This window comes from Phocoena phocoena, chromosome 19 (genome assembly GCF_963924675.1).
Source record: "Phocoena phocoena chromosome 19, mPhoPho1.1, whole genome shotgun sequence".
Lineage (NCBI taxonomy): Eukaryota > Metazoa > Chordata > Mammalia > Artiodactyla > Phocoenidae > Phocoena > Phocoena phocoena.
This window is the reverse complement of record NC_089237.1, coordinates 59799796-59870299: the sequence shown is the minus strand read 5'-3', so window position 1 is coordinate 59870299 and position 70504 is coordinate 59799796. Positions and strand designations below refer to the sequence as shown.

The 70504-nt window shown below is 56.9% G+C and overlaps 1 protein-coding gene across 2 annotated transcripts; it reads right to left on the bottom strand.

Annotated features, from left to right (window-relative positions):
• Nucleotides 1-27823: 27823 nt before the first annotated feature.
• On the bottom strand, nucleotides 27824-62181 carry KCNJ12 (potassium inwardly rectifying channel subfamily J member 12). Of its 2 annotated transcripts, XM_065896661.1 has the most exons (3): nucleotides 62112-62181; nucleotides 36606-36727; nucleotides 27824-29598 (listed from the first exon to the last, which is right to left on the bottom strand). In XM_065896661.1, the coding sequence occupies exon 3, from the start codon at nucleotides 29534-29536 to the stop codon at nucleotides 28253-28255; it is 1284 nt and encodes a 427-aa protein (XP_065752733.1). In that variant the 5' UTR covers nucleotides 29537-29598; nucleotides 36606-36727; nucleotides 62112-62181; the 3' UTR covers nucleotides 27824-28252. The 2 variants fall into 2 exon arrangements, with proteins under 2 accessions (XP_065752733.1, XP_065752734.1); XM_065896662.1 differs by lacking the exons at nucleotides 36606-36727; nucleotides 62112-62181 and adding an exon at nucleotides 31352-31494 and having other exon boundaries at nucleotides 28253-29598.
• Nucleotides 62182-70504: the final 8323 nt, after the last annotated feature.

Below are 70504 nucleotides of genomic sequence, written 5' to 3'. Positions count from 1 at the left end.
TTCTTGATAGGACCAGGAACCTCAGAATATTTTATAGAAGAGATAATGATGACAGAAGAGAGGAATTCACCCAAATCTATAGCTACTGCATATGAGATCTGGTGGTAAGTTCTTGGCATGTCTTCCTAACCTCAAGAGGCTTTTAAGACTACAACCTGAGATTCCTTAAGAAAAATTCAACCAAAACGTACTAAAATGTTCATGTGGTCAATGATCATTCTTGCTGAACATGTGTGAATAATCAGGCCAAATCTAATTAGAACAGATGAATTTTGTAAAAAAGGATAACCTTACTTTGTTAAGGTTTGATCACAAGTAGGGTGACTATATGGAGAGATGTTATGTTTCAGCAGAAAACCACAGCCAGTCCTATTGGGTTATCAGATTCCAGCCCAGTTAATTTTCTGAGAAGGTATTTATCTACCTGTAAATTTGTCTTGATCCTGCCATTTCTCATATTTAGTTGGCCCTTAACAAATTCTCACCTCTTGTAGCAGCCTTCACTATCTGGCTACGTCTCTCCAAAGTAATGTTCCGAATTTTATCCCACCCTCCAGAATTCACATCATGAAGAACCAAAACGGGACTACCCAGATCCTCACTGTGACTCTAAGTTGTCTGTAGCTGATCTTCCCCCCAGTACCTAATGAAGCCGTGTGAGCTGATGCAGGACACAAAGAAACTTCAGAAGATGGCATGCAAATAACCTTGGTGCCTGGAGCTGCTGCTGTGTAGGCTCCTGTGTGGTTCACCTAATTTCTGCACCTTTTAGTCTCTGCTCCAGGAAATACCATGACTGTGGACAATCTTATCAAAATCCCTCTGATGTCTACGCCACCACCTGGAACATTCAGTAAATCCATCCAAGAAATCCATCAGACTGGCACTGATGTTGGTACTCCACCATCTAAAGATATTCTGTGCCAAATGTCTAGAAATTTTCTTGATTAGCTGCACTCTGGACTAAGAAATTGTCATTTCAGTCTGCCTCAACCATTAATCTTTTTTTTAACATCTTTATTGGAGTATAATTGCTTTACGATGGTGTGTTAGTTTCTGCTTTATAACAAAGTGAATCAGTTATACATATACATATGTTCCCACATCTCTTCCCTCCTGCGTCTCCCTCCCTCCCACCTTCCCTATCCCACCCCTCTAGGTGGTCACAAAGCACCCAGCTGATCTCCCTGTGCTATGCAGCTGCTTCCCACTAGCTATCAATTTTACGTTTGGTAGTGTATATATGTCCATGCCACTCTCTCACTTTGTCCCAGCTTACCCTTCCCCCTCCCCATATCCTCAAGTCCATTCTCTAGTAGGTCTGTGTCTTTATTCCCGTCTTGCCCCTAAGTTCTTCATGACCTTTTTTTGCCCTTAGATTCCATATATATGTGTTAGCATACGGTATTTGTTTTTCTCTTTCTGACTTACTTCACTCTGTATGACAGACTCTAGGTCCATCCACCTCACTACAAATAACTCAGTTTCGTTTCTTTTTATGGCTGAGTAGTATTCCATTGTATACATGTGCCACATCTTCTTTATCCATTCATCTGTTGAGGGACACTTAGGTTGCTTCCATGTCCTGGCTATTGTAAACAGAGCTGCAATGAACACTTTGGTACATTACTCTTTTTTTTTTTTTTTTTTTTTTTGCAGCACACGGGCCTCTCACTGTTGTGGCGCACAGGCTCCGGACGCACAGGCTCAGCAGCCGTGGCTCACAGGCCCAGCCGCTCCGCAGCATGTGGGATCTTCCAGGACCGGGGCACGAACCTGTGTCCCCTGCATCGGCAGGCGGACTCTCAACCACTGTGCCACCAGGGAAGCCCCTGAGGGTTGTCTTTTGGTGTTGTTTAGGGTTTCCTTTGCTGTGCAAAAGCTTTTAATGGTGAAAAACTGAAACCATTTCCACTAAGATCAGGAACAAGACAAGGTTGCCCACTCTCACCACTATTATTCAACATAGTTTTGGAAGTTTTCGCCACAGCAATCAGAGAGGAAAAAGAAATAAAAGGAATCCAAACTGGAAAAGAAGAAGTAAAGCTGTCACTGTTTGCAGATGACATGATACTATACATAGAGAATCCTAAAGATGCTACCAGAAAATTACTAGAGCTAATCAATGAATTTGGTAAAGTAGCAGGATACAAAATTAATGCACAGAAATCTTTGGCATTCCTATACACTAATGACGAAAAATCTGAAAGTGAAATTAAGAAAACACTCCCATTTACCATTGCAACAAGAAGAATAAAATATCTAGGAATGAACCTACCTAAGGAGACAAAAGACCTGTATGCAGAAAATTATAAGACACTGATGAAAGAAATTAAAGATGATACAAATAGATGGAGAGATATACCATGTTCTTGGATTGGAAGAATCAACGTTGTGAAAATGAATCTACTACCCAAAGCAATCTACAGATTCAATGCAATCCCTATCAAACTACCACTGGCATTTTTCACAGAACTAGAACAAGAAACTTTCACAATCTGTATGGAAACACAAAAGACCCCGAATAGCCAAAGCAATCTTGAGAACGAAAAACGGAGCTGGAGTAATCAGGCTCCCTGACTTCAGACTATACTACAAAGCTACGGTAATCAAGACAGTATGGTACTGGCACAAAAACAGAAATATAGATCAATGGAACAGGATAGAAAGCCCAGAGATAAACCCACACACATATGGTCGCCTTATCTTTGATAACAGAGGCAAGAATATACAGTGGAGAAAAGACAGCCTCTTCAATAAGTGGTGCTGGGAAAACTGGACAGGTACATGTAAAAGAATGAAATTAGAACACTCCCTAACACCACACATGAAAATAAACTCAAAATGGATTAAAGACCTAAATGTAAGGCCAGACACTATCAAACTCTTAGAGGAGAACATAGGCAGAACCCTCTATGACATAAATCACAGCAAGATCCTTTTTGACCCACCTCCTAGAGAAATGGAAATAAAAACAAAGCTCAACCATTAATCTTTGCTTTTATTTTACTCTCTTGATAATCCCCCTTATTGCAGGCTTAAAGGCTCACACCACCATACAAACAATATCCTCTACTATAAGCTCTCAACACACAGTACAGGAGGCCCTTAACAATCAAAAACCCACTGAACAAGAAATGGACATCTATTGTACAGAGGAAAGAAGAATGCCTCTTCTTACCTTGAGCCAGAAAGGGGGATTGACAAAGACTCCCTCCTTGATCAAACTTTAGTGACGCTCCTCTGAACTCCCTTCTTGAGGACACCTCAACCTTGGCCTGCCTTTAGTAAGACTCCTGCTAAGTCAATTTACTGAGAATTTCTCCACCCTTGATATCTGATCAAATTCCTGATCTTCCACCTATGAGATATAAGACCTTGACTGCATTTGGCAAGAACCTCTTAAGCCAGTTTAAGAAGATCCTCTGACCTTTGTTACCTCCTATAAGTGAGTTTACATCTGATCGCTCTGCCAGTTGGTATAAATCCCCACTTGTCCCTGTTGTATTTGGGGTTTAGTCCAGTCTTCCTCGTGTTGCAGTAGTATTGAATAAAGTCTCACTTGCTATTTTTATAAGTTTTATAATTTGTTGTTCATTAACCCAAGTTCTTTGCTTTCAAATTACACTGGTGGGGCAGGCATAGGATAGAGTTTCCCATTCCCCAAGCAAAAAAGGAAAATGATGTAAACAAGGTGTCAAGCAAGTCAGAAAGAAACAGAGCAAATTCTATTGGATTTTAAGATAAGAAAAAAAAATGTATTGACTCTATCAAGGAGGAAGACATTTTCCTCTACGTTTCTAGGTCCTTCTGGCTGGTCTAAAAATTAAATTGACATGAAACAGATTAAAAGGAAAAATTCCAATAAACACTCAATAATATGTATACATGGGAGAGACCCAGGAAACCTGAGTAACTCACCTTAAATAAGGTCATCTTAAGGTAAAGACTAAAGAGCAGGTTGGGGTTAGTGGTTTGGGACTTCAAAGGGGAAGAAGGCAATTCACATGAAAATGGAAAAGTAGATGTTTGATAAATAAATGTTTGCTGGGCCAGTGGAGACAATGGGACACAGAGTGGACTCTGATCTCTAGGCCCTGCTGAGTCTCCTGGCCCCCACACCACCACACCTAGCCCATGTTTTTTGCACATATTTCTGCTGACAGCTCTATTTTGGTAACAGGTCCTCTATAGGTTGCTAAGGGGGAGGTCAAAATTTCTTCCTGACTCTTCTGTTCTTAAAAAGAATAACCTTAATTTAATCCTCAAGACAATGAGACACACTGGGGTGGCAAATTTTGCTCCCTTTCATCTGCATGCTCTGTCCTCTGGGCCCACCTGTCTGTGACCCTGGCACCTCAGCCTGTGCCCTCTGAACACTGGGTGGCAGTAGCAACCAAGCGAGCCACTCCGTCTGTCCCTGTCCTCAACTCAGTCTTTCTCTACTTCATCCCATTTGGTTATTTCAGTCCAGAGGAACATTGTGTCTGCTACTGTCAGACTCTCAAAACCCTTCTTGGCCTTCTGTGTAATTCATGAGATTCAGGTCATCAGACAAGAGGATCCTCCACAGGCCTTTCCTGTATGACCACATAGCTATTCCTGGTTCTGCTGAGATGGCTGACTGTATGAATCACATGCACCAACCCTTTAGCAAAAGCTTTTCCAGGCACACCCTTGGCTCTATTTCAAAAGTAGGTTATCTGGGCTTCCCTGGTGGCACAGTGGTTGAGAATCTGCCTGCCAATGCAGGGGACATAGGTTCAAGCCCTGGTCTGGGAAGATCCCATATGCCGCAGAGCGGCTAGGCCTGTGAGCCACAGCTACTGAGCCTGCGTGTCTGGAGCCTGTGCTCCGTAACAAGAGAGGCTGCGACAGTAAGAGGCCTGTGCACCGCGATGAAGAGTCGCCCCCACTTGCCGCAACTAGAGAAAGCCCTCACACAGAAATGAAGACCCAACACAGCCAAAAATAATAAATAAATTAATTAATTTAAAAAAAAAAAAAAAAAAAAAAGTAGGTTATCTGGATAGACTGAGATGTTTCCAAAACTTCAGGATTTCTTTCTGCTTTTCTTAATAATTGTCTCTTCAGTTTACTTTCTCTTCTCATAACTGCAAGCATCAAGAAGAAATCAGGCCATACTTTCTTCAATAGTTTGCTTAGAAATCTCTTCAGCTAAACATCCAGAATCATCACACTCAAGTTCTAATTTGTACACGCAACCTAACACTATTCAGAAAAGTTTTCTGCCACTTTATTACAAGATTCACCTTTCCACATGTTTTCAATGGCATGTTCTCCATTGCCATCTGAGATATCACCAACATTCATGTGTTTATGCTTATATATGTACTTCTAAGAATACAGAAGCTTTCTCTCAGCTTTCCTCTTTCATTTCTGATCCCTCACCATAACCTCCATCAATGTACATTTTCTACCAACAGGTCTTCCAATCTATCTGAGCTTTTCCTATTAAGCACACCAACACCAGCCTCTTTTCATTACCCAAATCTAAAAATCTTTATTATTTTCTAGGGCTGCCATATGAAATACCACACACTGAGCAGCTGTACGCGATAGAAATTCATTATCTCACAGATCTGGAGGCTTGAAGGAAATGTGATGTGTCGGCCAAGTCGATTTGACATGTTGGCCAAGTCAAACATAATTGTCCCTCACAGCCCTGTCTGTCAAGCCTCTCTCTGTGGCTTGACAATGACCAGATGCAATCCAGAAAGTGAAAAGACAGCCCACATAATGGAAGAAAATATTTCCACATTATATATCTGACGAGACTTTCTTTATCCAGTGTATATCAAGAACTTTCATAACTCATCAACAAAAACAAACAACCCAATTTTAAATATGAACAGAGGACTTAAATGGACCCTTGTTTGCACAAGACATGAAAATGGTCAACAAGCAGATGACAAGACAGGAGGGAAATGCAAATTAAAACCACATGCAATAACTCCTTCACACACTCTAAAATGGTCATCATCAAGAGAATTAAAAATAACAAATGTTGGCAACAATGCAGAGAAACTGGAACCTTTAAACATGACTTGTGGAAATGGAAAAGGGTGCAACCTATGTTTGCAATATGAATGTACAATTACCATATGGTTCAACACCTCCACTCCTAGATAGAGACCCCAAAGAACTGAAAACAGGTGTACATATATATTGATAGCCGCACAAGAGCCAAAAGGAAGAAACAATGCAAACGTCCATCAGTGGGTAAATGGATAAACATAATGGGGTTGGTCCATAAACCGCCATGTTATTCTGGCATGAAAGGAATAAAGTGAAATGGTGCAGCCCCTGTGGAAGACAGGATGGCAGCTCCTCAGAAAGGTAAACACAGAATTAACACATGATCCATCAATTCCACATCAGGGTATATACCCAAAAGACTAAAAGCAGGGACTGGAAGAGATAAGGGTACACCCATACTCACAGCAGCATTAATCACAATAGCAAAAGGTGGAAGCGATCCAAGTGTCCATTGATGGACGAGTGAATAAACTAAATGTGGTATACACACAGAAGAATGTCATTCGGCCTTAAAAATTAAGGAACTTATGACACGTGCTACAACATATATGAGGCTTGAAGTCATTAAGATAAGTGAAATAGGGCTTCCCTGGTGGCGCAGTGGTTGAGAGTCCGCCTGCCGATGCAGGGGACACGGGTTCGTGCCCCGGTCCGGGAGGATCCCACATGCCGGGAAGCGGCTGGGCCCGTGAGCCATGGCCGCTGAGCCTGCGCGTCCGGAGCCTGTGCTCCGCAACGGGAGAGGCCACAACAGTGAGAGGCCCGCGTACAGCAAAAAAAAAAAAAAAAAAAAAGATAAGTGAAATAACTCCGTCACAAAAGGACAAAAATGATATGATTCCACTTATATGAGGTACCCAGAAAAGTCAAATTCAGAGAGAGAAAGTAGAATGTGGTTCCCCTCAGGGGCTGAGGGGAATTCGTGTTTAACGGCTACAGAGTTTCACCGGTGAAAACTGAAAAGATCTGAATGTGGATGGTGAGGATGTTTGTACAACAATGTGAGTGTGGTTAATGCCATAGAATGGTGTACTTAAAATAGTTTCAATGGTAAAGGATCGATACATTTAATCACGCACACACAAAATAAATGAAGTACTGATACCTGTGACAATACAGAAAAGCCACCCAGATCATACTCGTCTTGTGTGCTTTAAATCCATCAGGGTTGTGAAGATGAGGGAAAGTATCAGTAATTGTTCCAGAAAAAGAAACCTGGATCAGAATGGGAAAAGACATTCCCCTAGAGCTGGAGCAGCTGGTGAAAGCTGAAGTGGGCCTGTGGATTGGACTGTAACGTGGAAACCATCATAATTTCCTCATTTGGAGGTTACGTGGTGGTTCCCTGGAAGGGGGGCCCCGTTTTGGGTAAAATGCACTGGAGTATTTTGTGTTCAGTGGCTAAAGCAGCAAAGCAAGGAAGTCTGGGTAATCTGAGTGTGCAGACACACAGTACCTTGTTCTGCTATTACAAGTTTCTGTAGGTTTGGAGTTACTGCAAAGTCAATAACTTTCCAAAACACCATGTCAAGACCACACCAGAAAGGCAGAGAAAATATTACACTTCCTTATGGAGGCCAAGCCTTAACCCAGATCCACAAAGTCAAGAACCTAACTGCCCTTATAGGAGTCCACATGGAATTGACAGGCACTGCGGGAAGATTCTAGTAGGAGACACTGTGTCTTTGGTGTTGTGGATGACCTAAATATGACAGAAACAGTGGGATTTTCGAGTTCCAGTTTTCTACATTGCTCTACCAAAAAACTATTAGAAATAATAAATGAACTCAGTGAAGTTACAAAATCAATACACAGAAAATCAACTGCATTTCTAAACACTAATCACGAACCATCAGAAAGAGGGAAAAAACGAAAGCTATTTACAATTCCATCAAAAAGCACAAAATACCTAGAATAAATTTAACGAAGGACATGAAAGACCCGCACACTGAAAACTTGAAGAAACTGAAGACACAGTCAATGGAAAGATACCCCGTGCTCATGGAACGCAAGAATTCATCGTGTTAAAACGTCCATTCTTCCCAAAGCAATGTACACAGTGAGCGTAACTCCTGCCGAAATTCCAGTGGTAGTTTTCACAGAAACGGAGCAAATCCTCCTAACATCTGGGTGGCGCCGCAAAGGACCCCGAAGCGACCCTGAGCAAGGAGAACGGGCTGGCGGCATCTCCCTCCCTGACTCCACACTCCGCGGAGAAGCTACAGTCCCCAAACAGTGCGGAACTGGCACAAAGCCAGGCGCACGGTCCCGAGGGACGGGACGCAGAGCCCAGAACCCACCCCGCACGCGTGGGGCCGTTCATTTATGACAAAGGGGCCAAGGACACACCGAGGGGAAGGGCAGGCCCCGCAATAAATGGTGCTGGGAAAACTGGACACCCCATCCACATGCTGGCTACACAGCACGCCGAAGTGACTAAAAACCCAGCTTCGCACACCAAGCCCTTCCTGGGTCGCATGAACACGCACCCCCGTCGGCCGTCAGTCGCCCACAGGAAGCTTCTCCCCACTTCTTCTCACCTTTTCCTCCCGGCGTCGCCTGGGTCCTCAGGAAACCCAGCTTCCGTCAGCGTGGACACAGGCCTGCGTCGTCCTGAAACCGAAACCCCAGCGAGTCCTAAGGGGACTGAATTGCTGTCAGCAGAGACGCTGAGCCGGGCGTCCCAGCCGAAGCCTCGGCGGTGCCTGAGGAGACACAACAACTCTCAGCTGCAGGCAGGGAGGGGGAACACGCATGCGCCCTGGGTCGGAGAGGCCATCTCAGCGCCACCGTGTGGTCAGTGCAGGAACTGCAGGCCGCGCGTCCCTCACAGTTCACAGGACACAGCGCTCCCTGCAGGCAGAACTGCGGAACCCATCCAACTTTGGGCGTTCACTGACACGGAGACCGTGTCCCATAACTTCTCCAAAAATCGTTAAGGAACCGTTAACTGGAAACCGTATGACATGAAATGGAGGTAGACACGAACTTTACAACTTACGCCAACTCATTCAAAATTATTCTTAGACACATTTAAAAGGCACAACTTCAAAATTATAGAAGAAAACATAGGAGAAAATCTACATGAACTTGTGTTTGGTTAGGTAGATCGTGAGCTTTGAGTTTTAACACACAACACGAAAAGGAAATCCACGAAAAAAGAGCAAGTAATAGCATGGATTTTATAAACTTAAAGATTTCTACTCTGTGAAAGACCTTACTCAGAAAATCAAAAGATAAGCCAGAAGCTGGGAGAAAAATATTTGAAAACACACATCTAATAAAGGATTTGTCTCAAATATACAAAGACCTCTAACACAAACAACCCCACTAAAAACAGGTAAAGATATGAACAGACGCCTGGACAAAGAAGATATACAGACAGTATTAAAAAATACTCAGTATCATACACCATTAGGGAATTACGAATTAATACAAAACCTAGATATAACCGTACATCTATTAGAACTGCTGAACCCCAAGAAAATGACAATGCCATTTACTGCAAGGTGAGGAACAACAGGAACTCTCCCTGCTTACCGGTGGAATGCACGTTCAGCTAATTTGTAAGACAGTTTGGCAGGTTTTTCCCTCCTCTTTGCCTTGTAGCTGGTCTTTCCTTTCTCAGACATGACTTGGAGTCTTGGAAAGAAATGCTGATTCTGTGAGGTTGGCTTTTTCAAGTGGTTTCCTTCCCTCTGGTCCTGAAGCAGAAGGTTGGGGCCAAAGATGACTTGATGTTGCCAGGGATGGGCCAGAGTGGGGAGAAGTCGGACCTGGGACAGTTTGCTGCCGTCCACCTCCCAGGCTTAATACCCCCTCACTCACCTAGAACTGGAATTCCTAGTCATCCGTTTATGACAGGAGGAGGTGGGGTAGCGGGAGGCCAAGGGGGTCATTTCAGCACCACGGATGTCTCCTTGTGTCAGAGCCACACACCCAGGTAGCTCTGCTCTGCGGGCTGGATCCCCTTAGAAATTACATCTGGGCTCAGAGATTGTTAGTTCTCCATTCCAGCTTCCATGCCAGCGACCCATCTGGTTGTGCTCAGGCCGTGTATGTGCCATGGACGGAGGACAGCCCTAGGAGTTGATCGCCGCCCGGCAGCAGCAGCAGCAGGAAGTGTGACTCGAGCCATGGAGGGGAGTTTATAGGAGGTTCTCAGCTACAAGCCAAGTCACCGGGCTGTGAGTTGCTGCTCCATAAGTCGTGGCTTTATTTTCTGGAAAACTTACTTGTGGGGGCAGCCTTCTCTGTCAACTCAGATTTTCAAAAATATCTACTTTGATTTGCTGCCAACTACTGTAATATGATAGAACCCAATTTGATCTTATTAACGTTGATGAGGTTGCATTAGCTAACGTCAGGCCCATTTCCAAAGTGCACACAGGTTGCCGAGGAGGGGACCCCGTGAAAGCGCTGCACTGGGGGCCTCATCTCTCTTGCAGCCCCCGGAGGCCTGGAGGCCTGGGGTGCAGTTTGCAGAGACAACTGATACTCTTGTCCCTCGGACAGTGACAAGGGCACCAGCTGAGTCACGGCTGCCAGGTACCTGGCACAGGGCCTGGGAAATCCCTTGCCCACCGGGGGCCATGGCACGCACGTCTGCAAGATCAGGGCACAGCTCACTGAACAATAGTGCAAGGACGGCTCTTGGACCCAAGGAAGCAGCCCTGACACCACCTGCCCTGTGTGCTGGGCTTTTTGATTTCTCAGATCCCCTGCTCAGTCTCCCGGTCTCTTCCTCTGGTCACCGCTGCCAGCATGCCTCTCCTACAACAGCAAATGCCTCCTGCCTTCCACCCTCTGTGCTCCAGCCGTGCTGCAGCTGAACTTTTTATAACAGAGCACAGAGAACAAGTGCCTTGCGAGCACACCGTGAGCGAAGCGGTGGCCTTACTGTGACCGTCGAGATGTGGTGTGGCTCCTTAGGGCTTCCTGGATGTCTGGGTCAGCTGCACATGGGTGTCACCTGGTCACGTGCACGTACCCGAGTGCCTGCTGTTCCTTGCCCTTGTTTGTCTCATTAGACAAAACGTCTGATCTCAGGGACGCTGCACACCTGTACGCCAAGTGACCGTCTCCTGAGGTCCACAACCGTGAGGGACAGATGCCACTGGGGCCTTGTGTCTGAGTCAGAGAGGGAGCCCAGGGCTTCCCCGGTGGCGCAGTGGTTGAGAGTCCGCCTGCCGATACAGGGGACACGGGTTCGTGCCCCGGTCCGGGAAGATTCCACATGCCGCGGAGCGGCTGGGCCCGTGAGCCATGACCGCTGAGCCTGCGCGTCCGGAGCCTGTGCTCCGCAACGGGAGAGGCCACAGCAGTGAGAGGCCCGCGTACCGCAAAAAAAAAAAAAAAGAGAGAGGAGGGCAGGGCATCCCGCCTCCCTGCCTGGACTGGGCGTGTGCTCTTCTACAAGAAGATTGTATTTGGAAAAGATAAGCAAAATCAGGTGAAGCAACTGGATACCTATTGAGATGATATCTTCATCCCGAATACTACTCGAATGTATTTTTTAGAAGGTTAATGTTATTTATTATAGCTTTAAAAATGGAATATCCAGCAGCATGGCACTAATAAAGGAACGCTCTGGAACCTTTGCACACCAAGAGAAGATGCTCACGTAACGGTGCTACTGAGATGAGAAGAACACAAAGACTGTAGAATAGATGTGAACAGGTGCCTGGTTCTGCACGTGCAAGACAAGTTACGTGACAATTGTGGACCAAGCCTGGGGAAAGGCCAGGGGTTCTGATGTCAGGCAACAGTGACCTAAGGTAGGGGCCAGGTTTCCATGAGGAACGCCCATCTGCCCCCAAACCTAGATGTGCTTCCTGAAAGCAGTGAACACAGGAAGGTAGTGTAGGAGATGAAAGAACTCATTCATGGGCTCAACAGCCCCAAGACCACTTGGCCTTTGTCCTCCAGCCGCAGATCTAAGCATCTATTAAACAGGAGCTAACCAGGGCCACAGACAAACACAGAAGCTGCCACACAGTAGGTGCTCAATAAAGAACCGTTGAATTAATGGAGCTGCTCCTAAGTGGGGTCCGAGTAAGGGATCTGACACATCTCACCGCTCTTTTTTTTTTTTTTGCAGTACGCGGGCCTCTCACTGTTGCGGCCTCTCCCGTTGCAGAACACAAGCTCCGGATGCGCAGGCTCAGCGGCCATGGCTCACGGGCCCAGCCGCTCCGCGGCATGTGGGATCTTCCCGGACCGGGGCACGAACCCGTGTCCCTGCATCGTCAGGCGGACTCTCAACCACTGTGCCACCAGGGAAGACCTTACTGCTCTTTACTGACTGAAAATGTCAGCCCGCTAACGGGGTCTAGGTAAATTAATTATAGAATTTAACACATTTATTTTAAAAGGCATTGCAAAGTGCCTTGATAAAGAACATATAACACCTGTCACGTTCATTATCCTAAAGATCGACTTACGTGCATTGTAGCCACTTAATAAAAAGCTAGCATTTACAAGATGTCAATTATTAGCAGGTGACAGCCGGAAGCAATGTTCTACGCATGCGTATCTACTCACGTGCTAGAGCATGGATACAACCATCTCCCTGGATGCAGCAAAAGACACAACATGAGTTGTCAACTTATTTCTAGAAGTTCACGATCACACGGTGGGGGCACGGAAAGAAGAGGAAAAAACTTTCAGCTATGGTCCTTTATTCTTAGAGACCTCAGTCCCCCAGCCACAAGGGACATGCTTCGTTGAAATAATGGCTAACGTAGGTAAAAATGAAAGAGGAACTTTGACTTACCCAGGAAAGTCCAAATCAGATGTTTTCCAGTCTGAAAGCATGTGAAGCAGGTGTTTTCAGGGTAGGTGTGCATCTGGGACCAGGGTGGGTGTCCACCAGCACGGAGGAGACAGGCCCAGGGCAGGGGGGACATGAGGCTGCTCTCCCAGTGGCCTGCGAAGGACGCCAGTGCCCCCAAGACTTCACTGAGACCCCAGCCACCCGCATGGAGTAAAGCCCTCAAGGCACACTCTTCAGATGTGGCCCTCAAGACAGCACCAGGCCGTGTCTGCACCCTCCAGGGTCCTTCGAGGAACAGCAGCTGAAGGCGGTGGTGATGCCTCCCTGCCCCTCCCCACACGGGTCCTGCATCTCATCCCCACAGCCTTTGCTTCTCTCTGCAGAACAAGCTCCCTCTGGCCCACAGGCCTCTTCCAAGGCAGCGATGCTGGGAAGTCTGGTGCTCAGACCCAGAAGGAACCAGCAGGGAGGTTCTGTGGAGGCATCACTGATGATCTCCCCAGATTGAAAACGCTCACTTGGGAGAATAGGGAACTCCTGTGCGCTGCTGGTGGAAGTGTAAATTGGTGAAGCCACTGTGGAAAACAGTAGGAAGGTACCTTAAAAAATTAGAAACAGACCTACCATATGACCCAGCAATCCCACTTCCGGGTATATATCCAAAGGAAATGAAATCAGTATCTCAAAGAGATATCTGTGCCCCACGTTCACGGCCGCGTTACTCGCAAAAGCCAAGATATGGAAACAACCCGTGTCCGTCGATGGATGAGTGGATAAAGAAAATGTGAGACATGTATATATACATATATATATAAATATAATGAAATAGCTGTCCAGGAGGAAGATTTTCCTTTACGCTTCTAGATCCTTCTGGTTGGTATAAGAATTAAATTGACATGAGGCCGATTAACAAGAGAAAATCAAACGAAGTTTAATAACATGTATATAGGGGAGAGACCCAGGGAAACTGAGTAACTCGCCAATGGCCAAACCTTCACCTTAAATACCGTCTTCAGCTAAAGACCATAGAGGATGTCGGGTAGGGATTTGGGGCTTCAAAAGGAATGCAGACAGTTCACCTGGTGACAGAAAAGCAGATGTTTGGTAAATCACCGTTTCCTGGGCCCTGCTGAGACAGTGGGACGCAGACTGGACTCTGGTCTCCAGGCTCTGCTGTGCTTCCCCACCACACATAACCCACGTTCTTTGCAGATTTCTCTGGTGACAGCTCTGTTCCAGGAACAGACCCTTTATCTAAATTCTACAGGCAGCTAAGAGGGAGGTAAAAAAAAAAAAAAAAAACACTTCCTGAGTCTTCTGTTTCTTAAAATAATCAGCCTAAATGAATCCTCATGCCAGAGAGATACATTTTGGGATGACAGACATTGCTCCCCTATGCAGTCAAGGACTCAGGCCCACTGGCTGGCACTGCTCTTCACAGATGTACATTTCTAGCCCCAGCACTTCCATTCCCAGGTCCCTTTATCTGAAGCCTTGGACAGGGGTCTTCTCCAGGCGCCTCTATGAGGCCTCCTTCGGGGAGGAGGGGAAACCTTGAAGGCACTTTCCCCACTCTGACTTGGCACCCAGAACGTTTCCACTCCAAGCCCACCCCCTCACACCCACCCTCATCCTTGGGTCCTTAGAACCGACAGAGCCTTTTGCTGGGCCTCCCCCTGCAGTAAGACGACCCCTACGAGGCTCTGCTCTGCATAGCCCTCAACAGGCGCACCGTTTCCTGGGGGAAAATGGAACAGCTGTAGATGCTTGCATCGTTCATCACAGTAAGTGATTAAAGCTTTAGCGCTTCCATTTGTGGCTTGTGGCTTTAATTGCTTATACCTAACAGCTCAGCTCCCTCTCAGCTGAGCTCCTGGCGCTCCAGACTTGCCCTTGTGCCTGTAGCCAGAGACAGCAGTCAGTTTGCAAGGGCTCGTGTGATTAGATGAGGCCCACCAGGGTCTTATCCCTCCAAAGGTCATTGATTAGGAACTTGAGTTACATCCGCAAAATCCCTTTGCTCTGTGAAATGACATAATCATAGGAGCAGCAGCAGGGGCGGCCACCCTGGGAGGCGAAATTCTCCGTGTCGCCAGCTGTCCACGGACGCCGCTGTGCATTGCCTGCTGGGCCTTCAGCAGGCTCCTTATATCCTGTGTCCCAGCCCTCAGACTACCCGGGGACATACTTGCTCACGGCATGATCAGGGTGACCAGAACAACCAAGTAAAGATTTTGAGCAGAGTTGAATTTATGGGCTTGGCCAGCGGCCGTGCTGCAGGGGCCACACAGCTGGGTGGTCCCCTGGCCCAGCAGCATCCCCCCGGTCCCCTACAAACATCAGATGACCTAGGGCACCCCTCGTCTACTGAACTGGGTGGTTAGTGCCTGGAACTCTCAGCAGGACAAGATAATGTGTGGGCCATCATTTTATACAATCATACCAGATGCTTCTCTGTACAGATCAACACTTTCATACCCTATCTGTCCTGTTCGGTCTGTACAGATTCACCTCATGTTGTACATCGGAGGTGCCAGTTTGACAACTGTCCCGTTACGATGATTTACATCCAAACCACGTGTAGGTGATCATGCCAGTAAGAGTCTTCCTACTCAGGTGAGTGTCTTTCTCTAGAGGCAGGGGTGGCATGAAGGAAAATTTACTGGTCAAATCCATACACATTGTAATATGACCATGTACCGCCGAATGGCTCCTCAAAAACTAGCACTCATACGTACTCAAAATAGTGTAGAAGTATATATATTTACCCATGGTTTGACCACCCCTAGATGTTGCTGATCTTCTCAGTTGTTACCCGTCAGACAGGTAACAAGAACTGCAAGTAGCTTCCGTTTACATTTTCCAGGTTAGTAATGGTTTCTTCATTGTCCAGTGCACGTAGGGAGCTGGAGAAGCTCGCAGGGGGGACCCGAGACAAGAAACACCCCACTCGGGGAGCTGGCGCCACCCGCGAGGTCGCAGGAACAAAGGACAGGGCTGGGGCTCCAGAGCCCACGCCCTTGGGGAAGGGCCGTCACCTGGCTGCGCTGAGACCTCTGTGGCTGGGCAGGCAGAGGGCTACTCAGAGCCGGGAGGCAGACCTTGGAGAAGGTCCTGCCCAGGGGAAAGGTGGGATTACAGAGGTTCTCGAAGAAAACACAGAGTGCGTCTTCTTTCTGTTACAGCATCTGTGAATTTGGTGTCAGAAAAGCATTCTCAAATGGGACCCAAAGAATGCAATAACCATAAAGTAAAAGATTGCTAAATTGGACTTTGTTAAGATTAAGAACTTTAGGTAAAAACCATAGACACAAACGGGAACGATGTATTTGCAATGCATTTATCCCATAGAGGATTCATACCCAGGACGTCTAAAGAACTGCTACAAATCAATTTTCTTTTTAAAGAGAGACCAATTAAAAATAATCAAAAGTTTGAACAAGCCCTTCAGAAAAGATGATATCCAAATGGCTAAGACGCCTCGGACAGCCAATTCTACAGCATTACTGTTCAGGAAATTCAAATGAATATGTCATATACAGCACACACATCAGAATGACTAAAATTAAACAGACTAAATAAAATATTTTAAAACTGGCAAGATAAGCATTGCTGATGGGAGTGTAAATTAGTACAACAACTTTGGAAAACTGCTTGGCAGTATCTATACAGCTGAGCATACATACATACCCCCTCTGACACAGCCTAACAGAGATTATGGCTTATGTCCACAAAAAGACGTTCAAGTACGCAAAAGCTAGAAAAATTAGACAATTAAAAATTTTACGCCAGTAATCGAACAGATACATATATTTTGATATATTCAAACAATAGTGCATAGCAATGATGAAATGAATGATTGCTGCATGAAATAATACGGATGAGTTTCACAGACATAACCTTGAGTGGAAAAGCTAGATATAAAAAAGTACCTGGGGGGCTTCCCTGGTGGCGCAGTGGTTGAGAGTCCGCCTGCCGATGCAGGGGACGCGGGTTCGTGCCCCGGTCCGGGAAGATCCCACATGCCGCGGAGCGGCTGGGCCCGTGAGCCATGGCCGCTGAGCCTGCACGTCCGGAGCCTGTGCTCCGTAATGGGAGAGGCCACAATAGTGAGAGGCCCGCATACCGCAAAAAAAAAAAAAAAAAAAAAAAAAGTGCCTAATGTGTGTTTGCATTGCTTGGAGGTCCAGAAACTGGCAAAGCCCAGTAGAGAATACAAGTGTGTCTGGCTTTGGGACAGGGTGAGGTTCATTAAGACGGCACAGAGGGCCTTCCTTTACCTGAAGCACCGTATGGTCTGCTCGGTGTTCTAGCCTGAGTCCTCCTGTTTGTTTCTTAACTCTTCACATTCATCAGTATTCCAGCAGACTTTATTGACTCTAAGCTAATTTTAATGGGAATACTTCTGTTTCGTAATTTCCGTGTTCAAAGAGAAACATGCTTGATCTTATTCATATAAGATCAGCCTATCCCTACTTATTCCAAAGTCGTAAAAACTTAAGGATGCATTTATAATTGCAAATTACATTAGAGATGACGGGGGGGGGGGGTGGGGGGGCGGTGGAGGTGTGAGGGGTCACCTGTAAATACTGATGAGTACATGTCTAATTGTTGCCAGCAATTGGATGAAGAGACCACATTGCTGGGGGTCGTCGATTGTAACGAGCTCAGATACACTTTGATTCCTTATCTTCCAAAAGTCGTTCTTTCTGAACAGCCAACTTATTTCTGTGAATGCAGAAATTAGTAAGTGATGCAATATAAAAGAAAAAGAATAAGCTTAAAGTTGGCAATCTCAGTAGGATTTTCACTCTGGGTTGTTATTTATTCTATCCAATATAACCCCATTGGACCATCCATTAAGTTAATACTGAGTGGATATTCGTTGATTTTCCACCCTGCTTTGAAGAACAGCTGTGTCCTCTGATATCTCATTGCTAAGAAAGAGCACAAACTGAGTGCTATAAATACTGACGACTCGGCACGTTCATTAAGGGTGGACGGGTGTGCGCAGGTCCTGGAGTTAATTAACCAAATGCTCAAGAAGCAAAGACACAAGAAAACCTTGAGTTTACTGTCCACAGGCCAAGCAGCACCATCTAGTGACTAATGATTTCCTGCCCTCTGCTGGTTCCAGTAGATATATTCCAAGAAAAAGGCTGCAGGGTAGAATTTTTCTGGATGTTTCCTCTTAAACACACAACAAGCACAAATAAAAATATGACAATCCTTGACGTATATCCTTAGTCAAATATTCAAAGAGCAGAAAGCGTTCTGATCCCACACGAGATGTCAGATCTACATCGTTTTGCCCTTCACATCATTCGAAGTCATCAAAACGTTTCACCCAGAATCCAAGGCTCCCAGTCAACAGTGAGCTCATAACGGCGCCGCCTCTTGTGGGCGTGGCTTTCTCGGGCCCCGTGCCCCACACAGCGCCTCGTCCCCAGAGGCCCCAGTAGAGGAACTCTATTCAAAGGCAGAAAAAAAAAAAGAGAAAAAAATGCCGTCCGCCCCTCCGTTCCGCTGGCTGTGCGTCTCTCTCTGTATCTACGTCTGTGTGTGTATGACTCTATGTACAGATGTGTGTGTACATGTCTACCTGTCCTGCCTGTCTTTCTCTATGTGCTGTCCATCTGTCTTTCTGTCTGTCTTTTTGTTAATATATCTGTTTATGTGTCCGTCCTTCTGATTCTATCTCTTTGTCCATCTATCAGGCTGTATGTTTTTTGTTCTGTCACTATATCTATCTGTCTCTGTGTCTGCTTTTTCTGTCTGTCTATCTATCTATATACATATATATCTATCTTTTTTCCGCACTGAGTTGTCCCGTGTGTGTGTGCGATGCATATATTGATAAAAACCTGCTCTTTGCTGGGCAGGACACATGGACCCAAAACCTCTCCTTGTCGGGCCGTCCCTCCAGATCCAGGTGCTGCCTGTTCTCTGAGCCCAAATCCACCAGGTTCTACCCCCAGCACTCAGTTACTGGCCCACCTGCTCCACAGGCAACCCTAGCCTGACTTCTATCCCCACAGACTCATGTCTATCCTAGAACTCGAACAAGTCTCCATTTGTGACTGTGAGGCCCCTTCACGTTGGTGCATGCATCAGGGGCTGCTCCTTTGCACTACTGTGTAACACGACGTACACTGTTGTGTGTGTTTAGTGCGTGTACGTGTTTGTGTACATTTTAGGTGTGTGTGCATGTGTACGTGTGGGTCTGTATGGGGTTATGTGTGCGCGTTGGAATGAGGCCGCACCACCCTTTCAAACACTTTCCAGCTAGCCAGTAGGATCACAAAAAAACAGCATCGGTGTCTGCAGTAGCAGCTCCCATCTGGGCCCCGGGCATCCCAAACCACACTTTTCACACATGCTGTGGATCCCTCCCCACGGAGCCCGCAGGCAGCAAGGAGAGGCAAGAGGCCGCAGCGGTTGCCATTGCTGTGCACAGCTGAGTAGGTGGTGAGTGGCACCCTGGGGTTGTACAGTGCACAACCTCGGGCCCTGCCCTGGCCCAGGGCTGCGGTCTCCAAGCTCCAGCTCACTTTCTGCACTGGGCCTCACTAGGGAATAAGGACAGTCCCAGGCCTCAGCACTGAAGGAGCATGGATCCAGGAAGGGGAAGGAAGAGCCCTTCAGCATGCGAGCCTGACTCAGGGCCTCAGAAAGCATCATTCCTCATGTGTCAGAAACTGAGCTTTCAAGGAGGGTCTGGGGCTGGCAGGTCGCTCAGAGAGGATGGTGCCAGGATCCAGGCAACTCGTGTGCTCCTTTTGGCCCAGCCAAGCTCTCCGCCTGCTGGAGGAGCCTTCGTGCAGTACCCCAGTGGACCCATCAGGGTCAGGGAGCCCAGGTCACCCAGAACCAAAACCCAGGGGACTCTAAAAGTTTTGTGCAGGTAGAGAAGGGTGAGGGGGCCCAGGGGACCAGAGAGGAGATAACTGCAATCATCCAAGTCAGTGATAACAGTGGCCTGGACTGGGTGGTGGCAGCGGGATGGAGAAACGTATTGGGGCTGAAAACAAATTTTAAAAATTTAAAAGGTCAGGGTATTGCACTAGAGTGGGAGGTGAGGGAGAGAAAGGGTGCATCAGAAACGAGGTGCAGAGATCTGGCTTGAGCACTGAGAGGCCGGCCCACTCCTTCTTTTCCTTGAACCTCAGTTTCCTCATCTGCAAAGCACTGTTGAGATTCTAAGTTCTAACCATCCTTGTCCGCCACTCATCACTGAGTTCTCCCACGTGTATGTGTTGTGGATGTGTTGATAAACTCCTGCTTGTTCTTCCCTTGTTCATCTGTCTTTTGTCAGTCCACTTTGCAGGGTACCAGCTGAAGGACCCAGGAGGATAGAGGGGAAAACAATCTTTTTCCTCTCCTCCATCAGAGAGGGGCTACCTCAGCTCGATACCTCTGTAGGGAACACCGGCCACCTAAACTCACCACCCGGAATGGGTTATAACCGTGTGAGGGAGCCAGGGCAGGGAATCAACACACAAACCTCCGGGGCTCCATCCCCCAGGCAGAATTAACAGCAGTTCTCAAGGTGAGGGAACTTGTTAGAAATGCACATCTGGGGACTGCCACCGGCCAGAGTTTAAAGAAGCCCTCGGGGAGGTTCTGGTGTAGCCCACAGCCTGTTTCTGTATGGCCCTTTAGCTAAGAATGGTTTTTGCATTTTTTTAATGATTGTGGGGTGGGGGCAGAGTCAAAGGAAGAGTCATAGTTTGCGCCATGTGAAAAATATATGAAATTCGGATGTCATCGTCCATAAATGAGGTTTTATTTGAACACAGTAACTAATAACTAACGGGTTTGCTTTCATGCCACCACAGAGCCACGCCGCTTCCAGAGACCTCACGGCCACAAAGCCTATGGTATTTATTCTCGGGCCTCTGCCGGCAAAGTTCCCCTGTCCTGCCTGACAGCAGCAAGGCTGTCTCCAAACCACTGGGCCTGCAGGGCCTGAACCCGGGCCCGCACGCCCACTGGGGCTCAGGGGAAAACCCGGGGGCATGTGTACCGGGACGAGAAACATGCCCGTCTCCGTGCTGCTCACCTCAAATGGAAATTAGCCATCCTCTTCGTTTATGGATGGAGGCGATTCTGCTGCCTGCAGAAGGAGGCGGGGCGGGGGGGGGGGCGTTCTTCGTCAGTGACTTTCTGGGACCCCCGACAGTGAGGCTGTGCTCACCACCAGGAAGCTGGCATCAGCGGTTAGTGAGGAAATGTGGTTATTAATATCCCACAAATTTTTTCGTTTGTCTTTTGGTAACTGCTTTGCACGAGGATGGGTTTCCTCTGCAACCATAGGTATTTCATTTTGTGCATTTCAAAATGTTATTCTGAGAAGAAGACCACAGCATAGGAAAATTTAAAAGTCTGCAGGCAGTGGCTCCCCGGCACCTCACAGCCTGGGCTGACACGGACGAGGCCTCCTGCACCCTCCCACCCCGGCCAGCCCTGCGGCAAGGCCCCAGGCCCCTCGCAGGACAGGCCAAGAACAGCTACTGACATCTTACCTCCCGCACTTCTTTCACATCTTGCGGGAGTAGCCAAAGCTGAGTCCCTATAGGGTGCCGGGCACCGGTGTTCTGGGTGCTGGGGCTCCGTCGCGAACAAGATGGAACCGAAGTTCCCGCTCCGGAGAGGCTGACTCTGCAGGAGGAAGAGGGCGATGCAGCAAGGCTGCCAGGGAGGCCTGAGGGAAGCTGAGTGCTGGGGAAGGAGGCCGGGCCCTGCATGGGGTCCACGGGCCCTGGGTGGTCTTCCCTGCCCCAGCCAAGCTGCTCCTTTTGCTTCTCCCTGTGCTCTCCTACCCCAGGGCCTTTGCTGGTGCCGGTCTCTCTCTCTCTCTCTCTCTCTGGGAAGCTCCTCGCCACATACCTGGCAAACCTCTACCCACCCTTCAGATCTCAGAGGAAATGTCACTTCCTTGGAGGACCCCCCGCCTTGGTCCCTGCCACAAGGCCTCCCCTTGCCTTACCCATGGCACCCTCTCGTGTCCCTCACTCAGGGACCGCGCTGCATCGCTACTGCTGCAGCAGGCGTGGCTTGTGCACCACCTGGACCCCTTTATCGGGATGAGCCCGGCGCCCAGGTGCTGTGTCATTTGCTAATGGCTCTCAGCTGCCCCTCCCTGGAGAACCATTCTGGCCCGAAATGGCTGAGAGGCTGGACCTCCCCGCTCGGCAGGGTGGCAGTAGTCACAGGCTGGCTGCTGAGGGTACAAAAGCCCAGCCCCCGCCAGCAGGTGGGACAGCTCACATTCCCGAGCCCAGGGTCAGGCCAGCTGGCCGTCGGCTGGACCCACCTCGGCCCTTCAGCTCCTCCCCTGCTTCTGCTGCTTCCCTGCCCCCAACCCCCCAGTGAACCAGGTGCACACGAATCCCTGTTGCAGGCTCTACTTCTGGGGACTCACACTGTTGAACGCCTGTCCCCTGAGCCCCTAGACTGACGTCAGGGGCTGGTCCTGTCCTGCCTCCTCCCAGAGGACCAATGCCTGCCTGGCACACAGTGGCAATTCGTAGACACTTGTTGAAGGAATGGGTGGAGCTCCCATTTCTCACGTAGGGAAACTGAGGCCCAGAGCTGGCCGGTCATAAGCATTTAGGAGACAGAAGGCCTTCGAGACCCCAGTCCAGGCTTGGGTAAGGATGGCCCGCTTCTGTGCTGTCTCGGCAGCACTGAGAGGGAAGAAAGTAGGGCCCGGAGCCCTCGGTGGGCTCAAATCCCCTGTAGCACCAAGCTCTCCACCCTTCCTGCCCCAGGCCGGGCTGCTCTCTCCTCAGCGTGGTTGGTGGCCCGGCTCTGGCCCAGCTGGGTCAGTGGGAAGGTGAAAGGGGGGCTGCAGGTTGGTGAGGCCTGAAGACACTTCTCTGGGTGGTGAAGCCCACAGGGCCTGCCCTCCATCCACCCACCATCCGTCAGATGAATACACAGGGAGCACAGCCTAGCCCTGCTCTTGGCACTGGGCACCCAGGAGTGGACGAGAGACACGGCCATCCCTGCCCTTGGGGAGCCTCAGCAAGGGGGCCGGGAAGGGTGGGAGGCAGGTCTGGGGGAAGAGGGATCCAGGCAGAGGGACCAGCCCTTGCAAAGGTCCTGGGGTAGGGGCAAAAACGTGCTCTCAAGGAGCTAGAGCGAGGCAGGGTGACTGGAGCAGAGGAGGGGCCAGGATGGACAGGATTCCAGGGCTGGAGAAACAGCGGGGACTTTAGTTCCTGGGTTCAAGGAAGACATGGGGGGTTTCAGGCAGCGGGGTTAAAAGGCCTGATTCTGGTTTTGAGACCCCTCTGGTCCTGGGTGGAGGGTGGGCCGTGGGGGGATGGGGGTGCCCTTTGAGGCCCCACCGCTCTGACCTTGGCCCCTTGACACTGAAGAGAAGCCCACTTCCGACTTCCTCCCAAGTCACAGGAGGTGGACCCAGGGAGGATAAACCGGGGCAGACCCTCTGGCCGGGCTATCCCTGTGGCCCGGGAGGGCAGAGGCATCTGGGTCAAAGGAGCGGACGCGAAGTCCGCAGCGGCGGCTGGGGGCTTGAGGCCTAGCTCTGACCCAGCTCAGATAACTGCCCTCCCATTGCCCTTGGGCAAGTCCCTCGCTGACCCTGAACTGACTTCCTCGGGCCCTGGTCCTGACTCCCCGCCCACCCCATGTACCGGTTTTCATGCGGATTCTCTCATCCTCAGGGAGGCAGGAAAGTGCAGAGGGAGCCAGTGGTGACGGCCACGCACACAGGGGACCTGGCTGCGTCGCCCCTACCCGAAGACCTGTGTCCACACAGGAGGGCATGGGTCCAAAGCACTCGCTGCACAAAGGACTTCTCTCCTCCATTCTTTTCAACAAGTCCGCAGGCTGGCCGTTGTTGGGAACACGCTTTTCCACCGATGGAGAGACTGGGGCCGGGGCCGGGGCGGGGAGTGGGGCGGGGAGCCACTTCTCAAGATCACTGAGCAAGTGCGCGGCCTGGCGTCTGACCCGGAGTCCCAGCCAGGACGGGCCCCAAGGGACTCCTGAGCTCCCGCCGGGGCCAGGTCTTCCTGCCCAGAGGCCCGACCTGTCAGTGCTGTGGAAATAGCTCTCCGGGAAGCGGGGAGGCCACAACTGGCTTAGACTCCGGTATTGGGGTCGCGGGGGAAGCTTCAGGGCCAGGCAGGGAAAGCCCCGCCCACATAAGGCCGGCAATCTCCAGGCCCGACTCACGGGACATCCGCCCAGAAGTCTTCGCAAACACCCCTGCTCCTCCCGTCACCCGGCTTCTTATTCCTGTGGTCTGGGATGTCACCTGGACCCCAACGGCGTGAGGGCCCCGGTCCTTCACTGACACAGAGGAGGTCTCCACTCAGGGAACGTTTGGGCAAAGGGAAGGACTCTCTCCCTGGGGGCTACTTCCAGAAGCCACCGAAGCCCTCGGGGCGCTGACGTTCTCCCTTGCCCGGAACGGGCTGTGCACATGCACGCTGCTCTCCCGGACGGCGGCACCTGCCTGCCCTCCGGCGCCATCGCCCCGGCACCCGCACGCCACCCGGCTTCCTGTCCCTGTCCGCCGGGGAGAAGCAGGGCTGCCTCGAGCTGGGGGCCCAGACCGCGCCTGCCCTGCCCTCATCAAACCCTTGCAGAAGAAAGGAAAGGGGAGGCACGGGCCCGGGGAGGGCAAGGCAGGGGCGCAAGTCCAGGCAAGGCGGGCGGTCTGGCACACCCGGGCCGTGTGGAGAGGACGGTGGTGGCGGAGGGCGGGAGGGTGAGGGCGTGTGCGATGGCCTGAAAAGCACGCGGGGGTCCTCGAGGGGGCCGGTTCTGTCCTCTCTGCCTTCCCCCGCCGTGCCGGGCGGGGCCTTTCAAACACACGTCTGCACGCAGTGGCACTCCGAGAGATCAAAATGGTTTAATGCGGTCTAGTCTTGTGGCCTACGTCTTTAGATACTGCTGTGTATTGAAAATAACATGAAAATTCTCCAGTTTCACCATTTAAAATAGATTTGACATTGATTTGACCTGTGCAGGGGCCTCCTTCCCACCAGGCCCCCTGCCCCCACCGGGACCCTAGGGCGGCAGGGAGTGGGTGGCACAGCACCCGCAGGTACGGGGCGGGGGGGTGGGGTGGGGGGCAGGGGGCGCCGCGCTCTGAGACACTCGCCCATCTGGACACACAGCCTCCGGGACCCGGGCGGGTCCGCGAACGCACGCACGCCACCCCCGGCAGGCAGGCAGCAGCCCTGCTGACGGAGCCCGGCACACACACGCACGTGCGTTCGTGGACAAGTGCACACAGGCCTCCTACGTGCAACTGCGTGCAAACGCTCGCCTTTGGAGGCCATGTCCTCACATACACGTGTACCTTGTGCCCAGGTACACAGAAGCGTCATCCTGCCACACGTGCTCCACGCCTGCCCACGTGGACAGAATCGGGGCAGAGGGCTGGTGGGACCACGGCCGGTGTCCGTCCTGAGTACTCTGTGCCCAGCCCCACAGCCTGGTAAACATAACCAACGCCTGCGCATACAACGAGCACACAAACAGACCTATGGGTAGACATACACATAACTGCGTGAGCCTGTGTGCATTTATACACACGTATACATGATGTACAGACACAATCAGCCCAGGTTCACACGTGTACGGAGATCGTCGTGGGCGCACATCTGCACAGCACTCCCACGTACACTCGTGCACTTACAGGAAAAGCCACAATTGGACACGTTTCACTGGCACACGGATGAGATGATTCCACCCAGGAATTCACGCCTCGGTGCTCACACACGTATGTTATCCCCAGGCCCCTCCCCACGTAGGCAGCTCAGTGTCTCAGGGCAGAGGGCGCCTCAGCCAGCTCCAGCCTCTGCACCACTGGGTCCAGGCTGTCGAGAAACCTCCTGCAAATACCACTGCCGGGACTGGGTGGCAGAGCACCAGTAGGTAAGGGGGGGGCGGGGGGGGGCCAGAAGCAGGTTTGTACACCCACCCACTCAGCACACAGGCCACACGTAACATACAACACACGGCACACCGCACACTCGCTGGGTTCACATGTTCCACGCCCCACACACAGGCACACGCGCCCCCGGGGCCACGTGATCCTGCCTCTGCACACACGGCTCCTCCCATCCGCCCTCCCGCTTCAAGGGCACTAAGGAGGGAGGCTATTTTGGTCTTTAGCACAAGCGATAAATAAATAAATAAATAAATAAACACACACAGAGGAGGCAAAAAGAGGGCGGCGGGGTTTGGAAACGCAGCATGTGCCTTTGGTGAGAGATGAAAGGCAGCTCGGGAAGGCCCTCCTGCAGGGTCTGCGGCCTGAGCCGTCCGGCGTGGGCCTGGGCGGGGGACAGGCCTGAGAGGAAGCGCCCCCGGCCACCCGAGACAGCTAGGGCCTTGGGGGACCCAGGGCCCCGGGGCTCTGCCCTGGTGGGGTGAGTGGAGGGCTGGCCCAACGGGACCATGTGCCAGCCCCGAGCGACCAGGGCCACCTGCCACCCCCCTGGCAACCAGAGAGACTCCACATCACCGCCCAGGACTAACGCTGAGGCAGCAGGGGCTCAGGCCAGGAAGGAGCAGAGGCCTGTCCAGCGGATCCTGAGAGGAACGAGGCCTCTACCTGCCTCGGGCTGACCCTTCTGACTCCTCCTGACCGGAAGTTAGGGTGGCGTCTGAGGTCAGGGCAGGTCTTTCTGGGTGGGAATACACAGCCGGTGCCCGGACCCTGCACGGCCCCTGACTTTAGGGGCAGGCCTCCCGCTGTTGCAGGGGGTGGAGGAGGGGAGAGGCAGAAGCCCCCACTGCAGCCCCTGGCCTCTCCTTTGCCCCTCGCCCATCTGCACTCGGCCTCTGTCTCCTAACGTGGGCCGGAGCCCTGGCGTCTCCTGGTGGTGAGCTGTCCCGCGGCAGCCTGGACAGGCAGGCTGGGGCTCTCTAATGACCGACCGGCTTGGTCATTTGTGAGGAAAACACTCTCAGCAGCCCTGGGAAGGGCCCAGGCGCCGCCCTGACAGCTGTTCCCTTCGCCAGGAACGAGCCTGCGTTGGGCAGCTCTTGGGCTGGCGGAGGCAAGAGCCAGTGACAAATCAGGGGGCCCGAGCCGCCACCTGACCGAGGTGCCCAGACGTGTGTGCTTACCGGCCCACGGCTCTCCTAGGACGTTCCTGTGCGTTCGGCACCAGGGCACAGCCCGGCTGAGCCCCACCCAGGCTCACCTCTGCTGCCCACCTTGGGGGGATGGGGTGCCGGCCCGGCCTGGCCTCCACAGACAGAGGGCCATGGTGGAGTCGGGGGCAGCAGGGAGGATGGGTGAGTCCCATAAAAACAGTGACAACTGGAGCCAGACCCCCCCCCCCAGGGTCTCTAAGGCACGACTCATGCTGGGGCCCCGTGGGGACTGGGCTGAAACACTTCCTTGGAGTCGGGGAAGCTGGCCCCCCTTCCCATGGAGCCATCCACCCCTACGTTCCCCAGCTGCCCCTCTCTGGGGAAGGGGATGGAGGCCACAGGGCAGAAAAGGAGGGAGAATCCGGCAGGCTGGGGTCGTGGGGGGGGGGGGGGGCTGGGGGGAGGGGGGGAGCAGACCTTCCACCTCAGGCAGGTCCCACCCCGGCCCTGAGATGCACCTCAAAGGAGGTACAGAGTCAAACTTAAAAAGCTCAGACTGGATCCTTCCCGGCCCTGACTCCCACCCCCGTGACACTGAAAAGCTCTTGCTATGATCATTAACGAGGTCTTGGTTTTGCCATCCCAAAGGAAATCCAGTTCACCCTGTGCGCGTAAAGCACAGCGGGGTGGGGAGGTGGGGTTGACCTCCATGCCTGCCCTCAGGCCGTGGCGTCGGGCACGTGCCCGGCCTTCATGGAAGAGAGGCCAGCCCAGCCTCGGGGACCTTCTGGAAACCCCCCCCCCCCAGCTACTTGCATCCTGGCAGACTAATGGAATTCTAATTGTCCTTTCCCACCCCCCCTCAAATTATAAAACTTTTTTTCAATCACATGTTAATTTTTTTTTTGTAAACAGTCTTAAACTAAGGTCGAGAAAGCCCAAACCCGGTGTTTCTCCCCAAGTTAAAAACCAGCGAGGTGCACTGCAGCCCGCCGGCCTTCGCCCACAGAGGCCGGGCAGCTGGTGAGCCGTTTCTGGACAGGCTGTGGCTCCCCCCTGAGGCAGAAGCCCCCAGCTCCTGGGGCCCGGCACCCCCCTACCGGGAGGCCACCTCCCCGCCCCCAGGCCTGCTCTGGCCTCAGAGGCCACTCAGGCCACCCACTCTCCCACCAACATTCCCAGGCCGCTGTGAAGAAACGTAAAACATCTAAAACGCTACTGAGTCTGCAACCAGGGCCCAAGCCCATTCCGCTCTGGCCCGGGGCCCTCGCGGGACTCGGGGCCTTTCCCCGGCGGGGCGGATGCTGCACCTTGGCCGCTGGCGGCTCAGATCTCGGACTCCCGTCTGTAGGGCCGCTGATCGAGGGCGGTGCCGGCCTGGGGTCTGTCAAAGTCGCGCCTGGCCTGGGGGCCGTGGCCGTCCTGCTCTCTGTCTGCCTCGTCCTCGTCGTCGCGGCTCAGGAAGGCCAGCTCGTTCTCGTAGCAGAAGGAGTTGGCGCTGGGCAGCAGGAACTTGTTCTCCACCAGGTCCTTGGCGCTGCAGCGGGGCGTGGACGGCACCTCGTACGTCTTGTGGAAGTGCGAGTAGTCGATCTTGTACTGGTTCTTCTCCTCGAAGAGGACAGGCTCGAAGCGGTGGCCCCACAGGATCTCGTTGGCCAGGTAGGAGCTGCGGGCCTGTGTGGTCATGGCCGTAGCCTCCACCATGCCCTCCAGGATGACCACGATCTCAAAGTCGTCCGTCTCCAGGTCCTGCCGGCTGATGCCAAACAGCGGGCTGGCCTCATCGATCTCGTGCAGGATGGTGATGGGCGACACCAGGAAGATGCGGTCCAGGCCCTTGTCGAAGCCAACGTCGATGTCGATCTGGTCCAGCGGGATGTACTCGCCCTCCTCCGTGACCCGGGGCTTGATGAGCTGGGCCCGCACGTGGGCCTCCACGATGTGGCTCTTGCGAAGGTTGCCCACGCGCCACATGAGGCACAGCTTGCCGTCGCGCAGCGCCACCACCGCGTTGTGGCTGAACAGCAGCGTCTGCGCGCGCTTCTTGGGCCGCGCCATCTTGGCCATGATGGCGCCGATCATGAAGGAGTCGATGATGCAGCCCACAATGGACTGCGCCACCACCATGAACACGGCCACCGGGCACTCCTCGGTCACGCAGCGCAGCCCGTAGCCAATGGTGGTCTGCGTCTCAATGGAGAAGAGGAAGGCCGCCATGAAGCCGTGCACCTGCAGCACGCAGGGCGTGCGGCCGCGGCCCTCGGCCGGCTCCAGGTCCCCGTGGGCCACGGCGATGACCCAGAAGATGACGCCGAACAGCAGCCAGGAGGCGAGGAAGGCCAGCGAGAAGATGAGCAGCATGTAGCGCCAGCGGATGTCCACGCAGGTGGTGAACATGTCGGCCAGGTAGCGCTGCGACTTCTCGTCCATGTTGGCGAACTCGATGTTGCACTGGCCGTTCTTCTTGACGAAGCGGTTCCGGCACCTGCGCCGAGTGTGCACCTTGCCGTTGCCGAAGCCATTGGCGCCCGACATGGTGACCAGGTGCAGCCCGTCCTCCTCGGACGACACGATGCTGTAGGGGTTGGCACGGCCAGATGCGGTCATCCCGGGGGCGGGGGCGGTGGGACCCCAGCTTGCCCCCGGGCCGGCTCCAGGCGGGGCAGCTCCTGCAACAGAGGGGACAGCAGGCTGGCAGTGAGGCCAGCAGAGCGGCCACCCGACCTGCGCCTCCGCCCCGACCCGGCCTCACCCCAGCCAGCTCCTCGGCCACCTCCCCTCTCCCGGCTGCTCCAGACGGGAAGCCTGGCTTCTTCCTCAGTTTCCCTTTCCCCCACCAAGGGCTCTGCCTGCAAAGATATTCAGGGTCCGGCCCCTCCTCCCACCTCCCGGCCTGAGTCCCTGGCATCACCTGCCGAGAGCAGCATGACGGCCACCTCGCCAGCCTCCCCACTCCCACGCCGGTGCCAGTGCCCACGGGAGCTGCCAGGAGTCAGTGCACCCTCTGCTGGGACCCCTCAGACCTCACCTCCAGTCTCGCCCTTGCTCGCCCCCAGGCCCACCCGAACACCCTCCTCCCAGGCCCTGGCTTCTAGGCCACAAGAGTGTCTCGGGGCCCCCCTGCACCTGGGCAAACTGTGCACCCCACCCAGGACCCCACGGTAATCTCACTGCACCGGCCTCTGACCTCGTAACGGTAGTAATAACGACAGCAATGGCTCGCAGGGGCTGCACCCACCGTCCCACCACGAGACCGCGAGTCCCTGAGCGCGGGGGGTTTGCTGTTTGCTCACTGCTGTCTCACCCCCAGGGCCTAGACCTGGGCATGACAGACGCCTCCAGCCTGGCCCCACCCGTCCTCCTGAGGCTCACGCTCTCCCCGCAGGCGCCCACTCTCGCTGCCCATATGCTGTGCTCGTGGCCACCCCATCACCAGGGGGCTCGCTGACCCCGGACCTCAGCCCGGGGGCCTCCGCCACCCCGCCTTCCTCAGCGCTGAACAAGAGCAGGTGGGGAGCCTCAGCCCCCTCGGCAGAGCACCGGGCCGGCACACGTCCTCACACACGGGGCACACTCCACGGCACCGCTCCCCGTTCTCACGGCTGGGGGCAGGCACCCCAGCCCCAGACGCGCAGGCCGGAGGCCACCCCTCCCCCGGTGCCCCGCCGGCTCTGGGCTGGCCCGTCAGTGCCAGGCTGAGGCATCCGCAGACCGGAGACCCCGACACTACTGGGCCCCGCAGGCACTGAGGCCGTCCGGCCATCCGCGTCGGGTGCCCCGCGGGAATGGCGTGGCAGGGCGCTGAAGAGGTGGGCCTGCGCCCCCTACGGATGGACCCCACGCCCCCCGACCCCCCCCGGTCGCCCGACGAGGTCAGAGCTAGCTGAGCCTCGGGGTGCTCACGTGTGATGAGACACTGAGGCCCCAGAGAAGGTCCAGGGCGGCCAGGCCAGGAGAGAGGAGGCGGCAGCACTGCGATCCAGCCCTGGTCTGTGGGACGGGGTGACCTCTGACCTCTGTTCCAAACCCACACGGCCAGCCAGGCTGCAGACCCCTCCCAGGGCCTGCCCAGTCGCTGGAGCCACTGGATCCCCAGGTCTGGCAGGCGCGGGGCGCTCCCCGCTGCCCGGACCAGCTCATCCATCCACAGGGACAGCAGGCCAGACCTGTCAGCAAACGCTCATGTGTCACCCGCTCGGAAGCCCAAGGAGGTAGCTACCGTGGCTACTTCTACGCTCTGGATGGCGGCTCAGAGAGGTCAAGGGACTTCCTCAAAGCCACACAACCACTAGGCAGGAGAGCTGGGCGCAGAACCACTTCTGTCTGACACAAGGCCTCCCACCGTGGGGACCCCAGGCTCTGCGGCGGCCTCTGCTCAGGCTGCCATCCTTCCCCCATGGCTGCTCCAGCTGACAGCCTCACCCCGGGTCTGAGGAGCTGAGGCCTCAGGCCATAGTGGTGGACACGGCTCCCGCCTGGTCCAGGAGCCGGTGGCGGTGGGAACCCCATGGACTGTGCCAGGAAGACAGCTCAGCCCTAGACTCCTGGGCCTTCCAGGGGGAGGTGGCCAGGCCTGGGGCACGCCGATGCCAGCGGCAGGCCGCCGGATCACCAGGGGCAGGTCTGCGTGGCCAGGAGGCCGTGAGGGACGTCCAGCGGGTCACGGCTGCTCTGAGCAGCTCGAGGCCTGCGAGGGACAGAATCGCAAGACTCGAAGGCCAGAGGAGCCCAGCCTGGCACACTGCTCCCAGCAGCTGGGCAGCCTCCCGCCTGGCCAGCTCGCAGTGACCACTGGCATCTCTGCCTGGGCTGGGCGCCTGGGCCGCACCCAGACTGTGCTACACAGTCCTGGGAACCCCTCTTCTACTGGTCTTCCTCCTAAAGCCACAGCGAAAATCAACAGGTCACATTCGCAGCCACTCCCCCACTTCTCAGAGCTGGAAACTGGTACTCGGAGCAAAGTCACCTGTGCAAAGTCCCCCGAAGCCAAGGAGCAGAGACACAGCGGGCGGCTCTGTGTGCACGCGTGTGTGCATACGTATGCGTGCATGAGATGCCAAGGGTGGGGGGAGTACCTCGCGGGCGCTTGGTGAACACGCCACCACAGAGAAAGCCCGAGAAGAGGATCCACAGTAGCAACCCCGGCACCACAAACTTGCCAAACGTCCAGCGACCCTCTGCACACCCAAGGCCAGAAGGTTACAGGGCTCTGTGGTCTTTAAGGACTCGGTTTAAGAAATGTGGGGGACTTCCCTGGTGGCGCAGTGGTTAGGGCTCTGCGCTTCCACTGCAGGGGGCCCGGGTGGGATCCCTGGTCGGGGAACTAAGATCCCGCAAGCCGTGTAGCATGACCAAAAAAAAAAAGAAAGAAAGAAAGAAATGAGGGACAAGATTCTCAACCAGCCATGTGCGGCCCTGTGTGGCTCCTGTTTAACGGGTGCACACAGATCAGACAGAAAGGAAATTAGATTTGCTTTGCTGGAAGAGGCTTTAGCAAGCAAGGAGTCCGGCTCCCCATCTTATAGATGAGAAAACGGAGGCTGAGACTTGTCCCAGGTCACAAAACACCTGTGGACCAGGATGAGATAGATGGTAAAGACAATAATTAAGACTACGTTGGTAGGACGCCCAGGTTGGCCAGTGGGGGTCCCAGGCGTCGCTGGGAGGGAAAGGGGAGAGAGGCACTAGGGTCCCCTACCTGAGCCAGCCTAGGCGACTTCAGCACTGGAGACTGGGAGCGAGGCAGGCCCAGCAGGCTGGACCCAGAGACCCCGAGGGGAGGGGGAGCTGTCCCGAGCCCGGCGTCCCTGCCCCGCCGACCACAGCGCTTGTGCACACAGCCTCCTGGCACTCGGCAGGCTTGGCGCACCAGCAGGGCCTGGGCTAGGAGCTTTTAGGGAGGCAGCTGACACGTGACCCGAGGGCCAAGAGTCATCGCGAAGTGCCCCCGGATGGAGCGGGACACCCCATGCCAGGTCCCCCGAGGCTCTGGGCCTCAGGTTTCAGCAACGTCCGGAGGAGACCAGGCCAAGGCCAAGAAAGCGCGGACTAGTCGGATCAATGGAGGGGGCACCGAGGAGAAGCTCAGTGACCCCCTCCCTCGGGAGGCCTCCCAGGCGGCAGGACCCCTTCACAGGGATGAGTGGAGTAATCAAGTGCTTACCACCTGCCAGGCGCTAAGAGCTCCAGTAGCTCACGTGATCGCTTATATGACTTCCTGGATGAGGAAACTGAAGCTCAGAAAGCCTGAGTCACTTACCCAGGGTCACACAGCCTTTCAGGAGTGAGATCCTGGTCTGGCGGGGTAGGAGAGAACTCAACCCCCCCATTCCCCTAGGCCAGACTGTGGACATGACACTGTGTTCCAAGCCTCGGTCCTCAGGGTCCCTGCAATGCCCCATGGTGATAAGACACAAATAACCCCAATCTGAGCCCGTGAAAGCAGAGGTAAGACCCTCACCAGCACTCCTGATCTGTGGCCATTCAGGCCCTGCTTGGAACATCCAGGGACAGGGCACTCACTGCCTCATGGTCAAGTCCTTCTAAGTCCACGGTCTCTCCTTAAAGATCACTTGCTTCAGGGAATGCCAGCGTGCAGCCACGTACACCTCCCCCCAGCCCGTGCCCGAGGCAGATATACCAACCCGTCACAGAGCGTTTCCGCACTGCACCCTGTGGTGGCCGCAGCATCCTTATCCAGTTACTACCCATCAGACTCAGCCCAAGCGCCTGCAAAAGCCAATCGTTCATCTCAGGCGGGAAGACGGAGGCTCCAAGAAGGGCGCCCTTGCTCAGCCACGCAGGAAGTGAGAGGCGTGGGCCAGGCCTGGAGGGTTCACTGCAGTGAGACGGGGCAGCTCGGGGGCGGCAGGCTCCAAGGACCGGGGCCAGAGGGGGGGCGGGGGGCACGCCTGGCGGGGAAGGCAGAACAGGCTGGCGCCTCAGGGTCCAGTGAAGAGGTTGAGGCTGGCTGAGGAGAGCCAAGAGCTGGCCTGGACAGGAGGTGGCGGGTTAGGGGGCTGACACTTCTGTTCTCACGTTCTGGGGAGACACGGCCATCTCCTGTGCCCGCCCACCTTTCCCAGGCACATTCCCTCCCCTCCCCAAAACATTCAGCCGGCCTCGGTCACCCATGGCCTGCAAACGTTTGGGGTCAACACCGTGCAGGCCTCCTGGGCCAGGCCCCTGTGAGGCCGGAGGAGAGACGCGTCGCCTTGTGCTGGGCATGGGAATGGCCGGTGCTTGGCTGTCCCCGGGCCCTCACCACTTCAAGGCCCACCTGCCCAGCTTCCAACCACCAACACCAGTCTTTCCACCCGAAAGACCAACACCAGTCTTTCCACTCTGCCCGTGCACCGGCATGCCAGGGAGTTAATGCCCCAGGAGCAGCTGCCTACCACGACGGGCATACTCGGGGCACCTGCTCTACTAGGCCTCCCAAGGCCCCTCAGCTCCTGGGCCCCCCTCACAAGCCACGTGGCCAACATGCTCCCCCGCTCCTCCAAAGCTTCCTCCCCTCTTCCCTCCACTCGTCCCCCCTGTGGGGTCACTGGGCAGTCCAACCACTCCCCCAGTTAGCCCAGCCACAAGCCTGGCCTCCTCCCTCTCCTTTAGCCCCCAGATCCACTCCCTTCCCAGGTCCTGTGTATTTCAGCTCCTGAATGACGGAAGCTGTCCGCCCACTCCTTGCCCACAGACACCTCCTGTCCAGGCCGTTCCTATCTACACAGCGACAGGCTCCGGAGGGTTTTCCTGTGGCGAGCCTTGCCCGCTGTGGTCCAACCCCCCAACCACAGCCAATGGGAATGGTCCAACCCCCCAATCACAGCCAATGGGAATGGTCCAACCCCCCAATCGCAGCCAACGGGAATGGTCCAACCCCCCAATCACAGCCAATGGGAATGGTCCAACCCCCCAATCACAGCCAACGGGAATGGTCCAACCCCCCAATCACAGCCAATGGGAATGGTCCAACCCCCCAATCACAGCCAACGGGAATGGTCCAACCCCCCAATCACAGCCAATGGGAATGGTCCAACCCCCCAACCACAGCCAATGGGAATGCTGGAAATCCCCCTATCGGTCGGGAATCAGCAGAAGCCCACCGCTTCCACGAAGCCCTTCTACGTTCTCTAGCCCTGGGCTTCTCCTGTTAGGACCAGAAGCTACTTTCCACCTTGTGTGAGAGTTGGCCTTGCCTGGGCCCCATCTCGGGCCAACCTCAGAGGTCCAGAGAGGCTGGTGCAGGCCTGGCACAGCGGGGGCACCCAGGAAATGCTCAGTGTTCAGACAAAGACGAGGGAATGAGCTGCTGAACAGAAGGGTAGATGAGGAGACAGTTACACGTAAGGTGGGGGGTCAAGCGTGTGGATGGATGAACAGGGCTGACGGACGGGGATGGGTGGATGCGGGTGACCAGAGGCATGGTTCGTTTAGGTGCCTGAAAACTGCTTAGATGAGTTGGGCGAATGGATGAATAGATGGATGGACAAGTGGATGGATGGATGGGTGGATGGATGGACGGACGGACGGGTGAGTGAATGGACGGATGTGTGGATGGATGGATGGGTGGGTGGGTGGATGGACGGACGGACGGACGGACGGACGGGTGAGTGAATGGACGGAGGAGTGGATGGATGGATGGATGGGTGGGTGGATGGACGGATGGACGGACGGACGGACGGGTGAGTGAATGGATGGATGAGTGGATGGAAGGATGGATGGATGGATGGGTGGATGGATGGATGGACGGACGGACGGACGGGTGAGTGAATGGACGGAGGAGTGGATGGATGGATGGATGGGTGGGTGGATGGACGGACGGACGGACAGACGGACGGGTGAGTGAATGGACGGAGGAGTGGATGGATGGATGGATGGGTGGGTGGATGGACGGATGGACGGACGGACGGACGGGTGAGTGAATGGATGGATGAGTGGATGGAAGGATGGATGGATGGATGGGTGGATGGATGGATGGACGGACGGGTTAGTGAATGGATGGATGAGTGGATGGAAGGATGGATGGATGGATGGGTGGATGGATGGATGGACGGACGGGTTAGTGAATGGACGGATGAGTGGATGGATGGATGGATTGAGTGGACGGATGGATGGGTGGGTGGGTGGGTGGATGGATGGACGGAGAGACGGACGGGTGAGTGAATGGATGGATGAGTGTATGGAAGGATGGATGGATGGATGGGTGGATGGATGGACGGACGGACGGGTGAGTGAATGGACGGATGAGTGGATGGATGGATGGGTGGGTGGGTGGGTGGATGGATGGATGGATGGATGGGTGGGTGGGTGGGTGGGTGGATGGATGGACGGACGGACGGACGGGTGAGTGAATGGATGGACTAGTGGATGGATGGATGGATGGATGGATAGATTGGGTGGGTGGATGGACACATGAATAGATGGATGGGTAGGTGGGTGGCTGCATGGCTGGGGGGATGAATGCATGGAAAGATGGCTGGCTGGGTTGGGTGCGTGGGTGGACAGTTAGATGGATGGGGGATGTGTGGAACTAATGGATGGAAAATGGGTGAATGAGAGGTCGAACAGGCGGGAGGATGGGTGCGCGGGTAGATGGACAGAGATGAGTGGGCGGGTGGAGGCACAGATGGGCGTGACTGCGTGGACAGGTGCATATCCGTGACCTTAATCTTACCTCTGGAATCCTATCTTCTAAGTAACGGTGCTCACCAGGCAAGCGACTGTCTTCAAGGCTGCACTAGCAGAGGCTGCCATTTCCCAGGCGCCAGCTGGAGAGGACTCAGCGGCTGGAAGACCCTGAAGTTAACAGAGCACAGTTACCACTCTCCTTGGGGGAGCTCAGCAGTCATAAACCTCCACACAAACCCCCATTTCTGCTTGCTTTGTCCCCCGGACCCTCCCAGGACCCCAGGGGAGGCAGAGGGGGCCTCCGGCCCATCCCAATGCCCCAAAGCTTCACAGCCCGTGAGCCTGTCCATAACAACCCTTCAGAACCAGAGAAGGGCAGAACAAGGGGGGCCCCCAGAGAAAATGACCACTGGTAGCTACTGAGTGCCCACTGCATGCCAGACACTTGGTAGTTGCTTCACGGACACCAACTCAGGTAAGCCTCATGACAGCCCCAAGAAGTTGGACCCACTGCTGTCCCCGTTCCAGAGATGTGGGCACTGTGGGAACTCTCCTCAGGCCACAGAGGACCTCGGGGCACAGCCTGTGCGCCTGGCCACCTGCAGAGCCTTCCCCACGCCCCCCACGGGCCCCGCTGTGGGCGGACGGCCTCCGCCTTCCACGGCAGTGTGCTGTGAGGTCAGGGCAGAGAGCAGCGGGAAGGGGCTCGGGAGCCTCGGAGGTGAGCCAGCCCGAGATGCCCCGTCACCTCTGCCCTCCCGGCCACGGCGTCCATGCAGGTCACCCTCTTGCAGCCGACGCCGGCGGGAGTCCACAGTGGCACTGGATTTTCCAGCTGGGATTAAGGGAACTGCTGTTGAGTCGGCCCACATCACAAGCCTCCTGGGGCAGCGCCAGCAGTGGGTTTAGAAGCACACGGACCTGGGTTCCAGTCACAGCTCCGCCCCTCAGGAGCTGTGTGACCTTGGGTGCGTCACTTCCCGGCTCAGGGCTTCTGCTCGCTCTGGTAGCAGTGGCCTGGCTGGTCCCTCTTCACTCCAGGCTCCCACCGCAAGACGCCCAGTCCTCAGGCCCTGCTTCCCCACCCTCACTGCTCCTAGAGCAGCAGCCAGCGGCCCTGCCGTTGGCCGCTCTCAGCCGTTTCCTTCTAAAGCCAATGGAGGCTCCATCCCAGACCCCATCGCGCAGCTGGACTCCCCACGGCGAGGACCCGTTCCCGGGTCACTGACCTTGTCCTTGCCCTGGAGTGGACACGCACTGTGCCCGGCCCTGTGTGCTGGGCTCTCGGCTTCAGTCATTCCAACCTGCGCAGCCCACCCTGAGGGACAGACGGGGAAACTAAGGCTGAGGGAGGTGAGGTCACTCGTGCCGGGTCTCCGAGAGCAGAGGAGGTGTCACAGGGCCGTGGGGAGGGAAGGGGGCGGTAAGCAGGGGAGCACCTGCCCTCCCCGCTTCCCGTGGTCACTCAGCCCGCCTGCCCCAAGCCCTCTCGGCCTCTGACTCCCTGCTTCCTGGAAGGGGCTTTCTCCTAGGAGGGAAGCAAAACCAGCTCCATTCTACACAGCAGGAAATGGAGGCTCAGGTCAGAGAAGGGCCTTGCCCAAGGTCACAAAGCCACGGAGTGAGTGGCAGCTTGGAGACAAGAGCCCAGGATCTGACACCCCGTCCAGCGCTCCCCCTGCCCCTGCAGCGGCCATGGCCCACGAGACGTGACCCCCAACCCTCTGAAGTTCACCAAACACTTTCCTGGGTGGCGGTCACAGTCCTGGACGGGGGGGGGGGGGGGGGTCCGGAGCAGGGGCAACGTCTGCAGGTGACAGGGGTGACTGGACGTGACAGTGAGACTGTCCCTCAGCCTCCCAGCAAGGGCCGTCCTGTCAGCCAGGGGCGAGGCACTTCCCTTTCCTGCCCGGCCTCCCCAAGGATGTGCCTGTGAAATTCAACCTGGGGGGAGGTGTGCACTGAGCACGGGCCTGGCACCACGTGGCTCGGTCACCACCATCACAGCCTCCCCCGGAGCGGCGGGGCCCAGGGTCCAGTGAGCTCCCAGCCCTGCATTCGAGGCCTGATCGCTCCCCAGCTCCCAGTGGGAACTTCCCTGGGTCTCAGGCTTCACATCTGCAAAATGGGTAGATCCCACCTGCCTGGGGAGGCTGTGAAGAAGGTAGACCGAGGCCCTGCCGCAGCGTCCGGTGTGCGGCAGACACGCGGTAAGCACCGGTCCTCCCAGCGTTGTCTGAGGGGTCTTCCTGCTCTGACAACCATTGGGGTGCCCGACACGATGGGAAGCTGGGGCACCCCGGACCCTCCCGTGCGGCCTGGTGTGACGCTCTCAGGACGCACCCAACAGGCGACAAAGCAAGAGAGCCTGAGCTCTGCGGGCGCAGGGGCCTGGCTGCCCCGCTCCTCTGTGCCAGGGGCGTCATCGCTGGCAGGGGCGCCCAGTAAACGCTGGCCACAGCAACCACAGTGACCACGGCCCCTCAGATTCCATGGCCCGGAGACAGGCTGCACGCACCGACACAAGGGTAGGCTGCGCCAAGCGGCCGGGAGGGACAGGTGTCCACTCTCCGAGCCCCGAGGTGAAGCCAGGGCAGGAAGTTCTGGCCCCCACGGCGGATGACAGGTCACGCCAGGCACCAGGGAATGTTTCCGAGGGTATTTTTATCTTGAGAACATCCTTCCCTGGGGGGTAGGGGCAGGAGAGAGACAGGGTGTCCTTGGCCCCAGGCCCTTGGAAGCAGCAGAGGACATAGACCCCTGGTGCCCTCTGCCAGAGTGGCCATTACATCACTGCCCCATCCCTGGGCTTCCTTGGGTCCCAGGAGCAAGTGGGACCTGGAGGGTCTTGGGGTTTTCTTGGGGCTCCCAGCTCTGCTCAAACTCACTCTGTGACCTAGGGTAGGCCCCTGTCCCTCTCTGGGCCTCCCTCTGGCAGGCAAACTTTCCTGAGGGCACCAGGGACTTGGCGATAGACCAGGAGTGCCCGCCTGCCAGGGGCGTCCCCACCGGGCAGGAAGACAGCGAGTTAAGCAGGACATACAACGGGCAGGATCGGGGCCGCGGTCAGAGCCCTCGGAGCCCAGGGGAGGTGTCTGACCCAGTCGCGGGCAGGGCCTCCCTGGAGAGAGCCCGGCTGAGACCGACCACAGCACGGCGCAGGGCACTCAGGGTCGCCCAGGTCAGGGTGCACATCGGCTCTGCTCTTCACACACTGGGCCTCGGGCAAGTCCCGCCCACCTCGGAGCCTCCCTGTTCCTATCTGCAAACGAGGGGGCTGGCCCTTCCAGTCCCAACATTCAGGATCCTAAGGATTTGGGGCTGAGGCGGGTATAGAGAGACAGGCAGGGGCACCCCTTGTCACCCGAATAACAGTGAGGGCGGAGGTGTGCTGAGTGCCTGTGTGTACAGGCATTGCACTGATGCCTGCAGAAACGGAGGCTCGGAGAGGCCCTGTGAGTCATTTTAATGAGCTCGGACTCGACCCCAAGGGCACTGGGGTGCCAGAGAAAATATAAATTCTGAGGCAATACGGCTTGCGTTCACATCTTGTCTCTGTCCCTTCCTGGGTGACCCTGGGCAAGTCATATAACCTCTCTGAGCCCAGTTTCCTCACCTGTGAGATGGGATTAATAATGTTATCTGTCGATGGGTTCACGATGGGGTTTCATCAAGTTAGTACAAGGAGCTGGAAATTTCCTGGTCCCCCACGCCCTGCCCTCATCACCTCTCTGAGCCCCTGACTCACTCTGAAGAGGGGCCACAGGTCCCTGGAGGGCCTGGACTAGACCTTACCTCCAAGCAGGAAGGAGAGACCAGATGGACAGGATGGGAGGGACCCAGTGCACAAAGGCACCATGGTGTCTATTTTTCTGACGGCTGTAATTTTTCAAGCTTCAACTTAATTCAAGCCTCAGACATTTTCTAAGTGTGCAGAGGAGAGCATGGACCTGAGATAGTGACAAGAAACGGTCTGGGACGAGAAAGACCGTGAAAGAAAAGGCTGGAAAATTTGCCAACATAAAAATATTTATGATATTGCTTATCAAAACCCACTATAAGCTAAATAAAAGGGAAATGATAACATGTTTGTTATGAAAAGGATTGATGTACTTAATATATAAAGGGTTCTTATAAATCAACAAGAGAAAAGGACACACAGTCCTGCGATCCTCAGTGGGTGACGTCTCAGGAATGTCCACACCTCGAGCCTCAGCCTGAGCTGGCCCCTCACCATGGAAAGCCCCTCTCTGCCTTTCATCTTTCAAGCTCAAAGGATGCCTCCTCCAGGAAGCCTTCCGAGGTTTCCCTGGAGCTGCTGCTGCTCCTTGCCAGGTCCCCACAACATCTTTCTTGGACCCCTGGGACCAAATGCCTAGCTTCTGTGAGTGCCTGGCTCTGCACCCGAGAATGTTCCAGGTGAGATGGCCCAAGCGTCTCTGACCAAGGAGGAAGCAAGTCACGGAAAAGACCACCGTGTCCACAGTCACCAGGCTATGAGTCACGGCTCCAAGCCCAGCACCCAGGGGTCCGGCCTCTGTCCCTCTGCATCCAGCCGCCTCCTTCCTAAGGAGCCCTCCCAGCCAGGGGCTGCCTAGCTTCACAGCAGGCTGGGCCCAGCATGAGGCCTGACAGGCAAAGGCTGGCAGAACACGGCCTGACCCCCGGCCGCTTGCTGCGGGAGCACAGGGACAGTTGTTTTCTCAGCTTCCCTCCTCTTCCCCTCCTCACTGTGTAAATCTGGCTTTATTTGGGGAACAGAAGATTCACTGGGAGGGCCTGACAGACCTCTGAGGGCTGGGGTTCACCCTGGCACGGGCTGGAGGCTGTGCTCTGAGATCAGGAGTCTGGGAAAACAGGGTGGGCTTCCGGACGACCCACCACTCCACCCAGGGTCCCCTTGCCAGCTTGGCTCCGGCAGCACTACCAAGGCCTGGGGCCTCCACCCGCACTTGGCGTTCACTCACTCAGCGGACACCTACTGGGCCTCCACTATGTGCAGACACGGTGCTCAGGGCCGAGATCCAAGTGGGACAAGGCAGACAAAAAACATGCCGGGGAGAAAGGAACCCGCGTCATTCCAGAGGCAGGGTGGGCATAGGAAGACCTCTCCAAGGAGGTGACATTTGACTCGAGGCCTCAGGAGGAGATAACGTGGGAACAGTGTTCCCAGAAGTGGGAACAGCACGGACAAAGGCCCTGAGGCTGGAATGTTGCTCCATGTGTTACTCAAGGGAGGGCAGTGGGGCTGCAGCCGCGTGTGCCAGAAGGGAGAGAAGGTGACGGGGGAGGGAGCGCTCAGAGGGAGAGCCGTCCTGCCTGGGACACACGGCCTGACGCCTGACGGCCGATGGGGGCACCCGCGCCTCCTCTTTCTCATCTGCCAGAGGCAATAACAATCCACACTGCAGAAATGGCTTTCAGAGGAAACGCTTCCACCTCCTGCCTTGCACGAGACCGAGGCTCAGGGTGGGAAAGCACCAAGCTGGAGGGCGCCTGACCTTCTGACCCACCGCAGCCTCCCACGCTTGTGGCCTCAATGCCACACATGCTTTTCCAACCCCACAACTTGAACTGTACACGTGAACGCTGTGACACGTGCTACCTCAGCTCACACTATGCTTCCCTCGGACAGTCGCAACAGACTGGGGCTCAGAGAGGGTGAGCGCCATGCCCAGGGCCACACAGCTGGTCCACCCAGAGCTGGGTGGGATTCATCTGAACCCAGATTCAGGGCCATGGGAACAGAGGCCCGGGAACTGACCACACATATCTGGCCCTGATGTCTCCAGGAGAAACCACAGTCTCTCCAAGGGGCTCAGGACCACCTCCTACAGGAAGCCTTCTGCCTGGCTGCCTCTCCCTCATGGCTAACTGGTGCTGTGGGAAGGCAGGGGCTGCTGAGAGCCCAAGACTGGTGGGGCAGGGGCCTGGTGTCTGGATCCTATTAGGCCCTGCTGTGCTGTGTGACCTTGGCTTGAGCCACCAGCCCTCTCTGAGCCTGCGCCCAGGAAGAGAAGGTATATTTGCGGGGGCGTGGTTCCTGGTGCAGGGGGTGTGAGCCGCAGGTCTCTGCCCCAAGCGCAGGAAGGGTGGCCACTAAGAGCCCCAGGAAAAGCTTTCTCACACCTGGAGCCTTTATTTAGCACCAACTGTGTGCGCCTCTCAACAGTCCTGTGAGCCACTGCCCAAAGAGAAAGCAACAGGGTCAGAGAGAGAATGCAGTGCCCCGAGGCCACCGGCCAGTCAGTGCCTGGGGCTGCGCCATCCTCAGGCAGGGCGTCCTGGGGAGGCTGTGTGTGCTGGGGGCCCGTGGGACACCCCCACACCTGGTCCCGACCTCCGCCAGCTCCAGCTTGCCCTCCTCCACCTCTAAGGCACGTGTTTACATGACTAATGCCTGCCTCAGTTTCCACATCTGTAAAAGGGGCCCAATTCTACTGCCTGCCTAGTACAGCTGTTAGTCTACGCACAGGGTGCAGAGCCGGGACCGGCACACAAACGTGCTCATGGGTGCACACATCCCGCACGGACACATGGCCTGGGGTGTGGGTACGTGTTATTCCAGGAGCGTCGTGGTACGTACACACCTGGCCTCACTTTGTTTCCCCAGAAACAGGTTCTGAGTCAAGGATTTGGGGGCAGGTAGTTTACTTGGGAGGTGGACCCAGAGAGGTGACCAGGGAGGGGCAGCAGCGGAAAGGCGGTGCCATGGGAGGCGGGGCTGCAGTGGCCTGGAGTCTGGATATGCTGTGTTTCACTCCACAGCTGTGCAGCCGCAGGCGGCACTCACACAGAAACCAGGGCGCAAGGTACGAAGCCGGCAGCCCGCTGCTCACCCCGGGCAGCGCATGTCTGTGCGTCCCTGCTCCCCCGCGGGAACACACCAAAGGCACGTGGGCTGTGTCCTCACGAGAATGCATCTGTGCCTACGTCACGCCAAGGCTGGACACATGGGGTGAGTCTCCGTGCGCCGCTCTTGCACATGTGTATGCGTATGTGCGAGCTGTGTGTGCGCACACGTGTGCACAAGGTATGGCACAGGCACGCACACATGTTCGGGCTACGTGCGTGTGCACGCACCGAAGCCCCTCACCCAACCCTGGCCGTGGCTGTGTGGTGGTGGAGATGGTCTGGTCACCTTGGTAACGCTGAGCTGGGGCAGCCTTGCTTCAAAAGAAAAAAAAAAAAAAAAATCAAACCACTGAACACAAAGAAGAGAAGGAGCTGGAGGGTTGTGGGGGTGAGGCGCAGCCCCAGGCTCCGCTCACGGCTCCCACCGCAACCCGGCCCACCTGTCCCAACCCAGCGAGGGCTGCCACAGCCGGGACACAGGTCCCAAGACCCAGTGGGCGGACAGCCCCTGGTGTGGGGGGTCCCTTCAGAGTCCCGGGGAGCCCACCAGGGATGGCAGCAGTCAGGGACTGGGTGGGCTCCCCACTCTACAGACTCACCAAGCCCCGGAAGAGGGCACCCTAGACACCAGGCACTTTGCAGACCAGGGGACGCTGGGCCGAGCCGCACACAGTCACCCTCTCTGGACAGTTAACGCACTAACGGCGCGCGCTTGCCTCGTGGCCAGTGCATTAGCCCAGATCGTGTGATGATTTATTCACGAGCTCCTGTCCCCTTCCCATCCCCGCGGCCAGCTCGCCAGCCTCGCTGCCTCTGCTGGGTGGGGAGGGAGGGCCCGGCCAGACGCTTCCCTATCTCGCTCGCAAACATTGCACGCTATTTATATCTCATCAGACAGCGTGCACGGGGATGAAACCGCCGGTGCTCTGCACCCCGCGAGCAGCCAGGAGCTGAGACCTCGACACGGGCTGCGTCAGGCAGAAGTGCGAGGTGCTCACACCGGCCTGCGCTCACATCTACAGGGGCTCTGCCCTACCTGCCTCCCTGTGCCCTGAGAAAGCCCTGTAAGGAAGAGTCTGCTATTGTCCCCATCTGACAGATGAGGAAACTGAGGTTTGGAGAGCTGAAGTGACTCACCCAAGGCCACACAGCCTGTAGGATGCAGAGCTGGGGACTAAACGCAGCCAAGCCGCCCCAAAGCCTGGACCTTTACGGCACAGCATTTGACCTCCCTAACTGAGTCCCAGAGCAGCCCTATGAGGTGGGCATCATTATGATTCCCGTTTCACAGAAGAGGAAACTGAGGCTCAGAGAGGTGAAGTGACTTGCCCAGGGTCACACAGCCAGGAACGGAAGCCAGATGTGTGACCCAATCCATGCCCTGCGCGAACCCCCTGACGCGTGCAGGGAACAGCCCCGGGGGATGAGAATGGCTCAGGGCAGTCAGTCCCCACTGCTACCTGAAGCAGAAGCCATGTGGGGCCCCTTCACGTTGTGAGGCGACCCTGCCTCAAAGCCCAGCCCACCTTCCAGACACCAGGGGAGGGCAGCTTGCCTGGTTCTGGTACCGCCAAGGGCCCAGCTACCAGCACAGCGTGAAGGGCCCTCGAATCCTAGCGCTGACCTCCGGTCATCACCCTCACGGAGAAGGTGCCCCTCGCCTGGCCACATCGGCATTAGAGCAGGGAGCTCTGGAAAGCCCCTGCCGACCTCCACCCCCTGGGCAACCCCTGACCTTGGCTTCTCCTGAGACCCTGGGAACGGAGCCAGCTAGAGCTCCGGACGGCAGTGCGGCCGCCTCCCAGCTCCTGTGTCCTCATGCGTACGACAGGCGCCAGCAGGCCCTCTGAGGGTGGGGTGGGCACGCAAGACGTGGCACCCAGCACAAGGCCTTCACACAAGAACCCCTCAGCAAGTGGCCATGGCGTTGGCTTTCACGTCGTCTGCAAAGCACGACGCAGCCCACCTGCTGAGCCACAGAGCTGCACGGGCTTTGCAGGGTTCCAATTCCAACTCTGACTCCTTGGTTGTGTGTCTCACGCACCTGGCAGCCCCCCTCTGAGCCCTGGTATCCCTGCCTTGCCCACGGGCCTGTCCAGGTGTGCTCCGGCCTCAGCGAGCACTTGAGAGCCAGACAGCCCCTCACCCCACCCGACTCCAAGGCCAGGGCAGCTGGCACCTCTGAGCGACACCTCGGCCCGGGCCTGGCCGCGGGGGCCCAAAGAGCGACCACGCTACGTATCCCCTCACCCCCAGACTGGAGTCCTGAGCCTCTAGATCTGACTGTCACCCAGCCCGGGGCCGGGCACGAACAAGGGCAGATGGCGGTGAGGAGTGCCCGTGCCCTCTGGGCACCTACCACACGCCTACCTGGAACCCGGGGACTTTACCTGGACGCCCTCATTTAAGCCTCACGAGAGCCCTGCTTTGACATCGGAGGAAACTGAGGCACAGGAAGATGGCCTCTGAACACTGGAGACCATGTGGGCTGCAGCCCAGACCCCACCCCCTTCTCTGTTCCGCCTGTGGGGTGGCGGGAGAGGCCAGCACTAGTGACCGGCAATGCCCTGCAGCGGGGACGGCTCCCTTGACTCTTGGTGGGGATGGTCCCCTTGACCCTCGGTGGCACCCCCGGCCCCGAGCTTTGGGAAGCCACGTCCTGGCCCAAACGCAGGGCCCTCAGTGCTCGGCGTGGCAGCTGGAAGGTGGAGCAGTAGGTGCATGGGGGCTGCACTCCCGGCCTCTGAAGCCTCATCTGTATAATGGGTGGTAGGGACCAGCCCGGCACCTGGCCAAGTGGGCACTCAGCCATCCGCTGTGGAAGGGAGGGCTGAAGGGGCCCTAACGGCCCAGGGTCCACCAGTCTCCCGCCACTCAAGCCTCCACCTCCTACTGGCAGGTCAACCCAGACAGGGGTCTTGGGCCCCCAGAGGGGCACTCAAGGTCCCAGCACCAGATTGATGGCCATCGGACAGCGATGGCCCCATAAGCAAGGAAGAAAAGGCACCCCAGGCCTTGCACAAAGGCAGGGAGTCGCAGAGACTCTGTGCCCACGAGGAAGGGCGGCACAGGGGCGGGGGTGAGCAGCGACGCGGGGGCAGACCGCGTGGGGCCCTGAAGCTGGCCTTCTGACGGCTTCCCCATCAGCCACAGCCACACTCCCAGACGGGCTCTGAGGAGCACCTCAGGCCCCGGAAAATCCCTTAACCTTTCTGAGCCTCATGCTCTCCTCTGTAAACGGGGGTAAAGAGAGTACAGGCGCCTTCCGGGGTCACCACAGCAAAGCGATGTGTCGACATCCACCAAAGTCCGAAGCAGCACGAGCTTCCAGGAACGTCCTTTCCTGAGACCCCGGAGCCCACACTCTCCCTCCAGCCAGAGGTGTTGGGGGGGGATCCTGAGGCGGGGTGACAGGGGAGCCATAGAACCCACGATCCAGGGAGACGCTGGGAACAGAGACAACGAAAGACACGGGGACCTAAAAGTTACCGAGGGTCAAAACACAGAGCACAGGACGGCACGGCCCTTCCCCACCTGCGCCATCGGTCATACCCGCCTCACCGGTCACAGCGCACGCACTCCTCATGCCCGCTTACACACTCAGACACGCGCCCGCCACACAGTCAGGGTCCTGCACGGCCGCAGCACACACGGCCGAGCACCCCGCACCGTCTACACAGCCTGCCATTCAGATGGCCTGACCCCGCCTACACGGCTCGTCCCAGGCCCACCCTCTGAACCCACGTGCTTGGGCTCCACCCCCTGAGGACGCTGTGCTGTAAGGAGGGGCACAGAAAGGAGGGTGGGGGTCCATGAGACCCTCCACTCCTGCAGCGCCAGCCCCCAGACCAAGGGGAACCAGGTGGCTGGGACTCCCTCCGAATCCAGCCACCAGCACAGCCCTGATGGGAGCTCCCGCAGGTTCCTCGGCACTGACAGGCTGATTAGGGGGTGGGGGATCAGCTGTGCCCCTGCCTCCCACCCGGAGCAGCTGCAGCCTTTGTGGGGTGCAGAGGGAGGGGCTCCTGTCCCCGCCAGCCTTTCTGTCCTCCCAGCAGCAGGCAGACCCCCCCCTTCCCTGGGGAGCCCATCAATGCCTGCTGGGCACACACACGTCCACATCTGTGCCCCTCAACTGAGCACCTACTGTGTGCCAGGCCTGCGGGACCCCGGGGTCCCACGGCTCCACTGGGACCCTGAGTGGGTGGCGTGACTCCCACGGCACACCCAGGGGCTCAGGGGGCTCAGCCCCTCGACACAGATCACCTTGGTTCACTGCGATCCACTTTTATGAGGAGACAGGTGAAAGAGACACGAGCCCAGCTGCAGCCTGCCAGACCCCGGCCAGCTCCTCCCCAATTCCATGAGCGTCTCTGCTCAGACGGCCCTACCCTTTCAGTGTTCCCTGATCACTAATTCAGCAGTCTATGCTCAGTTGCACGTGGACATGTGAGGGCAGGGATTCTCTTTTTTTCTCAAGAGTGGTTTTTAGAGCAGTTTTAGGTTTACAACAAAACTGAGGGGAGGGCACAGAGATTTCCCACATACCCCGACCCCGCACACGCACAGCCTCCCCACTGGCAACACCCGTCCATACAGCGGGACCTTCGCTGCCATCTGTGAACCTGCGTTGACAGGTCAGCATCGCCCGAAGTCCACAGTTTACCTCGAGGCTCACCCTTGGTGCTGTACTTTCTGTGGGTTTGGACAAATGTACAAAGACTTGTATCCACCATGACAGCGTCACACAGAACAGCTCACTGCCCTAAATATCCCGTGCTCTGCCTGTCCGTCTCCCCTTCTCCACCCCGGCAACCACTGACCTGCCTGCTGTCTCCATCGTTCTGCCTTTGCCAGAATATCATATAGCTGGAATCACACAGCATGTAGCCCTTTAGGACCGGCTTCTTTCACTTAGTCATACGCATTTAGGGTTCTTCCATGTGTTTCCATGGCCTGACAGCTCATTTCTTTTCCGTGCTAAAAGATACTGCACTGTCAGGATGGACCACGGTTTATTTATCCATCACCTACTGAAGGACATCTTGGTTGCTTCCAAGTTTTGACAATAATAAAGCTGCTGTAAACACCTGCCTGCAGCGTTTGGTGTGGATGTAAGTTTCAGCTTCCTTGGGTAAATACCAAGGGTTAGAGTTAGGGTTGCTGGGTCATACGGTGAAGTACGCTGAGTCTTGTAAGAAACTGCTAAACTCTTCCAAAGTGACTGGAGCATTTTGCATTCCCATCAGCAGTGACGAGGGTTCCACGTCTTCACCAGCCATTCTGAAGGTATGTGGTGGTATCTTACTGTTGTTTTTTTGTTTTGTTTTGTTTTGGTTTTTTTTAATAATATTCCTTTTTCTTAAACCCCACATTTGTTTATTTATTTATTTTTGGCTGCGTTGGGTCTTCGTCTCTGTGCAAGGGCTTTCTCTAGTTGTGGCAAGCGGGGACCACTCTTCATCGCGGTGCGCGGGCCTCTCACTATCGTGGCCTCTCTTGTTGCAGAGCACAGGCTCCAGACATGCAGGCTCAGCAGTTGTGGCCCACGGGCCCAGCCGCTCCGCGGCATGCGGGATCCCCCCAGACCAGGGCTCGAACCCGTGTCCCCCGCACCAGCAGGCAGATTCTCAACCGCTGCGCCACCAGGGAAGCCCCTTACTGTTGTTTTAACTTACATTTCCCTGCTGACAAATGATGTGGGGCATCTCTTCTTTTTTTTTCATATTTATTTATTTGGCCACATGGGGTCTTCGTTGAGGCACGCGGGATCTCTCTTTGTGGCACGTGGGCTTCTCTCCAGTTGTGACGTGCAGGTTTTTCTCTCTCCAGTTGTGGCACGCGGGCTCCAGAGCGCGTAGGCTCTGTAGTTTGAGGTACGCGGGCTCTCTCGTTGATGCGCACAAGCTCAGTAGTTGTGGCATGTGGGATCTTAGTTCCCTGACCAGGGATCAAACTCAAGTTCCCTGCACTGGAAGGCGGATTCTTTACCACTGGCCCCCCAGGGAAGTCTCTAGAGCATCTTTTCATATGTTTACTTGCCATCTGTATATCTTCTTTGCTGAGGTGTCTGTTCACATCTTCGGCCCATTTTTTCCTATTGTCTGTTTGTCATTCGTTCTCTATTGTTGAGTGTCAAGAGTTCTTTATTGTGGATAACAGCCCTTCATCAGATGTGTCTTTTGCAAATATTTTCTCCCTGTCTGTAGCTTGTCTTCTAATTCTCTCAACGTTGTCTTTCCCAGAGCAGAAGTTTTTAATTTTAATGAAGTCCAGCTTGTCAATTATTTCTCTCATAGATCATGCCTTTGATATTGTATCTAAAAAGGCATATCCATACCCAAGGTCATCGAGGTTTTCTCTTACTCTATCTTCTAGGAATTTCATAGCTTTGTGCTTTACATACATTTATGATCCATTTTGAGTTAATTCGTGTGAAGGGTGTGTGGTCTGTGTTTAGATTAACTTCTTTGCGTGTGGACATCCAGTTCTTCCAGCACCATTTGTTGAAAGACTATCCTTGCTCTACTGTGTTGCCTTTGCTTCTTTATCAGCGATCTGTTGACTATATTTGTGTGTGTCTATTTCTGGGCTCTCCACTTTGCTCCATTGATCTGTCTGTCCTGTTGCCAACCCCACATGTCTTGATTACTGTAGCTTTATAGTAAGTCTTTTTTTTTAAGTAAATTTATTTATTATTTTAAAAATTTATTTTTGGCTGTGTTGGGTCTTCGTTGCAGTACGCGGGCTTCTCATTGCGGTGGCTTCTCTTGTTGCGGAGCACAGGCTCTAGGCGCACGGGCTTCAGTAGTTGTGGCATGCGGGCTCAGTAGTTGTGGCTCACAGGCTCAGTAGTTGTGGCGCATGGGCTTATTTGCTCCACGGCATGTGGGATCCTCCCGGACCAGGGCTCGAACCCGTGTCCCCTGTATTGGCAGGCGGATTCTGAAACACTGCACCACCAGGGAAGTCCCTATAGTAAGTCTTTAAGTCAGTTAGTGTCAGTTCTACAATTTTGTTCTTCTCCTTCAGTACTGTGTTGGCTGTTTTGGGTCCTTTGCCTCTCCATATAAACTTTAGAATTAGTTTGTCGATATCCATAAAATAACTTTCTGGGATTTTGATTGGGAATGCATTGAATCTATAGATCAAGTTGGGAATAACTGATGTCTAACAATATTGAGTCTTCCTATCCATGTACATGGAATATCTCTCCATTTATTTAGTTTTTCTTTGATTTCATTCATCAGGGTTTTGTTGGCTTTATACCTCGGTGGTTTATTTGGGGGGGGGGTGCTAATAGAAATGGTATTGTGATTTTAATTTTAGATTTCACTTTTCACTTGTTTACTGCCGGTATATAGGAAACTGATTGACTTTTGTACATTAACCTTGTATCCTGCAACCTTGCTATAACTGCTTATTAGTTCCTGGAGTTTTCTTGTCGATTTTTTCATATTTTCTACATAGATGATCATGTCATTCGTGAATAGAGACAGTTTTGTGTCTTCCTCCCCAATGTGTATACCTTTTATTTCCTTTTCTTGTCTTATCGCATCAGCCAGGATTTCCAGTACGGTGTTGAAAAGCACTGGTGAGAGAGGACTTCCTTGCCTTGTCCCTGATCCTAGTGGGAAAGCCACGTTTCTCATCATTAAGTATGATGTCAGCTCCAGGATTTTTGCAGGTGCCTTTATCAAGTTGAGAACGTTTCCCTCTGTTCCTAGTTTACTGAGAGTTTTTACTGCAAATGGATGCCGGCAGGGCTTTGTTTTGTCCCCTGGTGTGTCCTGGTGCTTGGAGGAAGTGCCAGCCCATGGCAGGCCCTCCGTGATCTCCTTTGGAAGGAACAGGTGCAGGGTGTAGGGAAGGGGCTAGCAGGGAGAGGGAGACACCACAGCAATGGCCTTGGGTAGGTGAAGGCAGAGGGGCCAAGTGGCCGTGGGGGACAACAATCCATCCACAGGAAAGGGATGGAGGCATGGTGAGGGGATGCAGGTGGCGGGAGGTGGGAGCTGCAAGGTTCTCCTTTGACTTTCTCAGTAATGAGGAGGACCCTGGAGAGTCTCAGGAGGCAGGGCCCCAGGACCAAGAGGCCAGGTTCTGGGTGGAAACGGGGGAGGTCTGGGGCCAGAGCCCCAAGCTCGGAAGCAAGAGAGGGGTCCATGAGGCCCCAGGGCAGTGCAGGCTGCAACTGGACTCAGGGGCTCACGTCCTTTAAGTCTGGTTTCCTGCATGTCCAGGAGGGATAAGGTGGGGTCAGGAGGCAGACGGCAGGGGACCAGGGCACCAGGGGTGGTTCTGAAGGGCTCCCTAAGGTCCACTGGCTGGACACTCACCCTGGGAGGCCTCCTGCTGGGCCAGGCCAGAGCCCCTCCCCTGGGGCACCTTCTCTGCTCCACAAGCCCCAGCACCCCCACTTCTGCAGAGACTTCGCTCAGGCCACGCAGATGCATTTCCCCCGGGTCCAAAGTCGAGCGGTGAGTGAATCGGCCGCCCTGCTGTCTCCCCAAGCAGCAAAGGTTCGCGTGCAGGTCTGTGGAAAGCCCAGCATGCCCACGACGCAGCCACGGGAGTGGGAGGGTCTCCCGGGACATGGGGCTCTCGGACAGATGTGAGCCCCACCGCTGCCTAAGAAATGGACAGAGGGGGCACGACCCGCACGCCGAGAACTTAAATCTTTCCCTTGCATGAGCCTCCCAGTACAGAGTAGGCACTCAAAGAATGCTCTGTCTTTCTATCCTAGTCGGGTGAGGGTAAAAACGAGGGAGACTGGACCAGCCCCATGTCCTGTGGCTGAGGTCACAGGGGACGGAGGGTGGCAGGTCATTCAGTCCCTCCCCCCTTGGGGCCTCGGTCTCTCCACCTGTAAAGTGGACAGGACGCTGAGAACCCTCCTCCATCATCTAGACTTCTGAAACAGTTCTAACACCGGGCACACACAATCACAGTTTGAACGGGGCAGACTTGGCCCCATTTCTCAGAGTAGGGAAGTGAGGCTCAGAGAGGTGAAGCTGCTTGCCTGGAGTCACACAGCAGGGGGGGCATGGGGGGCTGCCCCCTTTAAATCCAGGCTAACCTGGCTCATGCCCAACACTGCACCTCCCAGATCCTCAGCCCAGGTCTCGGCCTGCCCTCAAGGGAGAGCCCTTCTTAAAGGCCCCTGTGCCTTTGGAGGCGCCGGGGGCCCAGCCGTGGGGCTCCCCGGTCTGGCCACCTGCCTCCCTCAGGACCCCACCTCTCAATCCCTGCTCCACTCCTGGCCAGTACATTTTGAGAATTAAATGAGATGATGTTCGGGAGAGCACTGAGCGCAGCGCCTGGCACCAGAAGACACCAAGTAAACAGTCATTTTCATTGTTTTGGGTGCCAAGTCTCAGTGAAACATCGTGGCACTTCCTGAGAAATAAAGGCACCCAGTGACACCACAGGCTGCTGAATCCACCACCAAGGCGGGCATTTTGCTGAAGCCCCCAAGATATCCTGACGGTTGCCAGGAGCCAAGAGAGGGGGCTGAGGACATCCAGGCCCCCGGGGCACATGGCCTCAGTCCAGGGTATCACAGTGGTTTGTCAGCACACCAGCCATCTCCAGAGGGACTCTGCCTGGTGGTCCAGGGATGGGGCCAGGGCAGGGGGACCGGCAGGAGTAAAACCCAGCCCTCTCCCTCCAGTGAGGAGAGTGCCGGGGTTTTTAAAATAAATTTATTTATTTATTTTGGCTGCACTGGGTCTTCGTTCCTGTGTGCAGGCTTTCTCTAGTTGCGGTGAGCAGGGGCTACTCTTCGTTACGGTGCGTGGGCTTCTCACTGCGGTGGCTTCTCTTGTCGCAGAGCACCAGCTCTAGGCGCAAGGGCTTCAGCAGTTGTGGCACGTGGGCTCAGTAGCTGTGGCTCGCAGGCTCAGTAGTTGTGGCGCATGGGCTTAGTCGCTCCGCGGCATGTGGGATCTTCCCGGACCAGGGGTCGATCCAGTGTCCCCTGTCTTGACAGGCAGATTCTTAACCACTGTGCCACCAGGGAAGCTTGCAGGGAAACCAAGACACCTGAGGGGGCCCCTCGGGCTCCAGGGGCAGACGGACTGCTAGAGATGAGCTGGGCTGCTATGCAATCTCTCTGAGGCTCGGTGTTGGCATCTGGAAATAGGGCAGCTGCTTCCCACCCCTGGGGCTAGCCATGAGGACCCAACGGGATGAGAAAGGGCCTCGCATATGGCAGGGGCACCCACCCAACTCCCAAACACCTCAACCTGGGGGAGGGCAAAGGTCAGGGAAATGACCACTCTGCCAGGAAGGGAACGACAGAAAGGGTTTCAACAGGAAGAAACGCTCCACTGGCTCTAAAACAGAGGCGGTGGAGGCCACGGCGGGACCCAGGCACGCTCAACTCTCCAAGGGGCGGGGACCACCCCTGGAGGGTGCAGCGGTGGTAGCTCTAAAAGCTACAAAGGCACAAGCCCTCCGACCCAGCAGGGCCGCTTCTGGACTTCTTGCTTGGACAGCGCTGGCACGAGGACCTCAGTACCCAGGTGATCACGGCAGCGTTACATGTGATAACAGCCGAGGGCTGGAGGGGCCCCGGAACGAAGCAGGCTCACGAAACAGAAATCCAGCCCAGTGCAGGGAATACTGGGCAGACCTTAAAACCGTTCTGCTGGTTGATGTACTAATCAAAGGGGTCATCTACTACACCTCTCCTGTGCGTATCCTTTCATCGCTCCCAGCAGCCTGATGGGGGGAAGAACCGTTAATGCCTCCATTTTGGAGATGAGCAAACTGAGACACAGAACAGTCAAGCAATCTGCCCAAGGACACACAGCTGGTAAGCGGCACAGACCAAGCATACCGTATCTGCTTGTGTCTCCAAGATATGTTGCTTAAAAATATGTTTTTCTTAAAAAAGAAAAAGTCAAGACACAGGGCAGCATATCCAGGTTGACCACGTGTAATGGGTTGAGTGATGGCTCCCCCAAAATATATGTCCACCCAGTACCTCTGACTGTGAGTTTATTTAGATAAAGGGTCTTTGCGGGTATAACTAAGGATGTGGAGATGAGACCATCCTGGATAAAGATGCCCTGAATCCAATGACAAGTGCCCTCATGAGAGGAGAGAAGACACAGGGAGCAGAAGGCCACGTGAAGACAGAGGTGCAGACTGGAAGGATGCCAAGGAACCCCGAAGGTCACAGCAGCCCCGGGAGCCGGGAGAGGGGCCCGGGGTGGATTCTCGGAGGAAGCAACCCTGCCGACATCTTGATTTCGGACTCTGGCCCCCAGAACTGAGAGACGATAATCTGTTTTGTTTTAAGTCCCCCAGTTTGTAGTGACTTGGTATGAAAGTAGTACAGACCCCACCCGCTCCCCCCGTCATCCCACTTCTGTCTTCTCCTCTGGACCTGGCTGACGGACCACCCCATAGGACGGCTGCCCCTCGCAGGGCAGGGCAGACACGTCGGGTGTGTGGGTTTGTTCAACCACCTCCCCTCGTGTCCCCAGTTCCCAGAGGAGGAGACTGAGACCAAGGGCTCGGGTCACAGCCCCCAGGGGTGCTGCTCCACCTTCACTCCCCATCCACCAGTGCTCGATCTGTGGCAGGGTGACTGGGGGACCCCTGAGGCCCACCAGGAGGGCAGCTGGGTCAGGACAGGACGCAGAGCCTGGTCACCTGGCTCTGGAGCCTCAGGGCTGGGCATCTGCTGTAGGATTGGGGCCAGAGCCCACAGGTGCCGCAAGGCTCCAGCTGGCAGGGCCGGCAGAGGAAAGGAAGAGGGTGGCTCGGGTCTCCTCTGCTGTGAAGCCCCGAGGGAGGGGCTGGGCCGTTCCGGGGCTGTCCGGGGACTTTTGGAGGCACTGCCTCCAGTGGTTCTGAAGGCTCCTGGGGCCCGGGGTGGGGGTGGGGGCAACTTGGCTGCCCCAGCCGGGCAGGTGCTTCCGACAGCCTGAGGCACAGCAGGCCGAGGTGATGGGCACGGGTGAGCCTCCGGCCTGTGTGGCAGAGGGGCCGGGGGCAGGGAGAGCGGAGGCTGCCCTGGCTGCCCTGACCGCAGAGCTGAAGTGGCAAAGGGATGAAAAAGCAGATGCCCAGACGGGGCACGATGCCCACGTCCACTTCACACACGGGGTCACTGAGGCCCGGGGCCAGCACAGGGGTGACCAACACCCCCTCAAACTTAGCCTCTCAGACCCTTTCCACAGGGGCCCTCAGTGGAGCCAGGCGGGGCGGCCCTTCCGATTCCTCTCAAGCCAGGTGACAGGAGTGACGGTGCTGGTACCCGACAGGAAGCTCGGCGGGGTGGGGGGGGGGGGGGACCGAGTCCCCAGCAGAGGCCTGCCCCTGCCGAGAACCTCGGACGAGCAGCCTGGCCCGCGCCTTCCCTGCGGGGCTCAAGCACAGCGCTGGCCTCAGCCTCAAATTTGTCCACGCTGGGCCGGGTGGGCCCCGAGGCCAGAGGGGACGGGGCCAGCCCAGGGTCAAGGACTGGGCTGCAGCAGGGTGACCTCCCCGTGGTGGCTGCACTGCTGGGGAGACCGAAAAGTGCAGGTTCCCAGGCTCCACCCCAGGCCCTCGGAACCAGAATTTCTGGGGACGGAGCCAGGAGATCTGCATTCTCCAACCGCTTCCCGAGGGGTCTGAGGAAGGAGGGACCCCAGCAAAGATCCAGCACCTCTCCCGGGAGTAAGACACGCCAATTCTGCAATTCCAGGTTCTCTGTCCCAAAGAGGCCACGACTCCACGACTCAGAGCCCCATCGCCCAGGAACTCGGGTGGCTGAGTGCTTTCCTAGACTCCACAGCTGAGATTCTGTGGTCCCAAGACTCTGACTCAGCCCTCAGGTCAATCAAAGGAGAGAGGATGAAGCCCCTGAGTATGGGGCCTGGGGCAGCAGCAGGGCCAGCAGGGACGGGAAGACGAGAAAACACGGAAACAGGGAGGGGGAGACAGACAGAGAGAGGGCGCTGCAGCCGCCAGCAGGTGAGAACAACTACATCCACATGTTTGTTAAACACTCAGACGATCTAAAAGGTTCTCTAATGAGTCCCCTCAAAAGCAGAAAGCTCTGGGGTGGGGGTGGGGGGAGACGAGGTTTGAGAGAAAGAAATTCATTTTCTGTCCTTACAATCGTGTGATGCTTTACCGTGAGCATGTTAACACTCTCGTCATTAAAAACTGATAATTAGCAAGAGAATATGACAAACTCTGTGCTTCCTGAAGTGTCTGTTCACTGGTTTCTTTACCCTCCCCCAATCCAGACATCAGTTCCCAGCCCCCAGCCCCAGGCACAGGGTAAAAGCAAAGATACCAGCTCCAGACTCAGAGAGTCGAAAGCATGAATGCCGCTGAATTCGGACCTCCTCAGGGCCTGTCACTAAGATTCACCAGGCAGAGACCTCTAGGGCTCTCTGAGAAGGGAAGGGAGAGGCCAGCAGGGAAAGACATGTCCAGGGGCTGGTCCCCAGGGCGTTGTGCGAGGGGGTCCAGGGCCCTGCCCACACCCTGCTTCCACAAGGCCACGGGCCAGGCCCCTGCGAAGCCCCACCTTTGAGCCCCCTCACCTGCCCCGGATCCCGGTCCCCTCGGGAGTCGCCAGCTTCCATCCACCTCTGCTCGTCGCGCGACCCAGCCAGGCCCCGCGCCCTCTGGGCCTTGCCAACCTCTCATCCTGGGAAGGGGCTGGATGGAGCCAGCTCCCCGCGGGGCCCCCAGTCCTCCTAGGCCCCCCCCCGGCCCGGCTTGGCCTGGAACCAAGAGCCCACAGGCACAGGGTCGGGGCGGGGGGCGGCGCGGCTGCTACCTCCCAGAACGCCAGCTGCTAGCCCCGATTTATTTTTGCCTTAAGTGCTGGAGAATTGCAGGGCTGGAGCCGCCAGCTCAGGGGGCTTGGGCTGCAGCTGGAAGGAGAGGGAGGTGGGCAGGGTGGGGGGCACACAGCCCCTCCGTGACCTCGGCCGTTCATGCACACGCACACACACGCGTGCGTGCACACACACACAGAGCTCGGTACCTCGCTATCTCCACATGCCCCCCCGCCCCGCCCCCGCACCAGCCCAGCTCTGCTGGGGAAGCCACCAAGCAGCTGTGAGGAGGCTTCGGGGGCAGAGGGTCCCAACCGCTGTCCCCCACCTTGCTGCCACCTCCGGCTGGGGCTGTCCCTCTTGGGCCGCAGGCTGCCCACTCCCACCCCGGGGACGTCCGTCACGACGCGGGGGCCACAGCCCCAGGCGAGCTGCAGGGGGCCCGGCTCCACCCCAGAGGGGAGCTCAGGAGACAGAGCCTGCCCTGCACCCAAGGGAGACCGACAACAAACAGGAGAAAACATAACGTGGCAGACTGCGTTAAGTTCCATGGAGAAAAAAGCCGAGAAGGCAGCGGGGAAAGGGAGGCTGCTGTGTTGCCCAGGGAGCCAGGAGAGGAGCGGGGAGTAGGCGGCGTTTGGGCAAGAGCTGAGAGCAATGAGGGAGGGCCCCGTGGAGCTCTGGAGAGGGCAGCTGGGGGCACGGGGCAAAGGCCCAGGCCGAGGAGGCCTGGCGCATCGGAGGCACCGCGGGAGGGAGGCCGGCGGCCTGGGCGGAAGAGGGGGGTGGAGGCGGCAACAGGGCCAAACCGCGGGCCCGGCGGACCAGGGTGAGGAGGGTCCAGACCCCAAGACCCTAGAGGCCACGCCAAGGGAAACGTGGCTGGCGCTGCAGGGCTGAAGGCTAGTCAGGGGCTGGACCAGGGTCCCCAGGGCGCCCACAGCCTCACGCGGCCTTTGCAGCTGCCACTTCAGCAGCTGGGCAGGAAGCCTCGAGATGCAGAACGTCGGTGGGGTGAGAGGAGGAAGTGGGTTGGGGAGGGGGTAGAGCTGACACACTAGGAGGGGGAGGCCCTCTTCTCCCATAGAACCCTCGCCTACCCTCTCTGGGCCTCAGTTTCCCCCCTGTCCAAGGGAAGGCTGGACTGGATGGCGGATACCAAGGTTCTGGCATCGCAGAGGCTCACATGCCCTCCTCCATGGAGCCCTGCCTCTCCGCACCCCATTTCTGTTGAGACTCCCCCAAAGGCACACACAGAGGTTCACGTTTCCACTCTCCCATCCTGGGCGCTCTCAGAAGCCTCCCCACCTGGCGCTCTGATCCCACTTCACAGATGATAAACTGAGACCCAAGAGAAGTGACTGGGCCACAGTCAGACCCCCGGCCTCGCTCACCCTAGCTGTCTGCCCTAAAGTCTCCCCCGAAAGAATGAGAGAAGGGGCCAGGTCTCCATTTACTCAACACCCATTTATTAGGCACCTTCTGCATGCCAGACACTGCACTGGGGCCACAGCTGAGCAGCGGGCCACAGGGCCTCCACCCCAGGAGCTCACAGCCCCACCGCAGCCCCCAGTGAGGCCTCAGCGACAGAGAAAACAGCCCAGACGCAGACCCGCCAATTATTTACTGAGCACCTACTACACGCCAGGCCTTAACCAGGTCCCGAGGACACAGCAACCTGGGATCTGGGATGGCAAGCAGGCACCAGGGCCCGCAGGGGACCAGCCCTGGGGGGGTAGGGGGGCAGCCCGCACAGACAGCCTGGCACACGGATGCATTCTGCGCAGGCTGTCTGTGGGACGCGGGAGGGTGGGCTCTGGGTCCGAGCCGCGTTCCAGTCTCTCCCAGGGCCTCCCTGGGCCTCACGGAGCTACTGCCGTCCTCTGCACTAGCAGACCATTAGGAAATTAAATCAGCCGGCAGAGTGCTGGGCCCTCAGCCAGTGCCCAGCGAGGGCTCCAGTTCTGCCCTCGGCCCCAGATCCTCTGGAAAACCCTCCTGCCTGGCCAGCCCCACCCCCAGCCCCAGCCCCACGGCTCCTCTGAAGCCTCCGGGCCTCCTGCCCTGCCTGCGGCCCAGTTTCAGGCTGGCTTTCTTTCATCTCTGGCCTTCCCCTGGCCACCTCCCTGCCACACTGCCAGCTCCCCTGGGGCAGCCATCCCGTGGACCGAGCCCACACCTCGCACACCTTCCGAGTGGCCAGCCAGCCTCTACCCCTCCTGCTGCCCGCGAGCTGCCTCTCTCCCAGCCTCTCCTCCGTGCCGGCCCGAGACAGGGCTCCAGCTGCAGCCCCAGGGCAGGGGCAGGTGTGCCCAGGCGTCACTCGCAGCAAGAGCGCCGGCAGGGACCCAGCAACAGGCACAAGTTGCACCTGTCGGAGGGACGGCCCAGCCCGAGCTGGGAGCAGTGAGCCCGAGCGTGGACACCAGTGGGCCCCGAGGGGGCTCCAGCAGCCTCCGGCCTGGAGCCAGACGAGGGCCACAGAGGTTGCTGGGAGTGACAATGCAGTTGCTTCCACCCTAGACGCTGTGCCAAGGCCTCCTGGTGCCGGGCCTGGTGCCGCCAGCCGTGGCCCAGGGCACCGGAGGCCTCGCCAGGCCAGAGGACTGCCCACAGGCAGAGCTGGTCCCAGTGCTGCATAACTGCAGGGCGCTGCTGTCACTGTTAGCGCTGTTACTGTTACCCCTGCTGTCACTATTATTTCACTGCCTCAGGGCCACCAGTGCTACCTTGTCCTGCTCTGGGCAGACTTGAGAGGAGGGACACCGTGGCCCTGGGGCAGGAAACCTGGCAGGGCGGCCCTCTGGCCTGGAGAGAGCTAGGTGGAGGTTTCCGCTCAAAGCCCTGGCTTGCTGTGTGGCTTTGGGCAAGATCCTGTCCCTCTCTGGGCACCTTTTCCTCACAGCACAGCACAGTCCACGGAACATCCTTCCACCAGGCACACACCTCGAGGAGGGGTCTCCCCCTAAGCAACCTGAAGCCTGACAGGGGTCTGACATGGCAACTGGGCATGGGAAGGGCGTCCAGGGATAGGCCGACAAACTTAGGCTCTGCCCCTTTGCCCGAGGGAAGGTCCATCCCCTTCAGGGCGGGGAGGGGGCTCTGCTGTGCCCTCATCTGGAGAGGGGGGCACAAGGAGGGAGTCCGGGGTTGGAAATTCAGGTCTGCCAGGTGAGTGCCAACACCCAGCATCTACAGAGTGCCCAATACATGCGCTCAGCGGTACCCCCGTAGAGAGGAGGGCCCTCCCCTGTTGTCCAGCACGCTGGAGGCCCCTCCTTGTCCCCAGGGGTGCCCAAGCACCCCGCTCTCCCTCAGGGGTCTGGGGCCCACATGATTGGAGCCCTTCCGAGGCCCCCTCCTGGAGCTGCCGACACCCGGCCCCCTACCTGGAGGGGAGGGGCCGCCAGAAGGCTGAGGGGCGGATCGTGCTGAGGAGTTTCTCTGGGGGTCCCAGCGCGCGGTGAGGGCGCTCTCCTCACAACGGGGGGGAGGAGCTGGCCGCAAAAAGACCGCACGCCCCCACTGCTCCTCGGGCTCTCCCCTCCCTGGCGCTCTCCAGCCACGCGGTGGCGGTCCAGGGCGGAGACCTGCGATGAGGGGCTGCAGAGGAGCACAGGCAGAGGCTGAGGTCCGAATGGGGCGGCAGCCGGGGCCTGGCCGTCCTCGGCACCTAGGGAGCAGGCGAGGGGTAGGCTGGAGGCTACCGCCTTCTGGGTTCGCACCTTCGAGGAGGCGGCTGCTGATTTCAGCGGCGTGTGGGCGCCTCTGCGCTCCCCGGAGACGGAGCCTGCGAACCCGGGCTCCGCGACGCGGATATGGGGGGCTGGAGGTCCCCAGCACTTTATTCCAGGGTCCGTCCTGGGCACGGGGAGCAGAGAAGAACGGAGCAAAGGTCCCAGGCAGTGCAGGGCTCCCGGATGAAGAGCTGCTGGGGAAACGGGGAGCAGGGTGGACCCGGTCTCAGCAGATCCAGGCCGCGGGGAGGCAGGAGAACCTCCCAGAACCAAAGACCACCTCCAAAGAGACACTTTCCTGTGACCTCCAGTCCTGAACACAGGTTTTAAAATGTTCACATGACATGTGCACACTCCACCGGAACAGGCAGCACAGACACCCACTGGGGCCTCAAATCCCATGTGAAGCCCCGCAGGAACTCCCCACCCAGTTGCCGCTGGTTCCCCCGCCCCGCGCCCCTCCCCGCGCCCCAGGACATCCAGAGCAGACGTCAGCACTGTGAGGGGACCCCGGCCCTGAAACCCGCGGGGCCTCTCAGCCAAGCGACCACCCCTGAGCGATCAAGGCCGACTTGTACAAGCGAAAAAAAGGTGCGGCTGGACTCCTCGGCTGGCTCACTCGAGTGCCAGAGGACCACACCGTTTCCAGAATATCTTTACTCCAACAGAGCGCAGGAGGTGGGAAAGACCGACGACTCCAAGGACCCGCAGCCCTTGGGCCTGGGGGCATTTGCCGGGCCGCCCGTAGTCCGCGCCCCTCTCGGCACCCCCGCCCCGGTCGGGGGGTCTCCGGGGAAGGTCACTCGTAAGACTGACACCGCCTGCGGAAGCGCCTCCCCACGCTCCCTCCCGAGCCCCCTCGTGCGAGGCGTTCAGAGGGGGTCCGAGGGCGCCTCAAAGTTTCCCGGAGCGCCCCCAAGACGAAGGTTAGCAAGGAGCAAAGTTCCCTGGCGGCGGTGGCTGGAGACATGGCAGAAGAGAAAAGCTCGCAGTCAGCATTTCCTGCTAACGCTCACCAGGGAGGGGGAAGAAGAGAAAAAAAAAAGCAGAAAACGAGAGGTCGAACAGACCCCGCCGCCCCACCTTCCCAATTGCTGCACCTCCTCGTGCTCGCTCGGCCGGGAAGGGGGCCCGCGAGGAGCTGGAGCCGGGTCCCCCGGCGCTTACCTCGGTCAGTGCCCCGGGCGCGGCGCGCTCCGCGTCCTCCGAGCTCCGGGCGGCCGTTCCTGGCCCCGGCAGCCGCCGCGCTGCCTGCATCGCCGCCGCCGCCTCAGGGCAGCCCCCGGGGGCGCTCCATGCTGAGGGGAGCGTCTGTGCGGGGCGCCAATCTCCCCGGTCCGGTCGCGGGGCGGGGGCGCGCGCCTGGACGGCGCCCCCGGTCGCGGGGCGCACGCTCCGGTCGGCGCGGCTGGCGTCCGTCCCTCCGTCCCGCGGCGCGTGCGGCCGACCCACCCCCTCCCCCGCCGGCTGTTATCTGATCCCGGGCTGGGCCGGGCGCGCTCCCCCACGCCCAGGCGCCCCGCGTCTCCACGCCCGCTCCGGCCCCTCCGGCTACTCGCCCTCGCCCTCGGCTGCCGTTCCCGGGAAGGCGGTGGCAGCGGCAAGGCCCGGGGAAGGCGGGGAGAGCGCGATGGAGGGCGAGGAGGCGGCGGGAAGCTGAGGCTCGGCGCGCACCCAGCTCCGCGCCCGGCTGTCACCAGAACCCGGCTCGGCAACAACTCTTAACTCTCCGCGGAGAGAACGCCCGCCCCGCGCCGCGCCGCCGCTGCCCCCGCCCACCCAGCCCAGGCCTGGCCCGGCGTCCCCGGCCCCGGCCCCCCGCCCCACACACAGACACACGGCCGGCCACTTGCGCACTGGAGCGCGCGCGCGCGTGCACACACACACACACACACACACACACACACACGGAGGCATGTCCGCCCAGAGACCCACACAGGTGCATGGCGAGCGCACACACAGGAAAGGAAATCTTGCACACACACGTGTGCACACAGCCGAGTACACAAGCTCAGGCGTCTGGATCCACACAGGCAAAATGCATGCCGTGACATGCATGATGGTTGCAGGTGCAATACACACTCATACATGCACGTGCAAGAGTGACAGCTGCAGGAGGGCACATGTGCACACAGGTCCCAGCTTGCACATTCCCATGGACTCCTTTCCCGTTGCACCCCAGGCATGCACACTCGGACACAGGCGTTTCCCCCTCTTTAATAGCATCTCTCTCCTCGTCTGGCGCTCTGCTTGGCTTTTTCCTCTCCTGCTTTCTCTGTGCTCCTCCCCCTGCCCGCTTTCTCTGCAGACCTGACCCCCATGTGACCCTCTTCTCTTGCCACCCCTGCCTCTGCCTCTTCCCAGCCTGTCCCCACAAGCCCTGCCCTCCAAGCCTCCTGGGGCCTATTGTCTGGGCCTCAGATCTCTCAGCCTTGGGCAGGGCCCAGGCCTTTCATCCCGGCAGACAGACCTGCCCAGCTGGGCCTTGGCCTAGGGAGACCCCATTTTATCACCAGTCTGACCCCTTGCTCAGCTCTGGGACCACAGATTTCGGCCAAGGAGGCAGGTCTGTGCTCAGCGCACAAGCCTCAAAGGGCTCTCTGGCCCCCTCAGCCTCCAGCTTCCCCTTTAACGTGAAACATAATTATGTGTCTGCACAGCAGGGAGACTGGCTGCAGGATTCTAACCAAGGAGGATGGCTTTCTGGCCGCCGCCCAGATCGCTGACGGCTCAGACAGAGTGGTCTGCAGTCCCCACCAGCCCCAGGCTCCCGGCCCCAGGCAGCTGGTGGGTTTGGCCTGGCCCGGAAAACTCACCCCAGGCTGTCCAGGATTGGAGCCACACCATGGCCTCTGTCCAGTGCGGAGGCAGATCCCCTCGCCTCTCCGTGCCTCACTTTCCTCGCCTTCGTCCTGCAGCTGCAGTGAGAACTGAGGACAGAGCACACCTGACGGCCTTGGCAGGCTCACGGCTGGGTAGATGCCGAACGCTGACCAAACGCTCGCTCTCGAAGACACTTCACTGTCGCCACGACAGGGGCCCTATTTCACAAGTTCAGGAGTCCCCAGTATGAGAGCCCCTGCCCCTTGCCTTGACGGCTGCGAGGGGCTACGGCAGAGAGATGGGGCATCCCAGTAGATTCCAGCCCCATGCCCCCAACCTGTCCTGCCCGACTGGTATGCGGTGTCCTGGTTTTCTCCTCCTCAGAGGCCAGCTCCCAGGGGACCAAAAGCTCTCAGGAAACTTTTCCTCCCTCTCCCTCTCACAGTGACCGCGGAGGGAAGTGGCTCAGCTCCCCACCCTCCCCTGCCCAGTTTCCCAGAAGACAGAGGACACGGTTCCACTGTAGGAGGAAGGGGCCCCCAAGACACCCATCCTGTGAGACCCCACCCAGGGTCCCCAGAGGAGCCGGGATGCCCCTCAGCTGGGAGATGGTTCCAGCAAATGGTCTCAGCTGGGGAATGGACAGGAGTACCTTGGGGCAACACTGGGTCTAGGATTCTGGCAGCTCTTGGGACGAGGGGGGTGTACCCAGGGCACCCTCAGCCCCAGAACACCCCACAACAGAGCCCTCACCCAGCTGCTCACCAAGAAGGCCAGCGTGAGGCAAGCTGGTCATCCTCCTGGGCCCCAAGCCTCCCCCAGAGCCATCATCAGACCCATTTCACAGAGACAGCGAGTATCTTCCCCAAGGTCACCCAGCAAAGAAGGTACCGCACAGGTGTGAGCCTAACTCCTTAGGCTGCCGGCCTCCAGGCTCTGCACCCCTCCCTCCCGCCCTACCAGCTGGGTGGGAACTCAATTCCTAACCCTACACGCACCCCACCAGCAGTCGCTGTTCCCTGGACGCACAGTCCTTGACTACACAACAAGGGGAACCAGCTTCCCAGGGGGAGGGCGGGGTGGGGGGGCAGGACTCGCCCTCGTCCCAGTGCAGGAACTGGAGCACAGAGGGGCCCAGGCTTCCGGTCTGTGGGCAGAGGGCTCTCGGCCCTCCCAGGGCACTGCCCAGAGCAGTGGGGGGCATCACACCTCCCTGTGGTGTGGAGGAAGGCCAAGCAGGGCCTGTGGAGGGACCTTGGACATGTTCCCTGTGAGGTCCCACTTCCTTCTCCGTAAAATACCCGCCCTCCCAGGACTGCATGAGAAGCCAGTGAGACAGAGGAGGTAGGTGTCCTGCACACAGCAGGAGTTCTGGCTGCAGACGGCCCTTCCCAGCACCCTCTGAATGTGCCCAGCTTTCCCGAACCCTGAAATTCTCCCCTCCTCTCCAGGGTGGGGCCCAGGCCCTCCCAGCCCTGGGCGGAGCACACAGTAGCTGTTCAAGAAAACATTTGCTGAGCCGGGCATTCTCAGAGCCACAGGCCAGGAGGCAAAAAGCCCCTGGTCCATCTGGAACCACTCCTTCATTTGAGGAATGTGAGGCCCAGAGACGGGAGGCTGCTCCCGAGGCCACAAAGCCATGAGGAGCAGGGGTGGGGTGGGTAGGGGGCCCCCCGCAGGCTGGGGTTTACTGGTCTGAGTGACCACACGCTCAGAGGTGCCGGCTCCTGTTATACTTGTATCTTAACATGATGACGCCAGCATAAATTAACCACTGACTGAGATGTGAAAACTGGGCCCCCCACCCATCAGGCTGCTGCCTCGATGCCCCCAAGACCCCTCCGAGCTCCACAGCCCCGAGGGCTGCCTCCTCCCAGGAGCCTGCCCGGGTTTCTCCTTCCTCAGCAGGAGACCCTCGCAACATAAAATGGGCTCATGGCCTCCCAGGGCACGACTGAGAACAAAAGTTCCAGTGCACCCCCTCCTCAGCCCCCCTGTTCCCAACACACCGGCCAGCCAGTTTGGTTCTCCTGCTGGGCTCTCTCCCCAGACTGTTCTTCCTTCGGGGGCAGCTCAGGCCCCCTCTTGGAGGGGCCCGCACACAGTCTCCCATCCCCCGTTTTACTTTCTTCCCAGCTGGCCACTTTCTGCGGCATCTCGTTTACTGTCTGTCTCCTCCAAGGTCTGTCAGCTGTGTGAGGGCAGGGGCAACGTCCGCCCAGCGTGCTCACAGCCCAGGGCCCCCAAAACAGTGGGAAGGGATTGCCTGGGGAAGACATGACAGGTGTGCAGGCCGAGGCCCTTTGTCAGGGGTGCCGCAGAGACATGATGGCAGGGAGAGGTCAAGAAAGTGACAGCCTGCGAGCTCCCGGCCCTGCGCTCCCCGGTCCCCAGGCACCTGCAGGCCTCGGGCTGACCCTACGGCATCATCGATCTGAGGAGAGCAGAACTTCAGGAACGGAGTGCAGCCCTGGAAACAGGACACTGAGTCCCGCCCACCCCGCCAGGAAGCAGGCATCGATCTCAGCCTGGAGCTGGCCGGCTGACGCTTCCCTCCTGCACAGGCTCAGCACGCGGCCTCCTCCCCGCGCGCCTGGAGCTGCAGCTCTCTGGAGGCCAGGGGGCAACACCGGGGTGAAGGCCGCTGGATCCAATACCTTCTGTGCTTTGGGCGGGTGCTGTCCTGGCTGGGCCACTTTGGAGGCATCAGTGGTCCACATTCTCCCACTGTTTAAGCCCCTCTCCTGAGAACCTTACCCACACCTACCCATGCCCTCTACCATCTGCTTGCTGGAGGGATGGCTGGGACCACGGCTGGCCCAGGATGCAGGTGACCCAAGCCTGGCTGTGAGCTTTACTGTGATTGGTTGGGGGTGTGGACATGTGATCAAAGCCAGCCAAGGAGAACCGGCCCTAAGACTTTGGCTGGATCAGCTGGGAAAGGAACTCTATGCCCAGGGGACATAGAGTCCCCTGCTGGGGACACATTTGCCCCAACGTGGGCTGAGCCCACCTGAGAGGACCCCCACCCAGAGGAAAGCAGAGGTGAGGGTGCAAGAAACAGACTCCAGACATGGCCTATGGGGCCCTTGTATCCATCCCTGAACTTCGAGTTTTGCAACGGCAATAATCCCTTTGGTAACTTGAGAGATTTTTGAGGTGGGTTCTAAGACTCCTCTCCATGCCCTCGAGGGGTTGCTGGTGGATGTAAGAAGACCAGCAAGGCCTCCACAAAGCCACGCAAACTCCCCGAACCTCTTTCCTCTTCCTTGGCAGAACAGTGAGGGTAAAGGACTTGGTGCAGGTGAGGCCACCTGCTGCCCTTCCGGTTCACCTTCTCCCTTCCTCCAGAGGGGCCGGGATGGCCTGCAGGCCCCAGGATGACAGGAATAAAGGGCAACAGAGGGAGAGAGGGAAGTGGCTTCAGCTCTCAGAGTTAAAAATAGCCTTCCCCAGGGAGGCCTGCCCGCTGGGATAACCCAGCCAATTGCCAGCCCCTCCACTCCAGGCAGGCACTGCCCGCCTCTTCCCTGTGCCCGCCCATCGAGATCCCCACGGATGGGGCCTCTGTCCCCAGGACCAGCCCCTCACCCCTCCATCCTACAAGGGGGCAGGGCTGGAGCCCGCTGCCTCGGTCTCTTCTCTGAATTGGGCCTGACTCCGAAATAGAAGTAGGTCTGTAAGGCCTGACAACGGAGAGTGAATTGGCCAAGACACCCTGACTCCCCTTCCTCGCGGCCCCTCGCAAAGAATCAAGAGGCAGCATAGGGCCTATTACATGATCCTATCTATGTTAAGAAAAACTACAGATACATTTGCATCAGCAAAGCAAAAAACCTGGAGGTTTGGAGACTTTTCCCCTCATTCGCTTCTGTGTGGAAACAAACGTCTACACCTGCTTCCTGAGTGTTCTGGGTTCAGGCCCACCTGGTGGGTCCCCGCTGGGCACCTCAGCAGAGCTCAGCCTCCACTCCGAGTAACGAGAGTAGTTTGCACACTTAGGACAGGTGGGCTTCAGGGCTGCTTTATTTGGTTCTTTAACTCTGCGCAGAAAGCATTTATCACTTCAGCATTTTTTAACTCAAGTTATCTTGTAAACGTAATAAAGCGACGGGGTGGACGAAGCTCCCTGGTGTCCTGAGGTCCAGTTCCAGGGATCAGTCTGGGTGGAAGCTCCTATTTAAGGAGCACCCGCAGCCTGGGCTCCTCTCGGGGACGGGGGGCGGAGTGGGGGCAAGGAGGAGACTGGGTCTCTGGGGCCTCAGCTCCTGCCTTCGCCGTCCAAGCCTCCGTTTCCTCTGCTGCAGAAGGGGTACAATGCTGCCCGAGTACGGTGCCTGGCGCTTGGGAGGCCCTCGGGGGATTCACTGGACGAGTGGACAGAGGACGCAGCTCTCCCGGCGACAGCGCTCGGACGCGCCCAGCACGGTGGGGGCTCCTGCGGCCTCCCTGGTGCCCCGCCCTCCCCGGCTGGCTCCCACACCTGCTCTGGGCACCCACAGCCTCCCAGGCTTCCCACATCACATCACTGTCCCTCTCCAAGCCCGCCTACCCCTCAAACTGGGGGCTCCCTGAGGCCAGAGGGGGCTTCTCCCCTCCCCCAACACGTCCCACTACCAGCTTCCGTTATCTTACGCTCCACCAGAATCGCCATCACCTCCAGCCTGGGTCACCTCCCCGCCTCAGCCCAGGCCCTGACATTTCAACCACGATCTGGCCACAGCTGGCCAAGTGAAGAAGACACCTCCCTTGATGCTGGGAATTCATCCCACCGACGTGCTTGCACACGGGTACCAAGACGTACCTCAGAAGTTCCCGCTCTGTCGTCGCACCACTCTGCACTGCTCCCTGGAGAGAGGAGGACACCATGGCAGCGGTGCGGGGGGCACACAGCTGTGGGGAGCGAGGACTGGGCTCCATGAGGACAGAGGTCTGGTCTGTCGGCCACAAGACAGCACTTAGTAGCTGCTCAATAAACATTTGTTGAATGGATCTAATGAGGCAAATTCTTTAAGATAGAGTGAAAAAGCACAATGCAGAAGAGAGGGGATTGAATGCCGTCATTGGGATTTTATTTAAGCAGGATATATCCACACACACACACACACACACACACACACACACACACTCTAGGGTGTTGGATAGAATCTTCTGGGAAGACACCAGAAACCGGCTCCCAAGAAGAGAATTGGGAGGTTAGGGGACAGGAGGGAGGTGAGCTGCTCTCTGTGAGTTCGTTGTGCCTCTACAGCACCTTCAAGGGTTCTGTGCGTTCCCCACCCCCCCGCCGCCACATTAATTCATTTAAAAAGTAGCCCAGAGCTGAGGGGAGAGGGAGACTCCCCACTCTGGGGCTCTCAGCTGCCCAGGAGGCTGGTCCAGAAAGCCGTCCTGAACCTGCCCCCTCACTCCTTCCCGTGACCGGCTTCTTCAGCTCCAGATTCCCTGAGGAGCTGCCCGACCCCATCCTGTCTGTGGGATTAATAAACATTCTGTGATGACCTGAATCTCACAGAAGCTCCTCGGGGACAGCCTCGCCTAGTGCCAGGGGCCAGGAGGACCCGCTTGTCTGAGGGAGGTCCGCGGTCCCCCGGTGGTCTATAGGGTCCTGACACACCTTTGCCCCCCTGTTCCCTTGGCCCCGGGGCGCCACCCCGACTGGCATCGTGGCAGTAGGTTCAGTGCAGGTCTCTGTTCAGAGCTGGAGGAATCCCTCTTACCAGGCTGGCCCATCCACAGCACGGGGACAATCGTATCGCCTCCGTCTGGAATCCATTAGCCTGCCTAGGGATGGGGATGATAAACACAGAATCAGCTGCATATCCACGGAGCCCAGCCCAGCCCCAGGGAATGTTCCTCTGAACACAGAGGATTCAGTAACGACCACAGGTCCTGGAGTCAGACAGGCTTGGGTTAAAATCCTGACACCATCACTTACAAGCTGTGTGACCTTGGGCGAGTCATTTAACTTCTCTGTGCCTCCGTTTCTTCCTCTGCACAATGGGGACTGTACTGGTGCCTGCCCTGCAGGGCTGTGGTGAGGATAAGATGCAGGAGGAGCAGACACAGCTGCCGTGAGGCGCAGTGCAAAGCCCCCATACAGACCAGTGATGGTGCCGCTTGTCACCGCCCATCACTGACTGTGGCATTATGGGTGCCGCCGCTCTTCCTGGCAGGGCGGGCGGGAGCAGGCGGAATGTCAGGGATGGAACTCGGGGCCGTGTGTTTGATGGGAAGAGTATCACTATTTTCACCAGGCACCGCTGAAATGTACCGTTTCCTTCCACTGTAAGTTGAGGCCGCAAACGCTGGCCTCAGCGGCAGCGCCTAGGACTTCATCACCCAGAAAAGTCACAGATGTATTCATATCCCACTCTTGGTGCTACAGACCTCTGCAAGCGTCATTTATATCCATCTCTGGCCCCAAATTATGGTGGGGATTAAATCTGCCACTCAACATTATCATCGACGCGTTCACAAAAAAGCACACATCTTAGCGTATCACAAATGTGCTTTTTAGCCACTGTGATAACTGGCTCCTTTGGAATCCTGGGCATTATTTGATGCTTTTAAGGCCAAGATTCTGAGGAGGGGCCTAAGGCACAGGAGTGGCCCGAAGCCCCCAGAGGGACGGCACCACGATGGTGCTGGACCCACCGGCCACACTCCTGCCGAGACTCCACAACTCCAGTCCTAGGCCTGTGGCCACGTGCCTCTGAGCCCCAAGCTCACCCTTC

What these genes read in the sequence shown, in the direction of transcription:
- KCNJ12 (XM_065896661.1), bottom strand. Translation starts at nt 29,536, where the DNA reads ATGACCGCATCTGGCCGTGCCAACCCCTACAGCATCGTGTCGTCCGAG.